The sequence below is a fragment of the Gymnodraco acuticeps genome, unplaced genomic scaffold (genome assembly GCF_902827175.1).
Source record: "Gymnodraco acuticeps unplaced genomic scaffold, fGymAcu1.1, whole genome shotgun sequence".
Classification (NCBI taxonomy): domain Eukaryota; kingdom Metazoa; phylum Chordata; class Actinopteri; order Perciformes; family Bathydraconidae; genus Gymnodraco; species Gymnodraco acuticeps.
In genome coordinates this window covers 544,981-617,069 of record NW_022990004.1, presented here as the reverse complement: position 1 = coordinate 617,069, position 72,089 = coordinate 544,981, and the positions used below count along the sequence as shown (strand labels likewise).

Below are 72,089 nucleotides of genomic sequence, written 5' to 3'. Positions count from 1 at the left end.
AGTTATATGTATAACTACCATAGTTAGGGTCTGAGAGATCTTTGGGAAGCCCGTACGGCGCTGATATCCGGACGAATGAAGGTTGTGAAGGCGGAGGAGGACCACCGTCCTAGTTGTTGTAGGGATGAGGTAGAGAGACCTTGATTAGCAGCAGAGGTGGCTGCACCTATCCTGAAGGAATGCCCCGGGTATGATATGGGTGATAGGCCGGATTTAATGAGAACTTGCTTGAGGTAGAAATTGACGGGGCCATGACCCTGCGAACCACTCTCCCTGGAAGAAACCCCCAAAACCATGGATGGGCGGCATCCGTGAAGAACCTCATTGAGTCAGAGGAACGCACGAGGCCATCGTAAAAGAAAGTAACTCCGTTCCAGTGGGCGAGCAGGAGGGACCAGAACCGAAGATCCGAGCGGCAGCCTTCGTCTAAGAAAACGAAGTCATGGAGGTTGTCGACCGCTGATGCTGCGTCCAGGAGGCGGGAGATGAACGAGCGCCCCTGGGGGATGACGTGCATGGCGAAGTTGAGGTGTACGAGAAGGGAGAGCGACAGTTGTTTTGTGATAACTTGTTGCTCGCAGTATGACTTGGTGATGTCCTGGATGCGCTGCAATTTGTCGGAGGGGAGAGACGCCTTCATGTCTATGGAGTCGAGGATGATGCCTAAGAACTCTAAGCGTGTGTCGGGACCTAACGTTTTCTCTTTGGAGAGAGGGACACCTCACTCCTGAAGCAGTGTTTAAGCTTGGCCAGTGAGATCCCTGAGCTGTCCTGTGGCGGGTTTATGGGGAGGAAGTCGTCCGGTAGGTAAAGGACGGAGGGGATTCTGACGATGTTCAGCAGGATCCAATATAGCGCTTCCGAGAAGGAATTGAAGATGCGGGGGCTGCTTCTGCACCCGAAGGTCAGGCGAACGGCGAAGATAGAGTTTGGACTCCCACTTAATAACGAACAAGTTCCACTGAGACGGATGAATGGGGATGATTTGAAGGCATCGGTAATGTCCGCTTTGGAGAGCCGAGCTCCGTGCCCTGTGAACTTGATCATCTTTATTGCATTATCCACTGAGGCATGGTGAAGGGAGAACTGATCTGGAGGGATGATGCTATTGACGCTGCAGAATGGGCCGGAGCAGGGAGCGGACAGAACGAACATCAGCCTTTTATTTACGTGTGGCTATTCCGATGGGATTTGAACGGAACACTGAGAAGGGGGAGGAGCTAAAAGGACCGATTATATATCCTTTGAGAAGTTCTTTGTCGATGAGCTGGGAAACTATGTTGGGTTCTTTAGCGGCTGACTGTAAGTTTCTTGCTACGAAAGTCACTGTGGGAGATGGGAGGACCCCTACCCTGAAGCCTTGGGAGAGCCCTGACAGGAGATAGTCAACAAACACGGAATCTGTAGATAGCGCAGCTGCTAGCTGAGGGATGTTAATGGGAGTGGAGGGGTGATATTCCAGAATGTTTTTAGTTATTTATTTATGTTTTGATGTTTCTGGCGCAGAGCCACTGTGACGGCCCGTCCACACGGTCTTGTGCGTTACAGCTTCCAAACGCTTCTGCCCATTCACTTTGAATGGGGTGACGTCGCTTTTAGCCGAACTGTATTTTGGGAAGCGACGTGGAGCGTTTGCTGGCGTTGCTCGCTTCAAAAAGTTGAGCAATGTTCGACTTTTGGCGCCTCGGCAGGAGCGTCAGCCAATGAAATCCCGTTTATGCAAATCTGCCAGTACAAGCGCTAGCCAATCAGACCGCGTGTATGCTGGGAGAGACTACGCAGGTAATTCCTCATATTCCAAAAATTTGAGGGAAAATTCATTATAGCGGTAGTGAATCACCCGGTGCTGTATGATCAGTCTCTGTTCATCTACCGGGATACAGACCAGAGGAGCGAGGCATGGAGGGAGGAGGCAGAGACAGTGGGTGAAACTGGTAGGTTTTCGCCTGTTGGGGATTTTTTTTTCTTCTTCCAGTTTACTTAGTTTTAACATTGCTATTGCTTTGTGTGTTGGGGGCAAGAGATTCATGTGATTGGTTGTTGCTGCTGTGCGGACCAGTAGCGTAGGCAGAAATGTACTTTAGGGTGGGCCTGTAAAAATATAGGGTGGGCCAGATTTTTCTTCTGCGCATCAGAAACTAACCACAATCCCGCCGGTACCGGTGGCAGATTACTTCCTTTCCTCTTCTTTTGATCTTTTTCTTCTTTCCTCTTCTTCTTTATCTTTTCCTTCTTCTTCTTTCCTCTTCTTTTTATCTTTTCTTTTTCTTCTTTTTATATTTTCTTTCTTCTTTCTCTTTAGAATACTTTCTTTTCCATAACAGATGGGTATGTTTTGGTGAACGGGAGACACGTATTTTACTGTTTTAATGGCTTATGAAGAGCACAAACACAACATCTTAGTGTCATTCTGGACAGCTCCCTCTCATCTGCACCACACATAAAAAGAAAAACTCACCCAGACTGCATTCTTTGTACTGTCTTAAAACCTTTCCTTGGAAAAGTTTATGCATTGTAAGGTGTCCTTGGGTGCTTTGAAAGGCGCCCCTAAATAGAATGCATTATCATTATTATGTATTATCTGAAACGATGTAATAACTTTTAAAACTTTTCCCACTTACTTGCCCCATGCATTCGGCAGCAGCAGGCCATTCAGTTAGATTTGATCCCGTTATAAATGTCATCATTTCGACAATAAATACATGCTACATAAACGTTATCTTCCACGTTTTATCTAAACATCTCCGTTTCTACTTTCCAATATGTTTTGAAAGAGAACTCTCTCTCTCTTTCTCATCTGCGTGCGGGGCGGGGCCTCACGGACACGCTGCATCTCTCGCTCGCAGATACGCTGCAGCGCTGTGCACACGGTTCTGCCGGTAATGAATATTACATATTGTGAGGAAACTTTCCACCAATAATTCCAATAAGTATTCACTTCAGGTTTACGAAAGTAACTGCACTCAGATTACTCGTTTTTCAAATGTAACACCAGCTGAATATACTGATTTTTTTCTTTTCTTTTTCTTCTGATTACGTAACACCGTTACATGTATTCCGTTACAGCCCAACCCTGTGTAAGGGTGAGTGCAAACATTTTTTTTCGTTAAAACTAGTACCTGAGTGCAACGGAAGTTGAAGCTCCTGTGGCGGAGTCTTCCAGAGCCTGGAGGCGAGCATCGATAGCTATCATGGAGCTAGCCAGGGATTGCAGGGAGCCGGCCGCGCTACTCTCCATAAGGGGTGTGTTAGTGACGCTCCCGGACTGGCGAGCCTGAGAAGGGGTGGATTTTTGGAGGGGGATGGGATCCTGGAGGGCTCGACTTCCTGCCCTTTTTTACCTCCGCGGCTGCGGCCTCGTCCTCGCCCTGCTCTCTGGGGAGCTGACTGGAGCTGCTGCCCCGGACTGGGGAGCTACGCTGGAGACCTGGTCCGAGAGCTCTCGCAGCTGAGAGAGAGAGTGAGGCCTGGGGCTGTGGGAAAGCCCTGCTGCAGGAGCCGGGCGATGAGGAAGTCTGCCTCTGTTGATAAGCCGCTGTGGGGAGCCGAACCGGGATCGGAGACTTCCAGAGAAGGTTCGTGTTCCGAATTGTCCGAGTTGGACATCTTGAGCTAGTTGTTTCTTACGGTTTTTGCTCACGAGAAGGAGTATTGTATTGCAACTACCATTGCTTGCGGTCATCTGCAAATGACAACTGACAGGGAGGAAGAGCAGGCATTTAAGGCATTTAGCATGTGCAGCTATTGGCTGCTGAGGGGTGACACCCTCATATTTAATGAGGGGGGAAGGGAGCCATAGAGTGACGTGTAAGTGACTCGTGTTAGGTCTTCCTTATTGAACTTGCGCTAAAGCTTTCATTTAGCAGCTAACGGCTAGCTAGTAATTATGCTAAGTTACACATCAATCGTTATGTACTTTTATATTACGCTGATAACAGGATCTAGTGATATCCAAGCAACAGAGCTTCATTTAGCATGATACTTGTGTGGGTTGTACATGAAACCACTTGGTAATATATAAAATGTATGTATTTTGAAGCCTGTTATGATCAATTGTGAGTTAAATCTTATCTAAAAAGTAAAGCTGATGATGGATTACTACTGTGGTGGACTTAAAATAACAATAGCCTATTTCTCTTTGAAATGTGATAGAGTAAAAGGATAGTAACTGTGACTATTCATGTTAAGTACCCCACAAGTAACAAAACGTATAATACTTGAAGGAAAGGTGTAATATGTTTCCATAAATATCAATATCACACACTACAACACAGACTATAACACCCCTTTTTGTTAAATACCAACCATATGTATATATATACATATATATATATATATATATATATATATTAATGCTGTCAAAATTATCGCGTTAACGGCGGTAATTAATCTTTTGAATTAATTGCGTTAAATATTTAACGCATTTAACGCATGTGCAGAATGGCCCGCCCAATACATCCCACCAGTGGCAGCGCCAGGGTATGGCTGGGGTAGGCTACACCCATACCAAGAAATGGCTTAGCCCCACCATGAAAAATGATGTTAAAGTAAGCAAAATAAAGTCTGCCAACTCGCGCGGAGTAAATTGCACAGACAGCAGTTAGTCAGATTGATTTCAGTAGCCACTTGTCTGGAAATACCGAAGACCAGAAACGGTTTTGAAAACTTTTGTCACGTAGTGATCGTCTTCTCAATAGAACATCTTTGATAACGGCGTGGTGTTGTTGCAGGAAGTCCCGACGGAGAATACTTTTGCTGTAGTACAGGTAACACATAACTGGTACGCAGGTTATGTGCGTAATCTGAAATGCGTACCGTCACTTGTGTCACAAAGCGCATTTGCGTACCGACGTACTTGTGAAGTTTTTCCAGAAGGCGGTTAGATCACAGGACGACAGAGTCGGTCTCCGTGTGCACAGACAGGGCTGCTGTTAACGTCGGTCTGTACAACGGAATTGTGCCAAAACTACGCCAACCAGCTGCGGAAGGAGACTCCCCCCCCCCCCCTTCACTGGAGAACTGCGCTAAAACAGCTGATCACAATGTTCACTCTCTGTGGTCACAAAGTACTCCACAAGCCCCCCCCCGTCGACTTTCCTGAAGTACTCCCCCGTTGATAGAAATCAACACGTAATGAATTAAGACCCCACGGTTTGATGATTGATAGGTGTGTGGGTTGTCTTTCATTTTGACAAGCAGAATTTTTTTATAATAAACATAGATACTGTATGTTAAATGGATATATCCGCCTTCTTTCATTTATCTTTCCATTCCCACAACAATATAAATAAATAAATGGCATATTTTGGACATAGTTCGAATGGTGATTAATCATGATTAATACATTTTTAAGCTGTGATTAATCTGATTAAAAATGTTAATCGTTTGACAGCCCTAATATATATATATATATATATATATATATGCCACTAAAACTGTGTAGCAGGCTGCTTGCTAAATCCTCCAAACTGTTATGGCCCGTACACACAGCAGCTTTTGGCAATTTGTCCACCGCTTCCAGCGCGTCTCCGCCCATTGACTTTGAATGGGGATGACGTCACTTTCCCTCGCTTGTCGCCGAACTGCATTGTGGGGGGGCGAGGCGAAGATTTCCAGGATTTCCAGGATGTTCAGGATTCCAAAGTTGAACAATGTTCAACTTTTGAGGCTGAGCTGGAAGCGACAGCCAATCAGATCCGTTTATGCAAATCTGACAGTTCAAGCGCTAGCCAATCAAACCGCGTGCAAGCTGGGAGAACCAGACCCGCAGTTCATTTCTATATTCCACAAAAATGGAGGAGAACTTAGTTATTGCGGTAGCAAATCACCCGGTTCTTTATGACCAGTCCCTATTTACTTACCGGGATACAAACCGGAGGAGCGAGGCATGGAGGGAGGTGGCAGAGACAGTGGGTGAAACTGGTAGGTTTTCGCTTGTTTGGGGATTTTATATCCAGTTTACTTCGTTGCTAGTTTACTTCGTTGCTAGCAAGCATAGACAGTATCATTAGCCAGCATGGAATGTAGCATAAAATAGCACCATAGACATTAATCTCATAAATGTTCAAAATGTTAAAAGAAATAGTGGAGAAGAACCGGGTTTTTTTGCTTTGTATGTCGGGGGCGGGAGATTCATGTGATTGGTTGTTGGTCGCGAAATCCCCAAGCTTTCAGACACGCCCAGCTCCAAGATTTTCAAGATTTTTGAAAAGCTGCTGTGTGGACGTACCGTTACGGTACGTCCACACAGCAGCTTTAAACAAATCTTCCAACGCTTCCAACGCTTCTCTGCCCATTGACTTTGAATGGGGATGACGTCACTTTGCCTCGCTTTTTGCCGAACTGCATTGTGGGGGAGCAAAGCGAAGATTTCCAGGATTTTCAGGATTCAAAAGTTGAGCAATGTTCTACTTTTGAAGCTGAGCTGGAAGCGTCAGCCAATCAAATCCCGTTTATGCAAATCTGACAGTAGAAGCGCCAGCCGATCAAACCGCGTGTAAGCAGGGAGAACCAGACCGCAGTTCATTTCCTCATATTCCAAACGAGAAATTACGGTAGCAAATCACCCGGTTCTTTACGACCAGAACTATTAACGGGATACAAACCGGAGGAACCAGGCGGTGGCAGAGACAGTGGGTGAAACTGGTAGGTTTTCGCCTGTTTGGGGAGTTTATATATATATATATATTGCTCGCATAAAATCCCCGGGGTTTTTTGCTTTGTATGTCGGGGGCGGGAGATTCATGTGATTGGTTGTTGGTCGCGTTGCTCGCAAAAAATCCCCAAGCTTTCAGACACGCCCAGCTCCAAGATTTTCAAGATTTTTGAAAAGCTGCTGTGTGGACGTACCGTTACAGTCAGAACACGTAACATGAACGTGCCGGGCACCGCGGTCCCGTGGGTTAGATGCGCGTTCATAATGCAGAGGGAAATAACTCAGAATAACGTTATTAGCACATTTTACAACTTGAGGAACGAATGTTTTTAATAAGGGCTATACAAACGTTCATACTGGGTAGTTTATTTAGTTTAAAAAAAATGATCCAACGAGTTACAGACCACTCTTTCCCAATGTTAGTCAATGGGAAAAAGTGTTTCCGGGCCCAGCAACCTAAAGGAAGTGTAGTACCGCTGTTTGGCCACAACGAATATTCTCATCAGAGTCCGGCGCACTTCCTGGGGGCTTGGTCCAAACTCACAACAACGTCATACAGACATAAATAAAGCAGTGACTGTATTCGCCATGACATAGACAGTCTGTGGTTTGTACATGTTTAACTTTTGTCCAGTTTCTGAACAGATATGAGGAGCTGTGAGCTCTGAGTGTGTGCTAACAGCTAACGCCTGATGTGTTGGGACATATTGCGTCGGGTGCTGACCAATCACGAAGCGTCATTTCTTGACTGGCAGCAAAAATAACCAATCACACCAGTGCTTCTCTGGCTGGCTCTGTCCAATCACAAACAAGAAGTGTTCTCCCTAAAGGAATACCCTTTCCGTCCAATGTGAAATGCTGTGGTGTTTTCTGAAATGCTGTGGCGTTTTCTGAAATGCTTTAAGCAAAATAATTGAAAAGGTTGTCTACCTACAACTTAACAGTTTTTTGACTTCCAATAATATTTTAGACACCTTCCAATCTGGTTTTAGGTCTTGTCACAGCACAGAGATGGTTTTATTAAAGATTTTAAATGACATGCATTTTAATACCGACTGGGAAATCCACAGTTATAGTTTTATTGGACCTCAGTGCGGCGTTTGACACCGTAGATCACAATATTTTAATAGAAAGACTAGAGAAATGTGCTGGTCTGTCTGGCATTGTCCTAAAATGGTTTAAATCCTATGTTGAAGACCGAGAGTATTTTGTTTCCATTGGTAGCTGTACATCTGACAGAACCAAAATGACATCGATCCTCGGGCCTCTTCTATTCAACTTGTACATGCTGCCACTTGCTCAAATAATAAAAAATAACAACATTTCATATCATAATTACGCGGATGACACCCAAATCTATATATCACTTTCTATAGATGAATCCTACTGATTTATTAATCACATGTATAAAACAAATACATGTGCCGTAATTTCTTACAGCTCAATACGAAAAAATACGAAGTAATTGTTTTTGGAACCAAAGAAGAGAGAGTTAAAGTCACTGCACACCTGGAATCACTATCACTCGAACCCAAAAGTCAAGCAAGAAACTTAGGTATAATTTTAGACTCTGACCTCAATTTTAACAGCCACATCAGGCCAATCAACAGATCAGCCTACTACCATCTAAAAAATATCCCGCGTATTAAAGACCTTATGTCCAAGCAGGACCTTGAACAAATTGTCCATGCATTTGTTTTTAGCAAGCTTGACTACTGCAACAGCATCTTCACAGGCCTCACAAAAAAATCACTTCGTAAACTCCAACTAATTCAAAATGCTGCTGCCAGAGTGTTAACCCACAAAAAAAACAGATCACATCACTCCAGTGCTGAGATCGCTGCATTGGCTTCCAGTGAGTGATAGAATTGATTTTAAGATTATATTGCACACATATAAAGCACTAAACGGGCTAGAACCCAAATATATCAAGGACCTCCTTCAGCGGTACGAACCCAGCAGACCCCTCAGGTCTTCAGGCGCAGGCCGGCTCACTGTTCCATTTGTGAGATCAAAGCGTAGGGAAGCAGCTTTCTGCATTTATCCTCCTAATGCATGGAACAAACTCACAGAATATCTGAGAATGGCTAGCACTTTAGAATAATTTAAATCAGGTCTAAAGATATTTCTCTTTAACATGGCTTTTTAATTTTCTATTTCTTGAACTGTTAAACATGCTTTTCTTTCTTTTAATTGTTTCGTGTGTTTTTGTAATTCACTCACTTTGACCATATTCAAATGTATGATGTTTTTATCAGTTTGATCCTGTAAAGCACTTTGAATTGCATCACTGAATGAATTGTGCTATACAAATAAATTGCCTTGCCTTGCCTTACCACAAACACACACTTTGGGACAGAGGGTCAATTCAAGGCCATTTTTATATCCATGGCACCAAACAAAACAGAAGTAAATGTATCTTATGATAAATATAGAGCAGGTCAGAGGTCGGATAGGTAATCAAGTGAAAGTCAACTTTATTGTCAATCTTTCAGTTTGTGTGTTCAGACAGAGATCAAAATGCCATTTCCCACAATCCCTAATATAAAAATACAAATATGTATAAAATAAGTGAGTATGACACATTAATAGGTTTTTAAGTATTAAGAAGCCCTGAGACACAGTTTCGTGAAAAAACTACCCGCCGGACCCGGATTAGGGTCCTCTCGGGCTTAACAGGTTAAGGCAAGCCTTAACATGCCCTGACTCCAAGCGTTAGACGTGTTCATCCTCCTCTCACATGAGTTTGGTCTGCCTCCCTAACTGGTAGCTGCTTCCACAGAAGAGGAGTTTGAGAGCTCTGGCTCCCATTCTACTTTCAGAGGCTGTAGGAACTACAAGTCCCCCGGGTTCTCTGGGAACACAGGGTTCCAGTAAGGTGATTGACCTTATCCATCAGGCACCAAGCTGGGTTGATGTTCACATAGGAAAGTCTTTAAATGAAACATGAATGCAATTTAAAAGACTTGGGATGTACCATTAGAGTTGGTCGTAAATTGGAATTGGAGAGCAGTTATTAAGGTAGGAGTATGAATCCAAAAGCACGTTGGCTGAACGTCTGTGAAGGAACAAGACGCTCTGCTGTAAGCCTTAACAATTTCTCCTGGAGATCTAACTATGATGAGTGCAGGTTTTGTGTTATTTAAAAAAAAAAGTCAACTTATTGGAGAGAGGACAGTGTGGGAATCAGCAGAGAGACAGTGAGAGGGGTTTAGCATGCCACAAAGGTCTGAAGGGTAGAACCCAGGACGTTGAGGTTTTGGGGCACATGCTGTGACCTCTTGGTGCTCCCAGTGCAGGTCTTATATATATATATATATAAATAGTGCTTAGCTTTTTTTGCTAGCTTTCTGATCTTCATCTAGAATACAAGCATTCACTCTTAGGGGAATATGCTACTCTTTACAATTCTGCCTTGCTCTAGAGCAGTGGTTCCCAAACGGTGTGCCGCGGCACACTGGTGTGCCGTGAGGCAAGTCCGGGTGTGCCGTGGGATTTTGTGACAACCATACATTATTATTGCAATATACAACTACACAAAAATAATTACTTTTTAATTTACTATATCAGTACTTTGTAGGTTTATATGTACGTAATCTGCGCGACTTGCGCGTCCACATCTCCACGTGCAGTGCTGCATAAACATGGCTGAGTCAGCGATAACTCTCGAGGGGTGGAGGTATGCCCATTATTTTGAGTTCGTCCGAAGAATAGACAGGAATGTGACGGTGAGGTGCAAACTGTGTCCAGGCCAGAAGCTGTTATCCACTGCTGGAAACACCACGTGGTCAAACCTCAACACACACCTACAAAGAACACATGCTAAGGTGAAGCTAACGCACACGCTATTTGTTGTTTGTTTATATCACATAGTCTGTTCTTCTTCTCTGTCTTCCGGTTGTTGTCTGTTTTGAATGACAAATACACACTACCGCCGCCTGCTGGTAAGGAGAGTTATTGCCACTCACGCATGCGCAGTTCGTACGTGCTCGGCGAGTATAGTAACAAATTACTTTATGTAGATAGTTACGAAGTAGTGTAATATATTACTTTTTTTAAAGTAATATGTAATCAGAACAACAGGAGGTCACGGCTCTCTGTTGAACAGAACTTGTGAGTGGCCCTCTCCTCAGCGCCCCGACATGCACATGTATCTCACTAATTTGTAAGTCGGCAAAATATTTACAATAGCACATGTTTCAATGCTGATTGCTGAAATGTTACATTTATAATTTATAGTTCAGGACCATGCAATGCAGCTTCCTTGCATTGACAGTTCTCTGTGCTGAATTTCTGCTGAGTTTCCTTTGCCTCATTTTTTATTTTGTGACCTGTCTGGTTTAAATGAGTGTGTTGCTGCTTTGATGAAGCCTAATTTGATAAAGTTTCAAATTAATTTCTGAAATATTTCGTTAATAAATATTTCATGAGTAATATAGTTGTCTTTGTCACATTTTATTTGGCATTAGTAAATAATTATGCACATTTACAGATATTTTACATGATATGAGTGATAACACGTGTTATAAGGGCTATTTTGCACAATAGGTGTGCCTTGAGATTTTTACTTGTCCTTTGGTGTGCCTTGGGCACAACAAGTTTGGGAACCACTGCTCTAGAAGACATGTGGCAAATCCAAACCAAGGTTGACAACAGGTCTTTGGATTTAGTAGGTGCATCACAACTTTTCAGATTCTATTTCTTTCCTGCACTCGCCGTTTGAGGCTCAGTACTATATAAATAAACTGTTGTACACAGGGACTCTCCTTAGTGTAGAATGGAGGGTGAGACTCAACAGGTTGTCAAGTTACAACCAAATCAAATTGTTGGCTCGTTGGCAGACACCTTTGAGTGAAGCTCAGAACTCTAACCATTCACTGTGAGGTTGCCTCAGTATGGGGAGTGGTTTCCTGCTGAAGAGTGGCTCAGAAAAATTCATTGCATAAATAAATTACATGAGATAGTTGTAAATAACAGCATGCAATAACTGAGATGCAAGGCAGTAGAAGTTGGAGGACGGTTCTGGATTTGACTGGAACACTTGCCGGTCACAGCTAGGTAAATAACTGATTTCACAGGGCTGCAGGCTCTATTTATAACGCAGGCTGAGAGCAGTAATATCAGAGTACAAGCTCTCTCCTGTGTGTTCAGGCCAGAGGCACACTGAACTTATTTAAAGGAGCACTTAAAATAGGATTTCTTTATAGCTGGATGGGGTTACATTAGATACATGCTATTCAAAAGCTGGACAGACATGTCAACTTGTAAGCGAGCAGAAATGGTAACATCTTAAAATATCAATATGAAGTCTCAAGATGTTATATTAATCAAACATCTCAAAAAGGAATGATTTGCATTTTGAGGAACAAATAAATGTTCTCTACAATTTTCAACACTATGCTTTCACCAATTCATTCTGAAAGCTAATATTGCATAAAAAAGTATTATTGCTACTACGCCTGTTATTAATGTGATTAATTCATGATTTATGAAAAATCCCCTCCTTGTGGCCCCACCTTTTAAGAAATCATAGCCAGTTATTGTAGTCTATTGAAAATGGTTTCATTGAATAAACTAAATAAACGATTGTGCTGTGTTCTATGGGGTCAGTTCAGTCTCAAAAATAAATAAAGGCACACAAAAGGATACACAAATGTAATTCCGGATTTATATATAAATGTCTTCGTCCACACACATATTTTTCAATGCACACACAAAAACGTATCATTTTATAAATGTAAAAAAGTTTCAAATATATTTCTGATCCACACACAAATAGTTACATTAAAAACACATTTGAATGTTGTTATATTTATATAAAAAACGTTTTCTGTGTGTGAAGCTCTCTGCATTTGTGTGTGGATTTTTGAGACTCCCCTGAAGCAGCTAGATTCACACACACACTTTTTTTAAGAGGCGAGTGTCTTCGGCCAATCAGATGTCTGCTTCAATTCAATTCAATTCAAAACCTTTATTTATACAGATAAAACCCATTGAGATCATAGACCTCTTTTACAATGGTGACCTGCTTCAATTAGTTCCAAACATTAATACAAACATGACAGAAAACAAAGGACATTATATGATACTACAGTTTGTATACTAGTAGCATTTACAGACACCAATATTTTCTGATTGTATAGCGTCTATCCTAGCTTTAAAAACATGAAATGGAATCAAACTGCTTAGCTTCCATTCCTTTTGTAGACTGTTCCATGCTAGCGGCGCTGCGCATCTAAAAGCTGTATTTCCTAATACAGTCCTAGCAGTTGGCACATGTAATACAACCACAGCTTTAGATCTCAGGCAGTAGCCATTTACAATACGCTGTGAGATCAGGGAACAGATGTAAGACGGAAGTTTCCCTAACATTGCTTTATAAATAAAAAGATACCAGTGATTTAGCCGCCGTACAGTAAGTGAAAGCAACCCTGCCCTTGTATACAGGGTACAATGATGAGTCAAAGTCTTACAGTCTGTCACAAACCTTAGTGCACTATGATAGGCGGCATCTATCTTGGTGAGGTAATTGGCCGGCGCATTCATATAAAATAGCAACCCAGTCTCACGGCATTTCGTGTTCACCAACACGATTTTTAATCTATTGATTCGTGTTCACCAACACGATTTTTAATCTATTGATTCGTGTTCCCCAACACGATTTGCCCCTTTTTTTCGTGTTGCACAGCACGATTTTAAAAGCAATGTATTTCTACTGCTTGCAGCACGTCTTTTTCTCCGGTCGGGTCGAGGAAGACCTGAAGCTGTGTGGTTCATAAAAACATGTTCTTACTCAATATCAAGCCACAATTATTGCTTTTATTTTAAATCGTATAATTTCGGACTTTTGTTGCCGTCTGTGAGGAACATAAATGGGGCTCAGAGCCTCAGAATACTGAAATCTGTATTTTTTAAATATTTTTTCCTTCTAATTTGTTATTCTTTTCAAAATAACACACGGTTATTTACTCACCAATAATACACAATTATCCTTGATTTTATTTATTGGTTTAATTCCATAATCTCGGGCTTTTTTGGCGTCCGTCAGGGACTGAATTTCAAAATAAAAATAACCGGACATAGGCATTACCCAAGATCCTCAGCTATGGTTTTAAGCTCGTTTATTGGATGTTTTAGCCGCAATGCATGCTGGGATTTGGTGTTTATATGATATGAAATCCGGAAAACATTTGTGTACCTTGTGTGCATCTAGTGGTTAAAGCACGTTATTGAATTATTGTGTTTGATTAAAAAAATATTAAGAGTACATACTTTCATAGGGGGAAAGTATAAATATAGAAATATAGAATATAAAAAATCAAGAAGATACTATAAAGTGATCTCTACAATAAAACAGTTTAGTGCAGCATGTACAAAGATATTAATAGGAGGAGGTGCAAAACAGAAAAACGAATGAACCTTTATTTAAACATTAAATAACAGATTAAGGTCTTCTTTTAAATAAGAAAAAAACGTTCGGGGTATCTATCTACAGATAAATATTAAGCCTGACAAAGTACTTAACGTCTAATATATTGCTTTCCTGCAATGTTAACTATGTTGAAGCACTTATTTTAACTGATATTATACATATGAATTATACTCGTATGTATGTAGATAGAATAAGAAATGTGCAGAATATGACAGTTTAATGGTGGAGGTACACACATATTGATAGATGTCTTGTAATGCGCTGTTGAGGAACCTGTGACACAAGTGTTTCATTCATTGCATTACTACACCGTAGTTGTGTATATGATATGTCAATAAACCTTTGAAAATCTTGAAAGGGATGTGCAAAATAGCCATAATATACAGTCTTTAATTAACTATTAGTAGAGAATAACGAGTAATGAATATACTTTATTACTCGTTTCCATTCATGTCAATTGCAGATAAATGTTTAGTCTTCTCAAGCACCAACTATCAAATATCTCTCCTGATTGTTGGCACTTGACAATCACCTTACCTGAATTTTACTCAGGTGTAAATAAAGTCTGATTTAAGGGTTGTTTATATTTCACATAATTAATCAGAATCTGCAAAGTAACTCAAATAAATGCAGTGGAGTAAAAATACCAGGTTAACCTCTGAATTGTAGTTGAGTAGAATTACAAAGTAACAATGAGCTGTCATGTGGGTATATATAGCGATTTTCACCCATTTATTAATTATAATAAATAATATATAATAGTTTTACATTTGATAACGCCAATGTGTTTAATACTGGCAACTTCTAATTGTGGGAAAAACAAAAACGTTCAGTAGAGACGTCCCATAGAACATTTGGCGAAACACAACAGCCAGCATCCAGCATGTGTAGTTCTGGGGGGGGCGTTCGATTCCAGTTTTGGATAGTCTGTCGTGGTTTCGTTCCATTTCACACAGCTGTTTGACGCTCTGCGTAACCTTACGGGGGACTGTAGTCCTAAACGATAGCTGGGGATTATGGGTAGTGTAGAGTCTTCGGCCATCCTAAACTCAGAAAGGTTGACAATCGCAATGACGCTCGAAATGTCCCTTATACGTCTGTTTCCGAATATTTTATTTTGAAATTCAGTCCCTGACGGACGCCAAAAAAGCCCGAGATTATGGAATTAAACCAATAAATAAAAGCAAGGATAATTGTGTGTTATTGGTGAGTAAATAACAGTGTGTTATTTTGAAAATAATAACAAATTAGAAGGAAAAAATATTTAAAAAATACAGATTTCAGTATTCTGAGGCTCTGAGCCCCATTTCTTTTCCTCACAGACGGCAACAAAAGTCCGAAATTATACGATTTAAAATAAAAGCAATAATTGTGGCTTGATATTGAGTAAGAACATGTTTTTATGAACCACACAGCTTCAGGCCTTCCTCGACCCGACCGGAGAAAAAGACGTGCTGCAAGCAGTAGAAATACATTGCTTTTAAAATCGTGCTGTGCAACACGAAAAAAAAATCGTGCTGTGCAACACGAAAAAAAGTGGCAAATCGTGTTGGGGAACACGAATCAATAGATTCAAAATCGTGTTGGTGAACACGAAATGCAGTGAGACTGGGTTGAAAATAGATCACCATAGTCCAGCACAGGTAAAAAGGTCACAGTGACTAGCCTTTTCCTGGCCTCAAGAGAGAAACAGGACTTGTTTCTATAAAAAAAACCTAGCCTAACCCTCAGTTTTTTAAGCAGGTTATTTACATACAGTTTAAAAGAAGCTTCATTTTCAGTTCATCTCCATCAACATGGCTTCTGGAAGTGGCGCTCCCGCTAACAGTGTAAGTGAAGTATAAATACTTTCACATCTTGTCATTAGTCATGCAATAATCTCGAACTATACATTATTACGTTTGCTTAATTATGAAGCAATATTTGAGGATATTTGGAACTTGTTTAGTAGGTTTAATTGTGATGTAGCTAATAAGCTAACATTAGCTTGCGCTGCTAAGTCTGTCTAAAGTTTCTGTATGCTAAATTGGTTGTACTGCTATCAAGTATTATCTTTAAATGAAGTTGACGTTATTGAAAATAACTGATAGACAGGGTCTATCGCCTCAAGTCGAAGTATATTGTCGTTCATGATTAAGTATGTTTAAGCTATGAATGGTTGCTTTGTTACTATCTATGTATTATGTGTGGCATTTAATACTAACATGTGCGAACAAGTAAGCTAAATAATGCTAATAGACAAACTAGGATGAGTAGGATCATAAAGTAACTTAGCTTACCTTCTGTTGCCCAACAGTGTTCCACCACCAGTGAAGTCAGCTGTTTACTCCTATATAACCCAGCGGTTGACTGCTTTAATGACTATATGAGATGGCTAATGGTTTTAGCCATCTACAATCTAAGCCTTAGCTAGTGGGTGAATAAAATGACCTTTTAATGCAGAACTTGTCATTTATGGAGCAGCTAACAAACAATAATTTTCAGATCAATGTTTGTCATCTCTAATCTAATCTCTTAATTTATCCCCTAGGAATCACTGAAGCGTGACATCTTTCAACGACTGCATGATCGACTAACACACATCCTGGAGAGGACACCTGTAGACATCGAAGGGTTAGAGTTTGCGTGTTGTCAGGATTGTGTTCTATTAAGTGCTCTAGTTGATGTAGGAGAGAACATTCTGTCTGCACTTGCAGACCTTAATACATTCTGTCTGCACTTGCAGACCTTAATACTCTCATCCAGCAGGAGAGAGTATTAGTGTGCATCCATGCATCGTGTGGACAGTGTTGGTGTGCTCTCCAGGATGACCCGGATGGGATGTGTGGTGAGGAGAACATACACAGTTCCTTACCCTAAGTACATGGTGCACATCGACACCAATCACAAGCTAATCAGGTGTGTTTTCATGCTATCTGTATGTGAAGTGTTCATTATATTATTTTTCATTTCTAGTTTTATATATCTTGTGGTTTTTTTAATAATATTTAAAAATGACCATTGACAAAACATAGCATAACGTAGCATGAACAAATTTGGTTTTGCTTTCATTCACATACATATTCTATGTGAGATCTATGCTTCTGTGGATGTTTTGTATTGTGTTTGGGAGTTACTTTTTTCTTTCTTATTTGTTTAAACTTAGATACAACTTTGTTATCTTTGGAGGAATAGATGGCTATTCAAGAAAGGTAAGACTTTATACTGTCAAAAAGTAACAACTGCAAAAATGTTGCTAAACAAGAGTGGTGTTTTTTTTGTTTTTTTTATTAGGCTTCAGATTATTTTCTGTACAAATAGGGGGTAGTAACCTACTCTTTTTCATTCGTGAGGGGAAGCAGGCTTTGTATACTGGAAATTAATTTATCAAAGTCGTAATTTCTATTTTTTTACTGACTGAATAGTGCCTATTCCACCGTTTCCACTATTCCGCCTATATGTTCACTTTGAGGCTGTGATTTAACATTGAAACATTCTCTTTTTATAGTATTCATGTAAAGTATTCAGTCCTTTCTATTGAGCTTTGACTTGATTTCTCTTGTCAAGAGACTTCATGATATAACATCAAATCATTCTGAGGTGTCTAGTTTTCTTACCGTTTCATGTCATTTGTCAGTTGATTTATGTTGCAATGAATACTAATTGATCAAGTTGATAATGTGTTATATTATATATTTAATTGTATGTATAGATTATGTACTTGAAGGTAGCAGACAACAACCGGTCTGACACCCACTTGGTCTTCTTCAATGAAGCTGTGAACGAGCATGGGTATCCACTGAGGTATTCATATCATTCCAAATGTAATTTGTACTGTGATTGTGGACCTCCCATAGTATGCTCCCCTCAAATAGCTGCACATTGTGTCTTAGTTCAAAGAGGCACATTTTGAACCAACAAGATAAAACAATAGCCATCACATACCTTTCCAGGCCTCTAAAGTGCGCTCAGAAACATTAGCTTTGCTGACACAGCTATAATTGTTAACACAATTGTGTACAGTAGGGGTTTAAAACTGGGCCTCTCCTCAATTTTTATGGCACTACATTATTGGGAGTATACTGTAGTGTAATATATTTTATATACTACATATATTTTAATTGTGCAATAATTTTCCTGAAGCATATAATTGATTTGTTTTTCAGAGTGAGAGGAGATCATGGAGGGGAAAATGTTGGAGTAGCAGAATTAATGTTCTCAGTTCGTGGAACTGACATTAACAGCTTTATTGCAGGGAAAAGCGTACACGACCAACGGTGAGTCAAACCTAATTTTGGAAGCTTTTGAGACTATTCATTCTTAACATCTCCTTTAACAAACTTTCAGAAGAAAATTCTAATTTTAAAAGGAATTTACAGGCCAAGGTCATGAACATTTTCAAGCAAAAATGTACTTTATGATGACTCTTGTGTCATTCAATGGATTATTGCCAAATTAAAACAATATTACATTTGAACATTGAAAATTGAACAGTTTGTTCAAATTATCTGTAACTACAACTTATGACACATTTTCTTTCAAATACAGAATTGAACGTCTCTGGCGTGATGTGTTCATGAGTGTTACGGGTGTGTTTTACAACACCCTGCACTCTCTTGAGGAACAACACCTGCTTGACATCAGCAGCATCCTGCCACTATGTTTTCCTGCCACGCATCCAGGCCAACCTTGATGTGTTCACTGAGGCATGGGCCAACCATCCAATCAGGACAGAGCAAAACATGACCCCAAACCAGTTGTGGCAGGTGGGCCAAGCACTGCATCCTGTGGCAGATCCTGATCCTGAGGTTAATTCCAAATGTGTTAAAACATCTCATCACAATCTCTTGTTGATCCTCAATCAATAAAAAAACAAACATCCTTACATTTAGGTTCTTATTCTCTACACATAACTATAATCACATTCAAGACTAGGTTTGTTTTTCACCACATGTGTAAAGTCAAGTCTTTTCCATAATAACCTTCACATATACCACAATCATTACTTGTATTTATAGAAAATTGCATAACCTTTTCTTTATCTTATTTTGTATGAAGTTGTGATAATGACATAGTGCTTGTTTAATGCGTTAATACATATGAAAGGTTATTCATATATACACACCATTTGTCTTTGTCAGGGTATTCTCATACCAGAGGTCCAGTGGGAAGAGAGTGGATTTTCAAATCAGCATCATCCCGGGGTCAATGTCCCTCTCAGATCCTGAAATGATGCTGCTGCAGGACACAATCGATCCACTACAAGAATCGGATTGTTTTGGAGTTGACATTTACCTCGAGACTGTCCAATACGTTGAGAACCTCATTGAAGCCAGATAATGAGGATCAACATTTATTGTCCTTAACTGTACTTGCAACTTAAAATTGTTTAACTCAAATTGCAGTTGCTGGATTGGAATTGTAAAAGAGAAATGTAAGTTTATACAGAGTTAACTTTTCAGTGAAGTGTTGGCGGTAATAGGAGACGCTAAACGAGTCCCTCAGATTTGTAGGTTGATAAACAAAAGGTTGTAATCAGCAAGCTGTCATGTGAGAAGACAGGATAATATCATGTGTACTGTTAAGGAAAGGTGCTGCATCAGGAGTACATGGTTATGTTTTATACATTTCTAATGTACTAATTCTCCAAAAATCCCCTTTCAGTATAGAATACAATAATTGGTCAGTGTCCCTTTATATCAACCTTTTTTAACCTCATCGTGAAAAGGAAAGCGGTGTTGTTTCAATCTGGGGAACAAAATGATTTGTTTACCTAAGGCTACTTTAAATATTTAATTGTCAAATACAGTTTTTTAGCAACTGAATTGAGTTTGATTTACTATATGAATAATAAAGAACCATAATTGAATGTACTGCTTGTGTTCAAGGGAGTGGCAAGTGTAAAAGTGTAACAATGATAATAGCCAAAAATAATTCTACCAAAACTCTTTTATTAAAGAAAAAAAGCTGCAGGTGTAAAAGCTGTTGGTATATATTGGTACAACAACTGTAACACTAGGAAAAGGAACTAGGAGTGCAAGAGCATTATTAGCTTGAAATGCAACTACACAAGCCCAAAGCCTGAATCGATGGAGCCATCATCATGTCCTGGTAGAACTCCTCATACGTTTTGTAATGGCTGGGGAGCTTCAATTTGGTGAAGCAGGTCAGAGCCACGGGGTGTTTTGCCGTAACAACCTCCACATTTAGGTATCTTGACGGCAGCTCCCACCCAACCCAGAACCTCATGAGGTTGCGCAGTATGTCCGGCGACACTATGAAAGAACAAATGTTTATGTATTTAACATTTCATCAAAACTAGAAATTTGAGTCCATAAAACCTTAATAAATATCATGTACCCCATGCATAGATTCATATGTGTACCTTGATATATGTGCATTTTGTGTTTTTAGAACTTCCATCTCTTCAGCTACGCTATGCTGGCTTTTTTGGTACATGCTTAGTAATTTTAACATCAAAACAACTAAATACAAATAGAGATGCAATAAAAGATAAAATAAGAAGAGTGTTACCTTCCTCTATAAACTGCCGCAAAAATCCAGTGATGACACTGACTTTTTCCAATGGAACAGGGTAAGGTTTGTCCTCGTTGCTGCTACTATTGGGTTGTGGCCAGTTGATGTGCTGGATCAAAGTCTACATGGGATCATATACACATTAGTTTAATGCTTAAGATTGAAAAATAACTGTAAAACTCTGTGCAGTGAGTCTCCAAAAAAAGAAATTACATAGAAATGTTTTAAACAAATGCAATAATTAACAAATCCAATACAGACAAAAGCAGCTTTACCTGCGAGTTGAGATCCTGACTTGACTCTCTAGGAAAGAGGATCGGGTGAACATCCGGCCTTTCCGTAAGAAGAGGCCAGATTCCAGTTTCTTAAATGCCTTTGCGCATTTTTTTGACAGGCTGCCTAACACGGTGAAGGACCTAGAGTACACACAGAATTGAAAGGACAGAAGGCAACATTTACACTGAGGCACTACTCTATTGGAAAGACAATATAGTAGCAAAAAGCAGCCTGGCTTACAAAGCTAACCTCCTAACTGTTTACCAAATAATTAAATAGAAAAATATTACAGCATGGGAAAGCAGTTCCTGGAACAGCCAGTCGTAGTTGGTGGAGGTTGGAACAGGGAGGTCCCAGGACAGACAGAGATCGGTCACACTGCTGGTTTCTTCTGCAGTAAGTACTGCTTTTTTGAGCTAAAACAGGAACAAATTTAAGAATTACAGGCATAGTTGTGCACAAGCAATCAACAACAATTCCAAAACAAATTAAAAAAGCCAATGTCTGGTGTAAAAGACAGACACAAAAGCTTTGTAAATCATTTCTAGCATAACAGCCCAGCAATGACCTATGAATGGAATATTTGATTATGCACAAGATGAGAAATGTATGAAGCATGTCAACTTGTAACCAAGATACTCACAAAACCAATCGTTTCCCGATAATCCAGATCAGGACAGTCCAGCAGGGTCAAAGCTGATGCCGCAGTGTCCATGCTCCCCCAAGTCAAGAGAGTCACTATAGGCAAACTGAGTCCTGTGAGACCCAAACCACCATGCAGGAAGGAATGGCCAATCATTCGACCTGCCATCTCAAAGAGGCATAGCAGCTGCTGAGGGAACCTGGTGTTCATTTTCCCCTTCAAAAAGGCTTGTAAGAGCAGCAGAGCCTAAATCTAAATCTAAATAAAGCCTCTTGAACTACAGCCACAATCTTTAAAACAAAATGAAATAAGATTCACTATACAGCAAATGATTACAATTGTTCAATTATTGAGCATTCTAGAATATTGTTTTGTATATATGTATATTACCAAGTTCAAGCTCTTCTGAGGCCTTCGGTGTCAATTGAGTGGGTCCCGCAAGTACATAAACATACAAGTCTGTGCTTTTGATCACAATACAGGCAGGGGTTGGGAACCTTCTTTTCTCTCTTGGCTGATCAGTATTAAACATACTTGGGAACTGCCTGATGTAGGAATGACAATTGAAATTGTTAGAGAAAGGAGATACTCTAATAACTCTATAGAAGATTTATAAATCATACACGTGTATGTGGCTTTAGTTGATGGTTTTGTTTACATTATTTAAATAAGAAATATACTGTTTGACCTTGCACTGACAGATGTAGAACTAGTCAATTAAATCACCTTCTCATCGCCTGCCTCACCCTAACATCGGTGTTAGGCACAGGTTGGGCACTGCCTCCCGCCCTGGCTGGTACGCTGACTTGTACACTCTCTGTTGTGCTAACTTGCAATGGGGTTAATGGTGAAGTAAGCTCCCTGGCTAATAATTGCTGCTCCCTCGACTTGAGGCGATAGACACTGTCAAACGCTGTTACGTTTGCTTCATAATTAAGCAAACGTAATAATGTATAGTTCGAGATTATTGCATGACTAACGAAAAGATGTGAAAGTATTATACCTCACTTACACTGTTACGGGCCGTCTACACTACAGGCATCAAAAAATCTTGAAGCTGGGCGTGTCTGAAGCTTGGCGATTTCTCGCGCCCAAGGCGACCAACAACCAATCACATGAATCTCCCGCCCCCGACATACAAAGCAATAGCAATGTTAAAACGAAGTAAACTGGATATAAAATCCCCAAACAGGCGAAAACCTACCAGTTTCACCCACTGTCTCTGCCACCTCCCTCCATGCCTGGTTCCTCCGGTTTTTATCCCGGTAAATAGTTCTGGTCGTAAAGAACCGGGTGATTTGCTACCGTAATTTCTCGTTTGGAATATGAGGAAATGAACTGCGGTCTGGCTCTCCCAGCTTGCACGCGGTTTGATTGGCTAGCGCTTGTACTGGCGGGATTTGCATAAACGGGATTTGATTGGCTGATGCCAAGCATCGAGCCTCAAAAATTGAACATTGCTCAACTTTTGATGCTCACGATGCTTGCAAAGCCACGCTCCGCTCCCCACAATGCAGTTCGGCGAAGATTCAAAATCAACTACGTCACCCCATTCAAGTGAATGGGCGAAGTGGTGAAAGCATTTTTCGATGCCTGTAGTGTAGACGGGGCGTTAGCGGGAGCGCCACTTCCAGAAGCTATGTTGATGGAGATGAACTCTGAACTTTCACACCCCCAGACTCCGCAAACCGCGTAGATGTTTCACTATGTTGGAAATGCATTAGGCACACCCTCCGTGGGGGCACACCCGCATGTGTGTGCTTAAAATGAAGCAGACATCTGATTGGCCAAAGACACTCGCCTCTTAAAAAAAGCGTGTGTGTGAATCTAGCTGCGTCAGGGGAGTCTCAAAAATCCACACACAAATGCAGAGAGCTTCACACACAGAAAGCGTTTTTTATATAAATGTAACAACATTCAAATGTGTTTTTGATCAGAAATATATTTGTGAAACTTTTTTACATTTATAAAATGATAAGTTTTTGTGTGTGCATTGAAAAATATGTGTGTGGACCATAGACTGTATATATAAATGGACGTAGTGTCCGTGACGTCACCCATAGGATTCTGCAGAGTTGCCGAGAAGCCAAAGATCGCAGGGGGGGCGCCAGGCCTCAGATGATTTGAGGCCAAATATCATATTTAGACTTTTTTATTTTATTTTTTTTTTTTACATATAATTGTAAAGCAATACATGATTGTCACTAAAAGCCTTGTCTCTACATTACAATAACAAATAATTGATAATTAATTTGAATAACAATTCAAGTTAGTAGCTATTAAAGGAATAAAAAGACAGAAATGTATAATTCTTTCTTTAATATAAATGTTTCTTCTGCCCGTAAAGTGTCCAAACCGGGCTTTTCTGGATAAGCGCATTTTGTTTCAGTTGGATTATTTGTCACAGTTGCTCCGATCAGATCGGTCTCCTCCATTTTGTAGATTATTTACGACTTTTGAATCCACATAAACACATCGGCAAAATCCGGCTTACTTTGAGCATGTGTTTTAAACATTAATCCCTTTGTGAATTGTTTCCACTTCCGCGCCGTCCTTTAATTTCTTCATTCAGCGGGAATCCAAATGAATGAATCCTGAGTCCAATAACCATCAAAGTCACTCCAATAGTGCTCCTGAATTACGCTTTCATCCTCCTTTAACAAAATACTTCACATTCATCCAGTTTGTGACAGTAGTTGTAGCATTTTTGAGACTTTTAAACTTTAATTACCGCTGTTGCCCCTCCCCCCCCCTTGTGTGTGTGGGGGGGGGGCCCACCTTCCAACGGGAGTCATTTGGGGGGGCTCTTGGGAAAAAAGGTTGGGAACCACTGCCCTATATAAACGTTACATTCATATTCAAATGAGACAATCTGCAAGAGAATTAGCTATATTTTGTTATTCTTAATGCTTGTCATTCACACGTTAAGAAAATAAGTACCGATACATAGCAAAACAATTGTGGCGATGTTCAGCTTAATAAGCCTTGTTCAACATAATTTATTTAGCTAATACTACAGCAGGCGAACAAAGTCTGCGTTTCGCTGCATTCCTTGATCTTCAGTTATAACGACGGACTCTACCGCTCGGACCTAACGGAGCTGCAGTGGGCTAGCTCCGGGACGCCGGCTGGAGCTAGCCCCCTGCGGCTCCGTTAGCTCCGGCGGCCACCACTGGGATAATTGGGTCCCCTATTAACATTTGCTCCCGTTTAGCATTATGGGCGTCAAAGCCATAGACTATAAAAGTCTTACCCAAGGCTGAATCATAAACTAAAATGTATATGTATGTATAAAGGGTTACGTCCTTAGCTGGCTAATAAGTAACGAGCTAAGCTACCAAGCACACAAACACTTGCGAACGGGGTTAACATGTATAATATTATCATTTTAGACTTCTTGGAAGTTCTGTTGGTACATTCAAGCGCACAGCACGACATTTGAATTGTCTGGTATTTGTAACAATATTCCCTAAAAGACACAATCACCACGAACACGGCTAAAGCTAAAGGGCAAGTACAGTACTACAGATGGAGCGCTCCATTTCAGACGCCTACCCGTGCGGGTCCGTGATCGGCACGGGGTGGGCCCCTGCTGAAAAGGAAAACCCCCCTGCAGGACTTGAAACGCCCCCTTGATAAATACATTTAATTATAATGAAACCAGCTGCAATGGATAATGGATCCACCAGGGGGAGCTGTGATTAAAAAGCTGCCACACTGGAACTCATGTGAAATAAACAGCTGATCTACAGGTATCTGATATAGCGGATATTTGTTAAGATCCATATGTCACGGATAGGATCATATTCTGTGCTAAATAAGAGACATGTAATCATTTACTAAACATCCCCATGTTTTTATTTAACAAAATAATGTTTAATTCACGTTGGCGTAAGTACAAAACCATCGCTATGTTTTTAGATCAGGAAATGCATCCAGGCTCAAACAAACGATTTTCAATCATCATCCTCACGATCATTTAATGTATCATATGTTCGCGAGTTGAAATGAATGCACTAAATTTAATCCACGTGAGTTTATAACAACAAAAATAATCGCTTTGTTTTTATATCACATCCGACCGGAGGAAAATGCAGCACGGGTCTCACTACCGATCATCCTAATCCCACGGGCAAACAATAATATGTACAGTGTTAATAGTTTACTGTATTATTAGTGTCTAATATTACTGGGGATTTCAGAATGGTAGCCTACTGGATTTTGATTTATTGTATCGGCTTCATATCGCAATATATTCCCGAAGTCTGAAATGCAAAAATGTCCCACATTAGGGCAATTCACCCTACATTTAATCATTCATACAAAATCATATTTAGTTTATTTTTAACGAAATAAATGTGGTTTACTCCACATAATTTACTGTGTTAATTGTTTACTGTAGTATTGTGCACATTACTTTTCGCTGCTTGTTGCACCTGGTTAGAAGCTAAACTGCATTTCGTTGTCTCAGTACCTGCAATATGTGCAATAACAATAAAGTTGAATCTAATCTTGAGCATGAACAAATGTATTTAGGCTACTTAGTACATATCTGACATAAACAATTAAACACATTTGTGCATTCTTTAAACCGAGTCAAGCCGAGTCCGGAGGTGGCGGCACATTAAAGTGTGCACCTGATTGTTTAACTTGAAGGTGCCTGATGTGAACATTTCCAGAAGAACTCTAGCTTGAATGGCTTTTGTATGTATACAGTAGGCCTAACATAGGCGGCGCGTGAGGCTCAGGTTTGGGAAGGCTAAATAACTTTTTTTTTCATCTTACGCTGCCCGCCTCCGGCGTCTATAGAAAAGAGATCAACTCAGTGAAAGCACCGCCTGCTGACCGATCAGAGCTCAGTGTGCGGAGTTTAAATCTATCAAGTCATATTACAGGAAAAAGGAAATGCAATTTAAACTGCCGTATGCAGAGAAGACGCCGACGTGTCGCACTTATCATTCATATCACACTGACATCACATCATCAATCAGATCATCGATCTCACATCGATATCACAATATTTCCTTATCTGAGTCAGCTTCTCGAGCCGTATCTGGCCGTGCAACACTTAGTTACATTGTCACATACTGTATGCAGACTTATTATTTTAAGCAACACATTAAGTTGACGAAACACTCAATTCAAATGTAATAAAGTCAGATCCCTTCGTGTTTTAGATGGGGCAGTATCATAAAACTGTTGTACGCTTTCAAACACTCGGTAGTTTATTTTTTAACGAGTTGTTCTGTATTCTCCTTGCAGGTGCAACTCTGTGGCTTGTATCCTGGATTATATGTTTAAGTCATCATGGATGTTTAAAGTTCATATTTGTCTAATATTAGTTTACTTTTCATTAATGAAGTATGATGTTGCGCTGTCAGTACACTTGTCCCTGTTTGTGATTGGTCAAATGTAGCTAACCCCGCCCCTTTCACGTGAACGCGCTCTCAGCTGGAGAGAGAAACCCTGGCTTGATTTACCGAGTTGATAACCAGCGTCGTAGGACCGTTTAGCGAGATCGCGTTTGTTAGGGTTAGTTAAGATAACTCAAGCATATCCAGGGTCTGTTGAACTGGCTTCGTGGTACAGGGCACAGGTGGCTGCATAGCAGCGCTAATGTCAAAGACATTATATTTTTATTTTACCAGGATGCAGTTACACAAATATTTGGGAAGGCTTAGCCCTCCCTAGCCTACAGCACCCGCCGCCCCTGGGCCTACAGTATAGCCCAACCATGTACACCTTCCTTTTTTCCCGTCCAAAGTTTGAATTGGATAAAGGTAATGGTTATTGATGGTGCTTTTATAGCCTATTGTATAATAACTGTGTGATTTATATTGCTTTTCAAATGCATACGGCCACCCATTTACACTGCTCTTCCCGTCAAGAATATGAATAGAACTTAGTTAGATCACTTTACATTTCTGCAAATTAATTTTTAATCACACACGTCTCCCCGTCCCGAAAATGATAAATTAAATAAAAAGAGGAAACAATTTTCAAGTTCAGTTTTCAACGTTTTATTTAAAATAACTGACATAACAGACACCATACTGTAGGCCTATCTGCTGCGGAAACCAGGACGAGCTATTTCGGGATCTGTTTTTCGGAGGCTCCTCAGTCTCTCATTTACCCGGCTCCTGATTAGGACACATCCTGGGGATTGTGTTTACAAACATTGACCAGACCGTTCACCAGCCCCCCCCCCCCATGTTGCCTATGCTGTCCTGTGTTGCGAACTCTTTGTTTAAAACGAATTGGCCATCGGAATGTGTGGAGGAATTCTCCCAAGGGTCACATTCCACAGCTCTCCCCCCCCCCCCCCCCCCCCCACTCCTGTGATCTCCCATCCCCCAGTCTGTAGGTTTGTGTTTGCATATTTCTATCCCATAATTCATACTGGTCCTCTCACGCACATACATTCTCCTTACAGTATACATACATAGGCTATATGAGTCCGTGTATCTACAGACCATTTGTTTTTCTTTATTAAACAAGTTAACGGAAGAGCGTCTGAGAGGCGTTTTTGCCCTTTTGCTTTTTACCTTACTAAATGGTCTAATGGTCAGTGGAGCGAGGGGGGAGGCCCGCGAAACTCGCGGAAGTGATTTCAAAACAAAAAGCACTCGTTTGCTTGAAACAAAGAAAACGGCCAAGACACACATTGAGTCCAGAAAATGAATGTTATTAAGGGCTGTAAATATAATAAGCCTGTGTCTAAAATTGACAACAGGCTTATTATATTTACAGCCCTTAAGATACACTTTTGTGTTTAACAGCTGACCACTACCATGACATACTTTGTTTTAGTAGATTTCGCATGAGAGCAAAATGTATAAATATGAGCATTAAATTATATGAATATGAGAGCAAAATGCATGAATGTGTGAGTGACAATATATGAATGTGTGCATTGAAATATGATAATATGAGAGTAAAATGTATGAATGTGTGAGTAGTGTGTGAGAGTGAAAATGTATGTATGTAAAAGGAGAATATATGTGTGTAAGAGTGAAGATGTATGTATGTAAAAGGAGAATATATGTGTGTAAGAGTGAAAATGTATGTATGTAAAAGGAGAATATATGTGTGTAAGAGTGAAAATGTATGTATGTAAAAGGAGAATATATGAGTGTAGAGTGAAAATGTATTTATGTAAAAGGAGAATATATGTGTGTAAGAGTGAAAATATGCTGCATTTTGAATGTCCGATAGTCCACCATTTCCACCGGAAATATCAAACATTTAATAAAAGTGAAAAACAATGAACAAGACTTAACGTATTCATCATAATTAATTATATTTATTTCGTTTGGATGTAGGATTTTTGACTTTGTTTAGAGCAGTGATCTTCTACTATATGAACATTTTGGACCCAAAATCACAACAAAAAAAACGTAAGAACAGATTTTGAAAATGATATTATTTTTCATAGGTAACACAAACATACACAACGAAACCATTTAAAAGCTGGAAATATATACATGGGATGTCACTATGATAATGTGAAAGTTTGATTTAGGTAGCATGGGATTTCATTCTGATAAGGCAAAAGTGTTATTATAAATATAATACAAATATATATATACACATTATGTACAAAAATCAGTTTTTTCTGTCTTTATCTGTGCCACGCTTCAAAGCGGTTTCTGTCAATACGACACAGAGGGCAACATCACAGATTCCTCCTCCTCCATGTCAAAAAACAAGCTTAAAGCTTGACTCACGTTCAGAGTTCTCTTAGTTGAATCTTCAAAACTCTAAATCTATCTAACTATATCTAAATTCTCAATGTTTGTCTGTCACTTTGCTTCAATCGCAGTCTCCCGCCGTCTCTTTTCGTCTCGTTTCGTATCACTCCGTTTACCTGATTACCTCACCCCCTCCCTGGTAAACACATCCTGTTGAGCAGAATCTACAGTTTCCAGTATTTTCCGTTTCGTAAAATGATAAAATACGGCGAAGATATTAAAATATGTGCTTCCATTATTCATACTTCTGAAATATATCTGTATTAACTTTATTTCATCGTATGTCCGTGTTTATTGGGTCTTTTTGCATGAAACAAAGACTGGCATATAGTTTCAAGCCAGTACTTTCGACAGAAATACACATATACATCCTGTTGAGCAGGATCTACAGTTTCCAGTATTTTCCTTTTCATAAAATGATAAAATACGGCGAAGATATTCAAATATGTGCTTCCATTTTTCATACTTTTGAAATGTATTAACTTTATATCGTCGTATCTCCGTGTTTACTGGGTCTTTTTGCATGAAACAAAGACTGGGATATAGTTTTAAGCCAGTACTTTCGACAGAAACACACGGCAATGTTGTCCGGACTGTTGTTTTTATGCGGCACAGGTCATGTGATCTGATCACGCCGGCGTGACGGTCGACTCCAAAGGGTTAATATTAAATACATATAAGTATTTTTACAACTTGTATTTAGAAATACTCTGTTGTAATTATTGATGCATAAATGTGTTCATCCATTCAATGTGGCATCTGCTATAATGGGGTTAATGTATGATATTACAATACATTATAATATATGATATGATAATTATATTTTAGTTTTATTCATTTCTTATTTCATAGTTTCTCATTATTATTATTTTTATCGCTCATCTTATTTTTGATTTTATTAATCTGTGTGAATCTGTGCGGTCCTGTTTTTCACTCTCACCCTGTTGCTGTTTGAACTACTGAATTTCCCCACGGGATTAATAAAGGTCCATCTTATCTTATCTTAATGTATAAGTTGATTTACTTCAATCTACTGTACTGTGTAAAACACCCCAACAATATTACAAAAAATATACTGCATAAAGCAAACTATATACTTTATTTGATCTAAAATATTGATGTTTTTTCATTATAGTAGCTTGTGAAAACCATACAGTAACAAATAAGTGATTAAATGCTACAGTATTCAGCAAACACAACTGCAGAGCTGCAAACATTGCAAACAGTTGTCTTTGTGTATTTTGTGAATGAAGCGCCATCTCATGGTTAAATCCTGTAATTGAACAAATGGGGAAATTGGGCAACGCCCTCTAGCAATTTGGCAACACCCCCAGCCACTGGCATCCACTGGGCTTTTGACTGGGACACACCCATCTGAGTCTGATCTGGAGTGCTCCATCTGTATGACTAACTAACGTTGTAGCCTAGCAGAGTGGACAAGTTGCTGTTAGCTGACAGTGAGGCATGTACGTGTCCATCAAAGTGACCACGCCCTAATTTATGCAAAGACGTTAAGACCTAATATAAATAAAAGGGTCGTGTTAGAAAACAATTCACTCACAGATTCATAATCATGAAGGTGGAATCTAACTATATCGATAATAATATTTATTGCATCCATGGGTAGAAACATGTTTTTTTCTGCTGTAAAGTTGGGCATTTTAACATGGGGGTCTATGGAAATTGCTTCTTTCTGCAGTCAGTCCCTAGTGGCCCATGTATGAACTTCAGTGTGTGGCACTTCCATATTGGCGTCCCAGCTCTTCCCCAGAGTTTGCCACTTGGGGTGTGGAGGGAGACATAAATCCGGAATTACATTTGTGTATCCTTTTGTGTGCCTTTATTTATTTTTGAGACTGATCTGACCCATAGTGTTCCAGATAAGTAAAGGGAAGGCTGTAAGTGTGTCATGTTTAATGGCAAGGATTATGTGAGATGCATATGCTAATACCTATAACCTAATCATTAACTTTAGTACAAAAGTTAACAGCAATACAACTCTGTGAAACACAACCAACCAGAGGCGCAGGAAGGTATTTTGAATGGGGGTGCTGAGGTGCTGGACTCCAGTGAACACTATTACGGGCACTATAGAGCAGTGATTCTCAAACTTTTTTCAATAATGTATCCCCTTTGAAAAAAAAATTCAGCCAAGTACCAGCGCAAAAACAATTTGTTAGGGAAAAAATGCCTATATAAAGAGGTACAGTATAGTGCTGCACCATCGGTGTCTGATTTATTAAAACAACAACGTTGTAACTGAGAAACACTTAAATGCTACATTTCAAATGTTTACAATCCATCACTAAATTCATGGCAAACCAATTTTAACATCATGCAATAACACAGACGACATTAGTTGCATTGAACTGATCTTTTTAATAAGTTGTACTTACAATGTAGTGAGAAACATGGGCTTGTGCTTCACTGAGGATCTTTGTTATTCTCAGTCACAGGAAGGCCACTGCAGTTATTACCCACACTGCTCAAACTTCGTTACTTTTCCTAAAATTGGTATTTTTCTTTGTTCATTAACATAAAATAAATCTCACGTACATTACATTACATTACATTTAGCTGACGCTTTTATCCAAAGCGACTTACAATAAGTGCGTTCGACCAACAAAATACAAACTTGAAGAAAACAGAATCATATAAGTACATCAGGCTTCATAGAGCAAAAACATTTCAAGTGCTACTCAACTGGCTTTAGATAAGCCAGCCCTTTATTAGTATATAAGTGCTTTGTTAATAGTTATATCGCTCGAAGTGGAGTCGAAAGAGATGAGTTTTCAGTCTGCACCGGAAGGTGTGTAAGCTATCTGCTGTCCTGATGGGGAGCTCATTCCACCATTTAGGAGCCAGGATAGCAAACCCACGTGTTTTTGCTGATGGGAACTTGGGTCCGTACCCCCTGCAGTACTCCAACGTACCCCTAGGGGTCCGCGTACCCCTATTTGAGAACCACTGCTATATAGCACGCACAAAAGCGCGAGCACCAGGGGCGCTACAGTGGAATGTTCTACTGCAACACTCCCCACACGCAAACACACAGTACACCCGCGACTGTTACAATGAAGGCTCGATAATCAACTCACGGCATATAGGCAGGGATAAAGTGCTACTTTTTACGAGTGGGGAGCGGACCTCACCTCCTCTAGGGGGGTCCGGGGGCATGCTTCCCCGGGGAGATTTTTTTAAAATATTGAAGTTAAAAGCATCAATCTGGTGGCCTTTGAGAGCAACATTAAGAGATCTATGGATACATCTCTCAACACCCAGATGAAACACAACTGTAATCAGATGTTCTTTTTCTTTATGGATATTTTACAAATCACTCTCCTTTCAAACTGTATTCTTGTTTTACTGCCATATAGTATTTCATAACTGTTTTTCCTTTATTATCTTATTTTTTTTCTAACTACACTGATCATATGAAGGTGTGCCGCGGAAATAATCTTTTGAATAATTTGTGACCAAAACGTTTGAGATCCACTGAGATAACTTAGACTAAAGTGAACTATCTAAACACTCAGAGTCCTTTAGCTCACCTGAGCCTCTCAGTCTGAGAGGAGAGCTCTTCTCCAGCTTGTTGTGGAACAAACATCTCTCTCTCTCTCTCTCTCTCTCTCTCTCTCCCTCTCTCTCTCTCTCTCCTCTCTCTCTCTCTCTCTCTCTCTCCTCTCATCTCTCTCTCTCTCTCCTCTCTCCTATCTCTCTCTCTCTCTCTCTCTCTCTCTCTCTCTCTCTCTCTCTCTCACAGAGCCGAGCTTGAATGATAAACGCACACTTTTATTTCCATGCAACTCTCTGATTGGTCTGGTGTCTTGCCTCTGTTACATTCACCTAACACGGAACATGACAGTCCTGCCGTCCTCTCTAGTGTCATGATGAGGTTCACGTAAAGCACGGTTAATGTATTATATTATTGAGGTAGAATTGTCCGGGGCTACAGAAAAAACATTCGGGCAGGCCAGGTGACGCCACTGGCGAGCACACACACTACAAAGATGTCAAATATTATGTTACCAACAATGTGGAATTTATTGGCTACATATTACACAGATTATGCACAGCGGGAGCAGCAATAACCGTCAAATAATAATTCAGACAGGGGAGCTCCGCATCGCCTGCCTGCCGCTAGGGGGTGCTGCAGCGCCCTCATCACCCCCCTTCCCGCGCCCATGCAACGAACCAACACAACACATGAACAAATATGAAGGCATATCAGGATTTGACACATGTGGAGGATTCTCTGGAGCATTCTCTGGAGCTTAGAGGTCTTAGTAGTTATTTCTAAATGCTGCCCCAAGGCTGTACAATACACACACAATACTAAAACTAATCCATATGTTTGGTTAGACATTAATGACATTCCTGTTTGTGTTCTACAGGATCCTGCTGACATGCATCGCCTGCCTGTCCTGTTATTCTGTCCATCTGCTGCTGCGCAGTGCTGGAGTTGTGGGTGAGGACACACACACACACACACACACACACACACACACACACACACACACACACACACACACACACACACACACACACACACACACACACACACACACACACACACACACACACACACACACACACACACACACACACACACACACACACACACACACACAATTGTATTTAAGATGTCTGCTTCGCAATACTCAGGTCTTTAGGCTATTTCCTTATTTGTTCCAAAGCGTTAAGCAGTTCACTTCCTGTTGTGTCTCTCTGCAGGTATTCGTGCCTATGAGCAGCTGGGCCTGAGAGCTTTTGGTCATCCAGGGAAGATTCTAGCAGCGATCGTCATCACGCTTCATAATATTGGAGGTAATACACTTGTATAAAGCCTATGTGTCATTATTGAAATGTTTGCCAACAGAACCAAATGTGCCAAAACATCAGTGTTTGAAATGGTTAAATAAATAAAAGTAAACAAATCCATCTGGCCTTATAGACTAATAATCACTCTTCTTCCCACTGTCTCCTTCTGTGCAGCCATGTCCAGCTACCTGTTCATCGTCAAATCTGAGCTACCACTGGTCATCCAAGCCTTTCTTGACCAGACATCCAGCTCTGGGTGAGTAGGCCTACAACAGTGAAATAAACACATTTTTTAATTACATTTAATAAAAGTTCCCCTGCCCAATTAGCCTGTTAAGCCCCAAGGACCCCCTCGGCAGGTCCTTTTTTTTGTGTTCACGACACTGTGTCTCAGGGGATCTTAATATTTAAGAACCTATTAATGTGTTATACCAGATTAACGGGAATAATCTCAGCTAACTGACGATACAAACCATTTTTACCAAAACAAAACACAAGTCTCATACGAAGCATCTAAATGACCCCTGAGCGAAAAATGCTAACCTATTACTGCACCGATAATCACTCCTAGCTCCCTTATTACTTATCCTAGGTGCACATCCAACACATCGTTTATGATCGCAAGGAGACACAGAATTTAACGGTGCCCACCTCAACACTGAAAGATACAAACTCGCGACGTTATCAACAAAAACGTACATCAAAACAAGTGGCGCTAGGTAGCCCACAACGCTAACATGGCTTACCTTCGTCTTTGTCTGGTCTAAACTGGTCTTCAATGGCATTAAAACGATGGTGTAGTTAATCCATAGGTTAATCCAATGTGACTGCGTCCCCTTTGAAATGTTCTGATAATCCATAAGCAATAAAACAGCTTTTCCGTTGCTTGATATCAGAGCAGTGATATTTCTCCCCTCTGCTGCAAGCTAGCATGCGCAGAGACGACACCTTTTTTTTTAAACATGAGTGTGTGTGGGACAATTTCCCTTGGATTCTATTGGCTTTAACGGTCAGAAAGAGATGTCACATGTCAAAATCGAAGAAGGGGGGCCAGAGATATGGAAAATCCACCCAAATGGCCCCAGAAGAGGTTTTTTTGCTAAATCTGTCTAAAAAAGGTCAAATATCACTTGTTTTGCATCAATCTTGATACAGGGTACTTATTAGGGCTGTGCGATTATGGCAAAAATCATAATCACGATTATTTGGGTCAATAATTGATATCACGATTATTTTGACGATTATTCATTGACCATTTATTGAACTTTAAAACAAATAATATTTTACCAATAAACAAGATCAACAAATATGTTGGAGCGCACTTCCAAAACCATACTAAACATATATTAATATGATAAATAAAAATAAATTAGACCAAAATAAATTAAATCCAATATGATGCAGTGCACTGTCACAACCTACTGAAAACTCCTTAACATAGCCAACATTTTGGTAAAACATATTCATTATTCCACTCAGTTAAACGTTGAAGGCTGGCCAACCGTCATGGTCCAGAAGTAACAGGAAATAAATTTAAGACCAATTTAAGACCAAATAAAAATGTTTAGGCCACCATGACAAATGCTGGTAGGGCTGCTCATGTCATCTCTTAAAGGTTTTTTGCAAGAAACAACAGCCTGTTTACATGGTCTGGTTTCAGAGATGAGCGCAGGCAGGTGACGATATTGCCACCTGAACTGAAGACCCTCAGCCACGCCCCGACACATGGGGTGACGCCGGCCAATCACAAAGCTTTGATGCGTTCAAGTGCATTATTCTGGCACAGAAAGATTATGTTACAGGACATTAACGATAAAACAGAATATTGTTGTTCTATTTTTAGACACATCTCGCGATCGACTGGTTGGGCACCCCTGGGCTAGACCATAGGTCCGTTGTGGTCGCAAAGTAGTCACGGCATTTGTCACATAGCGCAGGCAGCGCAGACCTGCTGAAATAATACCGAGACGGCATCGCGTAACGCTTGTCCAACGTGTTGACAAGTTGCTTAAAGCCCTGGTTGCTAACAGTGCTAACTGGGCACATATCTTTAGCGATGTGGAATGTAATGGCAAAGTACTTGCAAATAGTGGAAATAGTTTTACCCTTCTTTTTAACGAGTTACTGCTCTTGTTCTGACATCTTCGCTCGCGCTGAACACTCACAACACATGTCACTCCCACGTGGCTGAGTGGGCTTTTAGGGAGGGGTGAAGCGCACCCAGCAAAATAATCGTATTTTGTCAATTATGCTGTTTTCATAATCGTCGCAAGCCATAATCGTAATCGCGATTAAAATATGATTAATTGCACAGCCCTAGTACTTATTATATGTTGTACTTTGGATTCCTAAAGCTTTTAGTCTACTAACCCATCATCCAAGGTTAGTTTTCACCAGTGGTGTAGTGGGGATTTTTTTACTGGGGGGACGCTATTTTAATTAGGTCATCCCAAACAATGCCACACAAGTGCGCACGCGCGCAGTGCACTCACAAAACGGGCAGACAGGTCCACAGAAACTACCGGTATGCTTAGTCCTACTTTAGTTACTGTACTTCAAAAAGCAGACTGCGCTGCGCTCAACACACACATAGACTCAAAACCATGGACACACTGGCACATAAGTTACAACAATTTATAGGCCTAAATTGCATAAGCTACAACTAAGCAGACAGCGCTGCTTCTCTCTATCTCCACTTTCAAAATCTATTTAAAACTCATAACATTACATTGCATTTAGCTGACGCTTTTATCCAAAGCGACGTACAATAAGTGCGTTCGACCAACATAACAAACAAACAAAATTCCCAAAGTTGTCCTGAAATTAACTTATAAACTAAACGAAAAATATAGCCTACTAATGCAAACATTGAATCTGGACTTGAAATTATTCTGATTAGGCCTAGCCTACATTGCAAATAAGCAGAGAGCGCTGCTTCACACACACACACACACACACACACACACACACACACACACACACACACACACACACACACACACACACACACACACACACACACACACACACACACACACACACACACACACACACACCACACACACACACACACACACACACACACACACACACACACACACACACACACACACACACACACACACACACACACACGCACACACACACACGCACACGCCTTGCATTTTGAAGACTGATAAATCCGAAATGGATGAACAGCAGCCCAGTTTCCCAGCTTTGCAGTCTATCCACGGGTAGCCTCTTGTTTCCTCTGCCACATGTCCTCCGTCCATACCTCTGGGAAAGGTGAGCTTGAGCTAGCCAGGGGAACGTTGCTAGCGCAGCTAACGTGCACGTTAGCTAGCATTATTCACGTCTTTAGACGGCTCTTCTGATGATGTAATACTAGTAGCAGCTTCACTTGTAGCTTCGGTGCTGCTAGCCTCTTTCTTCTTGTGAATTATATTCTTTTTAGAAAAGAAGTCAAGTAAAAAACGTTTTCCTTCCATTATAGAGCTTTTTCGTTAGCGTTCTTGAGAGAAAGAGCTGCCGCAAAATCGGCGGGCGGTGAGCTGGCCGTGGGTGTGTCACTGACACACCCCCAGCTCGCCGCGGGGTCACGAGCGTGATGACGAATCATCATTTTTGAAGGAAATCGTTTTTATTTTTTATTATAGGCCATTACTGTGAAATGTATTATGTTTTTGTCATTATTACAACAAATACACACTTGCAACTGATAAGACTGGCAATGATTTTATATTTATTAGACTATAAAAAAAAGATCATGCTCCAAATAAGTGGGGGTACGGCGTTTTCACTATAAGTACAAAATATTTTTTGGACGGACACTATAATTTACAGTTTTTTACCATGTTCAATCTGAATTTTCTTTAAAATAAAAAACATCTATATTGATTCTGACTTTTCTACATCCAACTCACAGGTTTATCATTACTTTGAGAAAAAAGATGATTAATTTACCCCTTTTAGAAGGGAAGATATGGTCATTTGTTCTGGGAATATCATTTTCGAGCCTGAGACCTGAAAAACAGGCTTGGGGTTTAACAGGTTAGAGATGACTAGAGAATACAAACCCCATGTTAATCTCTTAATGCTTTCTGACCTTCTAGCTCTCAGTTTCAAGTCCATTGGTTCCTATTGAAAAGTTCATCTATGAACACCTAAAACAATAGAATAGAATCGGAGGGATGAAACCCTCTGTAATGGTCACACATGCAGAGCACACAGTGAAATGTGTTCTCTGCTTTTAACCCATCCTAGTACCAGGAGTCTAGCACTAGGGGCAGTGGGCAGCTATTGTACAGCGCCCGGGGAGCAATGGTAGTGGGGGGGGGAGGCGGTTGTCCGGTGCCTTGCTCAAGGGCACCACGGCAGGGCAGGAGGTGAACTGGGACCTCTCCAAGTAGCAGTCCACACTCCATATTTTGTAGGTCTGGTCGGGGACTTGAACCGGCGACCCTACAGCTCCCAGTCCAAGCCCCTACTTTTTAAATTTTTTTTTAATCTTTTATTATCAAAAATAGACATTTAACATCTCATCACATACATACAGCATTTCTCATAATACACACATTCAATTTTTCATATCACTAGCTTAAAGGTAGTGTGTCTTTAGTTTTCTGTTCAAAGTTTAAGCACAATGCTCCCTCCTCATTCAGCTCAACTAGCCTGCTGCCATCCACAAAATCCTCGCAAAATATGTCCTTTTCCACATGTATTAGTACAAGGTTAATGTCCCTTTTTACTGTCCTCTTCAATATATGCCACACCTCTGACATTTTACCCTCGAAATGGGCAATGTTCCTCCTTATTTGGACCGTACGCCTTGCATGGCTCAGAACATAATTTAAAAGATTCACATTGCATTCATCCTTCTTCTCAATCACACCAAACAGCCACAGCTCCTTCCATTCCATTTCTCTCACATACCATTCATTCCAACATCTTCCAATTAACTCTTTCATCCTTCCAAAAAAACCAACAAGCTCTTTACATTCAACAAACTCATGCAAACACGTTTCAACCTGATCCTACACACATCACACTCTCTCTCAACAGTTGCATCAACATGACTAATGATCAGGTTGTTAAACACCCTATTATGCCTCAACACAAAATCAAAGTTATCACATTCAATACTGTTCCACTTAATTTTCACATTCTCCCACATTCTCCTGCCAGTCATACCGTTCACAACACTCATCCACACTTTTTCTGATGCAGGTCTTCTAATCACATCCCCTTTTAACCATTTATATATATTTTTTGTTTTCACATTTTCTATTTTTACATTGACATCCTCTTTCCCCACATATAAATCAACCACATAACCATTCACTCGGCATTCCTTCTTTGATTTCTTCCATCATTCGTTCAGCTGTCCCTAAATACATTACTCCATCTATTTCCCTAACCTCATCCACTATCACCTGTGCCCTCATAAATCCTGGTACATATCTAAAACTACATCCTTAACCCTCCTAATCCCCGCTCTCCACATTGGCAGATTGAACAAGGAACACTGCTCATGAGTGATCCTAGGGTTTAGGAAGATCGGCTGCTCCCACACCCTGGCTGCACATTCACACAATCATACCTAACATACTTCAAAACTCGCCCCCATGCACTCATTACCTCTCTTTGATAAGCACTCATACCATTCAACATCCCCTTTTTCAGCACCATCAAATAGCACCATCACCACATCCTCCACATTTATTTATTTTTTCTTTAAGAACATTTTCCATATCTGGTCCTCCTTATTTCCAAGGTAGCGAACCATCATTTTAATTCTAATTGCTTTTATTTTCCTTCTTAAATTGATCACTTTAACCCTCCATCCCTACACTCATTTTCTAACACTTCTCTAGCTATCTTTACCCCCCCTCCCACCCCCATATAAACTCACTAACTATCTTATCTATTTCATTCACTACACTATCCGGCACATCTAAAACTGTCATTATATAAAGTGCCCTACTCATAATTAACCCATTCACTACAACTATCTTCCCCCTCAACTTAAGCCCCCTCATCTTCCAAAACCTCAACGTCTTCACTAAACCATTCACTAACTCTACATACTGTCTGTCCCTACCCTCCACATCTTTAATTCCCACATTGATCCCCAACACCCTAAAATAATCCTTATTTTCCTTCAACCCTATATCACAACTCCTATCCCTCACCTGTCCTATATACATAATCTCTGACTTTTCTATATTCACCCTAGCTCCTGATGCCCTACCATACAAACTAACTGTCTTCAACACTTCCCTAACACTTTCCCTATCTTTAACTGTAATGGTGGTGTCATCCGCATACTGATAAACTAAACTAACCCCCCCTCCTGGCACCTCCACTCCTTTGATATACCTGTTTTGCCTCAGCAGCGTCGCTAGGGGCTCGGCTGACAGCGCATAAAGCATTGCTGATAGAGGGCATCCTTGCCGGACAGACCTCCCTAACTTAAACACATTGGTTACCACCCCATTCATCTTAACACAACTGACTGCACTACTATAAATCCTCCTTACCCACCCTATTAATCTTTTCCCAAACCCTGCCTTCTCTAACACTCTATACAAGAAACCATGACTAACCCTATCAAAAGCTTTATTTAAATCTAAACTAACTACTATCCCACCCTTACCCTCCTTCATGTGACTAATTTTGTCCCTAATACTACTAATAGTGTCACAAATATCTCTCCCTGGAATACTATACGCCTATGTGTTCCCCACTACTGATTTTATAACCCTCTTAATTCTATTTGCTAACACCCGTGCTAGCACCTTATAATCCGTGTTTAACATACTAAGTGGCCTATAGTTTTCTAACTTCTCCCTATTTCCTTTCTTAAACAATATACTAATTATCCCTGTAGATATGCCTGCCGGCAATTCGTCCCTCTCCTCCAAGCTCTTGTACAGTTTAAGGAGTATTGGTGCCAACCCCTCCCTAAATTCTACATAGAATTCAGACGTCAGACCATCTATCCCTGGACTCTTATTCCTACCCAGACCTGCTATAGCTAATTCTATCTCCCCTAATCCTATCTCCCCCTCACATATGTCCCTACCTTCATCACTCAATCTCGCTTCCATACTATCTATCACCTGTTCTAAGCTCTCCCTATCAATCTCCTCCGCCTCAAATAACTCCCTATAAAATTCCTCAACTCTCTCAGCAATCCCTACAAAATCTGATATTATTTCTCCTCCCTTTCCTTCAACCCTCTCTATATTATTCTTTCTCTGCTTTACCTTCTCTAGCGCCAAAAAACCCCCTGTACTTTTCTCTCCCTCAACTGCATACCTAGCCCTACTTCTTATTATAGCACCTCGACACTTTCTCTTCTCTATCTCCCCCAACTCATCCTTCAACCGACTATACTCATCTATATCTCTCCCTATTTCTATATCTACCTTTTTAGCTTCCACCTTTAACTCTTCCCTAACCATTTTCTCTTTCTCTCTTTCTATTTTATTCCTATTTTTACAAAAACCTATACTTATCCCTTTTATTTCATTTTTAAACCCCTCCCAACACACTCCCACATCCTCACCATTCAAGCCTCCCCTTTTTTCTATACATTCTCTCACTTTAACCTTATATCCATCATCCTTCAGCAGACAGGCATTTAAGCACCACACTCCCCCTCCCTTTTCTCACTGTTCCAATGCAGAAACTCAATATGTTGTGATCACTCATGGCAGTATTCCTATATTCAATTCTGCCAATTTTCTCCCCTAAATTACTCCACACTAAATCTATTCTACTCTGTTTTAATATCCCTCCCACCACTTGATTCCTAGAAAACACCCTCTCCCTACTATTCCTTTCCCTCCACACATCCAACAGCCCATTTGTCCCCATTATTGTTTTGAGTGCACCACGTGATGAATCACTATTATTCACAGACACATCCAGCTTCGAACACCACACATTGAAATCACCAACAATCATACATTTTCCCCCACATTTATCCTTCAACCCTTCAAAAAACTCCCTCCTCCCTCCTTGTCTCATTCGGTGCATAAACGTTTATTAAATTAATGTTTCCCCCATACATTCAAACATTATCCCAACCATTCTCCCAACACCATCATCCTTAACTTTCCTTATATTCGTTACCACCCCTGTTTTAATTAATATTGCCACCCCTCTAGCACCCACACTCCCATTATTTACATACATTTCTCCCATCCATTCTTTCCTTACATCCTCCACACACCTTTCATCCCAATGTGTCTCTTGCAAGCAAATGATGTCTGAGTCGCATATTATTAAGGCCTGCTCTCTCCTGTCCTTTGACCTCAGCCCATTCCCATTAAAAGAGGAAATTGTCACCATTACAAGTGTTATTAATGTTATTATTTTTTTCATTCTATTTATTTTTTGTCCGGACCCTTTGCAGCTCCTCCTTTCGCTTTCACCCGTCTTCTCTCCACCACTTTCTCCTTATCGTCTTTCCTCTTTGCATTCAGCCTGCTGGATTCTCTCCTCATCCCTCTGCTCTTTGACCCAGCATTCGCCTCGCCAAAGATCTTCTCCTTTATGGGCCCTGTTATCTCCACCTCCTCGTCCTCAGACTCGTTCTCCTCGTCGTCTCCTCCCTCCTCCTCCATGTCCGACACAACCGAGCTGCCCTCCATTCCCTCAGCCATCTGTCCTCCACCTCCTCTCCTTCGCTCCTCCCACCGACAGCTCCTCCTCCATCCTCAGGATCAGGTTCACCTTCAACGTCCGCTTCAGCCTCGGTATCATTTTCTGCCCCCAGAATAACATCCACCTCTGCTTCAGTCTCAGCCAAACCTTCACCACTCCTCGCAGTCTGTCCATCGTCCACAGCAGCCGGAACAGCAGCAGTATTTGCTTTGCTACTACACATGTTCCCTTCGTCTGCTTTCCCCTTCTTCCTCGCTCCATCTCCTCCACCTCCCATGGCAGCCTCATCAGCTGCCCTCTTTGCATCAGCCGCCACAAACACCGCCGCGACAGCAGCCACAGCTTCCTCGTTCATCCTGCTCCCAGCCTTATCATGTATATCCTCTTCTTCACTTTCTTCCTGACTTCCACCTTCCTCTTCCTCCATTCCATTCTCCACTTTATTTTCCGCCTGTGCACTTTCTCTCCCCCTGGCTCCGCTCGCCCCCTCCTCCCGAGTCACACAGTCCCGGCATAGTGTCCCTGTTTCGCACATTTATGGCATTTAAACTCAGGGCATTCTCTGTATAAATGCCCTGGCCTTATGCACATCCTGCAGACCGGTACTTGCTTGTCATGAATCACCCTAAAGTATTCCGGCCCCTCTAGAGTCTCGAACCTTGTGGAGTAAGGAAGTGACCGCACTTCCTTGTTGAACTCCACTCTCAAAAACCTCGTCCCATCAACCACATCAGTGCCGGGCCACATCCTTCTCTTTATTGTCGAGACAGGCAGAACCCCCCACATTGCCAATCTGCCTTTTATTGAACTGTCCAATATATACGAAGGTATATTTAAGAATGACACCGTGAGCTCTTTGTCATGCAGTCTCTGCCCCGCACCAAAGCCCCATTGATTCGTATTCCATCCAACAGTTTATTTTTTCCTTTTTCTTCAGCCATTGTCACTTCATATAGCCCATTTCCTTTAACCCGACACCCCATCACAATTCCGCATTCTTTTTTAACTCCTTTTAGCAAATCCATAACAGTTACTGCTTTTCCACTCTCCACCGTCACCACAACTGTAAGCTCCTTTTTATATTTTTCCTCCTCCACATTCAACTCAAACAGCTCTCTCACCTCCTTTTGTTTTCCCACTCCCGTTTTTTCATTTTGTCCATTCGCATTTCCGCTGTCATTTTCCATTCCTTTTTCATTCACTGATGTCCCGTCTTTCTCCGTACTCTGCTGTAATTTGTCAATGTCCGTGATCCGTGACGCAGTTGATAATTCCATTCCCGTTTTCTTTGCCAGTTTATCCGTCCGATCGAAAAAAAACACACAGGTCAGGGGAAACCCCCAGCCAGCAAGGCTGTTTGGGGGTGACTCAGAACAACAAAAAAACACAACTATAAGTTTGACGAAACAAAATATATCCACAAAACAAACAATTCACTTCTTTCCTCCTCAGACCAAAGTCACGCACGTCCGCTCACAGTCCAAGCCCCTACTGACTGAGCCACTGCCGGAAATATGCATAGTGGAATTTTCCAATGAATTAATAATTTTTAACAAAAGTTATTTAACAGTTGGAAATAGTGCATTTGAAGAGTACTATTATCAGCTGTAAATACATTTACATTTAGTGCTCTATTGACAAGTTAAGATATAATGAAATATAATGTAAAACCTCAGCACAGGAAGTAGGGGGGGGGGGGGGGGGGGGTATTAAAGAGAGCTTATATACTTTTAAGTCTGCAGGCATCACAGATTGCATTCTTCAAAATTAATAATTTAGTAACGTTCTTGTGTGTTACCATGTCATCAGCAAAGTCTGTAAGCAAAGTCTCCTATTGCAGTAACTTGTTGAGGTTTGTAAAATAGCAGATCAGAACTTTATTCAACATCCTGCCCCCTGGGACAGACTGAACAAAAATGGTGATTCTAAAAGAGAACTGACACAGAGCAAATGGTTACCGTGCATGCACCACAACCACAATTTCCAAGGATCGATTCCAGCCAACTATTTGTGTGTATGCCTAACTGTGTGAGATATCATTTGCTCTGCCACTAGGGAATGGTACATGAATGGAAACTACCTCATTATGATCGTCTCCATCTGCATCATCTTCCCACTGGCCCTGATGAAACACCTGGGTATGCCACATCACTTCATGTTATCATACTAGAACTCCTCAGACAGCTTGTTGAAACAAGACATCACCTAATTTAAGTCTTTGACAGAACTTAACCTAACTCATACGGAGACAAATGATAGATGCTGCTCTCCAATAGGACACAGAGAAGCCAAAGGAAAATCAAACTGCATAAAATCTGTTTCACTAACATAACTCACAACAGAGCGCCTACAGCAGGGGTGTCCAAACTACGGCCCAGGTCCGTTTTAATTGGCCCTCAGCTAATTGTTAAAGTATAATGGAATATGACCCACACCTGAAACTCGTGCTTCACTTATAATGTTCTTCTTAAATATATCGAAACATATATGACACAGTATTCATGTGTTAATAAGCCACTTTTTTTGATGATAATATTTTCCAACAAATGTTATTTGATCAAAAAAGCCCAATAACTTATCTGCATAACAAGAAGTAAACCCTTCCTATTTCCCCGGTTCTCAGTTGTGTCTGAGAGTTGTCTTCTTGCTCACTGCAGGGTATCTGGGTTACACAAGTGGCTTCTCTATCTCCTGCATGGTCTTCTTCCTGTCTGCGGTGAGTCTGGGGGTAGTATCAGTGTAATACTTTATTCCTATGTTTACTGTGGTGCTGGAGAAATGATTTGTTCTCCAAATCTCCAGCTATGATTTAGTGAACTCAGGGCGACTTGTACTCTGTGTGTGGAAATCAGTAGCACTGGTGAATATATCCACCAGGAGGAGCACGTTTACCTAGATTCAACTGGGTGTTTGTGTTCTTCCCACACAGAGACAAATCAAATCAAATCAAATGTTATTTGTAGAGCACATTTAAAAACGATTTTGGTCGAGCCAAAGTGCTGTACATGTAATTTAAACACATAAAAACACATTACATCACAATAAAAGACAATAAATCACAACAGATAAAGACAGACCATTAACATCTTATATTTAATTTTTTTATATTTGTATTATAATTAGTGAGACATTGATGTTTATCACTTTAAAGTTGCAGATGTTTCATTTAAACTGCTCGGAAGTTTAATGAAATATTATACCCTATTTGCACATAGATAATTGATAGAAAGTGTACAAGAGTGTATCTGTCTGTCCAGCTGCAGATGGAGAGGGAGGGGTATCTGTCTGTCCAGCTGCAGGTGGAGAGGGGGGGGGGGGGGGTATCTGTCTGTCCAGCTGCAGGTGGAGAGGGGGGGGGGGTATCTGTCTGTCCAGCTGCAGGTGGAGAGGGGGGGGGGGGTATCTGTCTGTCCAGCTGCAGGTGGAGAGGGGGGGGGGGGTATCTGTCTGTCCAGCTGCAGGTGGAGAGGGGGGTATCTGTCTGTCCAGCTGCAGATGGAGAGGGAGGGGTATCTGTCTGTCCAGCTGCAGGTGGAGAGGGGGGGGGGGGGGGGGGGGGGGGGGGGGGCTGGGGGTTGGTATCTGTCTGTCCAGCTGCAGGTGGAGAGGGGGGGGGGGGGTATCTGTCTGTCCAGCTGCAGGTGGAGAGGGGGGTATCTGTCTGTCCAGCTGCAGATGGAGAGGGAGGGGTATCTGTCTGTCCAGCTGCAGGTGGAGAGGGGGGGGGGGGTATCTGTCTGTCCAGCTGCAGGTGGAGAGGGGGGGGGGGGGGGGGGGGGGGGGGGGTATCTGTCTGTCCAGCTGCAGGTGGAGAGGGGGGGGGGGGGTCATCAATGATGGACAACAGTTTGTTAAAAGCATAACAGCTCATGAACAATGGATTAAATGACTGTTTGTTACGTAAAAGACTAAAGGTGCATGTAAATCCATTTCTTTTTAGCACAGTCAAAGCATATTTCATGGTTTTTACTAACTGGTATCAAAATGCTGTTATTTCGGCACCATTTTGATACGTGCATTACAATAATTGGAGATACATGGAGATAAGCCCTGTATCTTCAAAACTGTGATGTTGTCCGGTGTGAACACACCTTTAAAGTTTCAAACCCATTCCTTACTGTCCACAATTTCACTGGTTTGGTTCAGTCTCTCTGCTAATCAACCACCAGCACCAGCAGACTGTTTGAGCCACTGTACACTCCCTGCACACAGTTAGAGACTAGCTGGGGGACATAGTGGAGCATGGATGTGGAATGGATGGTCTGTTTGCCTGTTTGCTAACGAATTAACTTAGGTAAAGGTAATCATTAAGTGCCATGTGCAAAAACTCAATATAACAACAACGGAGATATAGAGACGAAGAGCTAAAATACAATATTTTAGGGAGATTCCAAATAGTACCAACATGTATTTTCTTTAGTAACCAAAGGCAAGAAATATAGCATTTGTTCTCCCTCCTCAAACTCTCTTTATCTACATCAGGTCATCTATAAGAAGTTCAACATTGCATGCCCTCTGGAAGTGTTTGGCAACCACTCTGTGAACGCAGTCTTCCTGGAGGACACATGCACTGCCAAATACTTCACCATCAATCAAGAGGTCAGAGAGTTTATGATCTGGAACTATTAGTGGGTGCATCATATTTCACAGGGAGTTTATGAAGTTACTGTGTTATTTGATTTAAAGACGGCGTATACCATCCCCATCCTGGCATTTGCTTTTGTTTGTCACCCTGAAGTGCTTCCCATCTACACCGAACTGAGCAAGTACGATGCACACTTCCTGATATTCACATACAGTGTGCATGAAAAAACATTCATGCCTGTGAGAGTCAAAAGGGAATACTCTTTGGTTCATACCCTTTCCTGCCTTTTAAAGGTGCAGGAGTTGATGATGCTCAAAATTGAAATAATATTTTCTAGTCACCTTGGGTCCAATCTTTGTGGTTTTGTGCCATCGGAAGCTGATGGAAAAATACCGTTTATATATTTATATAATTTTTTTAAATAAGTATACCTAAAATGTCTAACCTGGACAGTAGTTTACAGCTTCATTTTCAGATTTGTTTATATTATTTTCTTAAAAGAAACGTTTATAATAGCCATGCTTCACTCTCTTTCATTTTTTTACTGTACTGTTTTATAACACCTGCCATCTTTTCCCCTAAAGCCCAACCAAGAGAAGAATGCAGAATATTGGCAATGTCTCCATCCTGGGCATGTTCACCATGTACTTCTTCACAGCCATATTTGGATACCTGACCTTCTTTGGTAAGAGTGACAGATCTTTAAGTCTGCAGAACATAGCTCAGTCTAGTAAGGTGACACAGGTTTTGTATCTTTGTGTGTGTGTGTGTGTGTGTGTGTGTGTGTGTGTGTGTAGGGAACACTGAAGCAGAGCTGCTCCATACCTACAGTAAGGTGGACCCCCTGGACACTCTGATCATGTGTGTCCGACTGGCCGTCCTGGTGGCTGTCACTCTGACCGTTCCTGTTGTCTTGTTTCCTGTAAGAACATGCGTGGCCTTCACGCTCATCCATCTGATGTACTCTATGACACTGACCTGAACTGCCTGTCGCTCTGTCTCAAATTGCGTACTTCTTTATTTGCTGTTTCGAGTGCATAAGTGCGTCCCATTGCAAAATATGGCAAGTTAAGAAAGTTATACATTCTTTTAAAACACTTTTAAAGTAAAATACCACTTAACTGGCGTTGAAAATAAGCCACTGTTAATGCAAAGGGTAAATTGCTTAATCTGCAATGCTAACAGAAGCAATGTCATGTTCTGGCAGGGCACAGCTGCTGTGTACAATTTGAGACAACACTACGCGATCAGAATTCATGCACTGCATACGCTTTCACAGTGCAGGACATGCAGTATACTAAGGGAAGGTGTTGTGTCCATGTATGGAATGCCATTTAAGCCAAAATGAAATAAATACATAAATAATTAAATAAATACATATATATATATATATATATAAATATGCCTATGAAATAAATAAATGAGGCAATAAATATGTATACATGTACATTTAAATACAAATTTATTTATTTCATGGGACTTGTATTTCATAATGACACATTTCCATTTCTTATATGCAAATGAACGGGGCGTGGTTAGCTCACAGATCCAGACCAAAGCAACAGCACCACAACACTGACTCAATAGCTCTTGTTTCACACTCCAGGGTTGCGTTCCGATAATCCAAAAATCAGCTCCTAAATTCTAACCCTATCTCCTATTCCTTGACCTCTGAGTGAAACGTCACGGGGTTAAGGGATAGTGGATAGGAGAAGTCAAAAGGACTTAGGAGAAGAGACTGCTGTACTTTAGAGAATCCGAATGCACTTTCACTATCCGACGTGTTTATGATGCGCCAGCGGACGTCATGAATGTGCGTCTGCTGCTGTGGAAATAAAAAAGGAAAGTGAAACTTATGCTCGTCACCCTCTCCCTCCGGTCCACATTAATACAAATGATCCCAATACGTATGATTGTATGAACAGATCTTAAAATCAATACAGATGTATTTATTATAAACGTTAGTCCTTAACATCTATCACTGTGTACATCACCATTCAAACATCTTTTAAAAGTTGAACAAACCCCACACAGCTCAGTAAAGACTGTGAGATGTTGACTTTATTTGATCATTTCAGTAAAAACTAACGTTTATATTTCTCTTTTTGATTATAATACTGATGAACGTTCAAAACAAAGCACTTTGGCAACTTACCACATACGTTTTAAAATGCTTAATAAGCACCGTAACTTTCATGATATAATTTCTCCGTCATAATCGGTTGTTTTCGTGAATGGCCGACTGTTGAGTGACGGCAAATGCTGCGGCTGCAATGCATTGTGGGGCAGCATTTTCTCCTCTCCTTTCGTCATTGGAGGTCCAGTGGTTCCTAAGCTAAAGGAGGTTATAAAGGAAGTTTGAAACCTCCTTTCCTTTCATTTAGAGAATTGGAACAGCACTTATCATGGCTGCCACTGACGTACTTCCGGGTCATTTCACTCCGTTAGGAAGGTTCCTAAGCTAAATGGACTATTGGAACGCAACCCAGTACTCTTAAGTGGTTTGCAAACTGCCAATAAACCAAACCGGTTCTGGTTCAAGAACCGTTCTTGTGCTTTTCAACCACACACTTATACAAAAATAACACACTTTATAAAGTCAGGCAACACTAACTAGGCTTCGTGTGATTCTGTCTATTTGTACCTTACTTTGACCATCCGTTCACTGTCATTGATCATTGTGGAGAGCAGGCAGAAGTGTTGTTTTGTATTATAGCAGCTGTCAGATGGAATCAATACATGGACTGCACAGGTTGTGCTGTCGGACTATCACAAGTAGAATCATAATGAAAGGTCAAATGCACCTGTAGAAAACGGCTTATGCCACAATAGGATAGCAACAAGTAGTCAAGATAGTCAGTTTAGCTTCGGTTGCTGTTGCATAACTGCGGTCAACTCAGCCGTCTCTCGCGTTCGCTCGGTCAAATCAGCAGCTATTCATTTTTGAGTGCGCAATGAATAGCGCCTTCACTGTAATCGCTGGATCTGTGAGCTAACCACGCCCCGTTCATTTGTATATAATAAATGGAAATGTGGCATTATGAAATACAAGTCCCATGAAATAAATAAATGTGTATTAAAATGTACATATTATTGCCTCATTTATTTATTTCATAGGCATATTTATATATATATATGTATTTATTTAATTATGTATGTATTTATTTAATTTTGGCTTAAATGGCATGTATCCCTGTGGACTTTGACGGGCAGCTAAACACCTTCCACCATCAAGCACTGGAGATCGGAGTAGTTGTTTATAATCAGTTTAAGACGGAAAAAGGCTGAAACTTAGAAATAAAACACAATACAATAGACACATAAATATCTAGAAGAATAGTTACAATCGCTATAAAACAATAAGTTGGAGAAATGCCAGAGAATATACACACACATGGATTTTTTTCAAACCCAAAAATTATCTTTTTATAGATTTAACTTACCTAACATATTTAGAAGAAATAAAATAAGATTATGTTTGTAATATATGTACCAACCAAGAATGCAACCAAAGGAGTGGTCACGAGGATTGAAGAAGATTGTCACATGGTATATTGGTCACATGGTAGAACTTTATCACAAATGAACTACTGCCAGCAGGGGGCGATACATCTAACTAAATGAAGAAGTATTCAAATTGAGAAACAGCATGCGTATTAGGTTGGTTGCTCCATGGACTGGCTCTGATACCTGTGTAGCTACAGGCTATGTATCCTAACGTCTGTGTTTGTGTCAGATCCGCCGGGCCCTCCTGCAGCTGCTGTTTCCAGGGAGGCCCTTCAACTGGATCCGCCACATCGCCATCGCCCTCTGTCTGCTGTGTGTGGTCAACCTGCTGGTCATCCTCGTTCCCAACATTCGAGACATCTTTGGCATTAGTGGTGGGTTATGAGACTTGGAATTTGGAAATACAAACATTGCTCAAAATACTTCAAATTATTATTATTATTAATGTTTTGTTTTCTTATGAAATTACTTTTCCTTAGGATTTTGCTGATTTTATAACTATTTGAGTTCAATAGACAATAAGAAAACAATTGTCCATTATTTTCCAGTATCTAGAGTTAGAGCAGACATCAAGTTTGTAAAAGTATTTGAGATACGTGGTATTAATTCAGCCTTTAATTTGTATTAGAGGCCTTTAACGTTGTCAGCCACAACAGAGGAGTGATCAGTGCGTTTTGCTCTTGGAGGACAAGGGAAGCCAGGCTTCCCCTGTTTTTTCGGACTGTAGTTATCATTTTAATGAATAAAAAAAACATTTTGTTTAGTTTCGGTAATCCTTCTTTGTTGCTGCCATCTCTCCCCCATTCTCATTGAGTATTTTACAAAGAGTGAAACAGCGCCCCTCTAGATGTTATGGTGAAACAGTATATTGCACTCACAGTAAACTAATTGAGGGATTGACCAATCAGATGAGGCAACCGTCATGCCCCTGCCAACCTGTGATTTTTCAGGGCCATGCCAAGGGAAGCCACCCGCCCTTTGGCTTCACTCCAATTAAATCGTATCATCTTCGTACTGTCATCACCGCCGTTAGCAAGTAGCAACATTAGCAAGTGCAGTTATGGAGGGTAGAGATTTAGTAAAACATAATTAATTATACTAAACTTTCGCTACTTTTTTACTTTTGGACTAATATTCCAGCAGCAAGTCCTCAAAAAAGGCTTTAGTTTTCGAGATACCCCTACCCGAGGTAGAACAAATGATAACAATGTTTTTTCTTATCTTTAGGGTCTCCCATTAATGCAATTGATTGTTGTCAAATTTTATTTTGGGGGAAAAAATGTTTTTTGGGTTGTTCTTTAGAACTACCCCAATCCCTGAAAAAGAGCCAAATTAGACCAGGCCGAATGTGGGAAAGGTGACAAAAAAGCCCATAACTTGAGAATAACCTCTCTTTATCCTCTTCAGATATTTGCTGAGGTATGAACCAGGTGGCTGTCCTACATCACCAAATAGTCAGGCAATTATTTCACTAAAGAAATACTGAATTATAGTCCTGTAAACCTAGCTTTAGTTTAGACGGAAATTGTACTTTTTGGTGATAGGAATATAGGACTCCATCACTTTTCTCTCATTTATCAGAAAAAAAGAAATCCCTAAAAAATATACCATTACTGAATTGTCTAGGGTGCTATTGAACACTAACCAGTAGTTGTATGGAAATATCTGGTACAGTTCTATTGCAAATGAGATTTCTTTAGACATAGGCCTACCTCTTCTCTGATACAGTCAAATTCTGAATGGGGGATAAGTGGTACAATAGCCTATAAGTTAAGAATGCTCACTCTGATGGTCATTATATTTGGAGAGGGAAATACCAGGTGGCTGAACTTCATCACCAAATAGTCAGAATAAGAGTAACCCAATACAAGAAAGTGTATTAGTTCTAAATTGCGAGCTTCTAAAACATAGGTGTAAATAGTACAGGTTGTATTGAAACTGGAACCTTAATTCAAAGTACAGTATACAATTCATCAAATAATTCAGTGAGAGGTCAAGTATATAGATACTAGAATATAATGTTAAATGTCAGGTTCCTAAGAAACGTTAGGGGGCACATTTTGACATTCTGCACAGCAGGTGCAGAACTCCGTACAGAGAGGCACTGGCACTTTCCACTCTCTCCACACTTTGCATCTTTGCAATGCAAGTGAGTAATGTCTCTCACTTCTGTAGGTGCTGGGGGTTTTGTAAATAGCACTGGTTGAATGGCCCCATCTCTGACAATCCACCGCTTGCCAACAGGACTCCATAACAAGGGTTTTGGGTTCGGGCTGTGACACCATATCGCTGTCTGAAACATTGCTCTTTGTACATGTTGTTGAAATGCATCCTCTGTTGGCGGCAGATTTTCCGAGGCTGCATTCTGTTTGTTGATGCAATTATGAACCTCAGTTCTTCAAGTTTGTGCACATCAGTCCAATTTCCTTTTTCTTTTTTCCATATAGCAGAAGCGCTAATTCTCTTGCGACTGGCAAAAACTCTTCCAAGCTGGCAGAGAGTCCAAAATGGGCTAGATCTTTGAGCTCGCTGAGATGGGTCTTGAGTTTGGTGAATGCTGTTGTCTTTCCTATTCTGTACAAACGACTTGTTGTGCCACAGCCAGTGAGTGCACGACATGCTGGTACGACATGTATTTTCCAATTTTCTCACATATGATGTTGATGGGGGACATATCTCTCTCTCATTCCATGGCCTGCATGCATGTAACACTAGAGCAGTGGTTCCCAAAATTGTTGTGCCCAAGGCACACCAAAGGACAAGTAAAAATCTCAAGGCACACCTATTGTGCAAAATAGCCCTTATAACACGTGTTATCACTCATATCATGTAAAATATCTGTAAATGTGCATAATTATTTACTAATGCCAAATAAAATGTGACAAAGACAACTATATTACTCATGAAATATTTATTAACGAAATATCTCAGAAATGAATTTGAAACTTTATCAAATTAGGCTTCATCAAAGCAGCAACACACTCATTTAAACCAGACAGGTCACAACATTAAAAATGAGGCAAAGGAAACTCAGCAGAAATTCAGCACAGAGAACTGTCAATGCAAGGAAGCTGCATTGTCCATGGTCCTGAACCAGGGGCGGACTGGGACTAAAATTCAGCCCTGGAAACTGACCCAGTCCGGCCACATGAAATGTCAAATGTTAGAAATCCGCTGTTTATTGTTTAAAGTTTTACGTCCGACTCGCTCCCTTTTTCCCTCTCTGTGCACAGCTCCAGGTTGGGCATTGGCCTGTCATCAGATTTCATTTTGAGCTGCTTCCTGTAGCGGAAGTTTAGTACAATTATTTTTGATGAAATACTCCAAATCTCCACCCTCCATAATTGCACTTGCTTCAGTTGCTTGCTACTTTTTAAGGGCAATGATGACAGTTACAGTACGAACTGAAGTTGATGCGATTTGATTGGATTGTGAGGCATGACGTGCATCATCTGATTGGTCAATCCCTCAATTCTTTTCACCAAGGGAAGCCAATTTCGGCTGGCCTCCTCTCGCAACAGAGTGCAATCTACTGTTTTCACCATAACATCTAGAGGGGCGCTGTTTCACTCTTTGTAAATACTCAATGAGAATGGGGGAAGAGACGGGCCGGCAGAATAATTACCGAAACTAAACGAAGTGTTTTTATGTATTTATTAATATTATAACTACAATACAAAAAAACAGGGGAAGACTGGCTTCCCTTGGCCTCCAGGAGAAAACGCCACTGAGTTCAAGGATAATTCTCACCCACCTCTTGCTCTTGCCCTGCACGTGTTCCAGTTGAGCTGGTTTCTTCCAGCAGCTCAACTCGCTCCCTCATCATGAACGCAGGAGGCTGGCTGTATATCTGAACTCACGCCCTCATCATTCTCTTCATCATCTTGCACTTGTTCTAAGCTGCTGCTGATAATGCTCGTAGCAGCGCTGCTGCCAAAAAGGTCTGTCAATTTGCGACATGTATATGCTTCACCTGCGAGTGACTTCATCTTTTTTGTTCTCGCCTTCTCGGCCCCACCTTTTTCTTTTCGTTTTCTTTGATTTGTATCCATGTTTTTTTATTCTTCCTGTCTGCCGCGGCGTCTAATCCCTTCTCTTCGTGTGGCCGGTCTTTTTTTCTTCTTCGTGTGTTGTTGACAGATAAGAACCACACAACTGCATTAGCGGCCGCTGTCGCCCGTCAGCGCAACTTAAATGATGCCGTTAAACAATTTTTTTTTTAAGGGCCGGCCGGCCGTCAACGGCCCTTGACGACCGGCCGTTCTGTGGTTCTCCAGATTCTACAGATGGCCAGTCCGCCCCTGTCCTGAACTACAAATTATAAATGTAACATTTCAGCAATCAGCATTGAAACATGTGGCTATTGTAAATATGTTTGCCGACTTACAAATTAGTGAGATACATGTGCCTGTCGGGCACGCAGAATTTTGTAATCCTTGGTGGCACTGAGGAGAGGGCCACTCGCAAGTCCTGTTCAACAGAGAGCCGTGACCTCCTGTTGTTCTTCATGTAAATCAGAGTAGAGAACGCCAACTCCAGAGATGGGGTCGTTACTAAAAAAATGTAATATATTACATATTACTTTTAAAAAAAGTAATATATTAAACTACTTCGTTACTATCTACATAAAGTAACTCGTTATTTTACTCGCCGAGCACGTACGAACTGCACATGCGTGAGTGGCAATAACTTTCCTTACCAGCAGGCGGCGGTAGTGTGTATTTGTCATTCAAAACAGGCAACAACCGGAAGACAGAAGAAGAACAGACTACGTGATATGAACAAACAACAAATAGCGTGTGCGGTAGCTTCACCTTAGCATGTGTTCTTTGCAGGTGCTTGTTGAGGTTTGACCACGTGGTGTTTCCAGCAGTGGATAACAGCTTCTGGCCTGGGCACAGTTTGCACCTCACCGTCACATTCCTGTCTATTCTTCGGACGAACTCCAAATAATGGGCATACCTCCACCCCTCGAGAGTTATCGCTGTACAGCCATGTTTATGCAGCACTGCACGTGGAGATGTGGACGCACAAGTTACAGGTTACGTACATATAAACCTACAAAGTACTGATATAGTAAATTAAAAAATAATTATTTTTGTGTAGTTGTATATTGCAATAATAACGTATGGTTGTCACAAAATCCCACGGCAGACCTGGACTTGCCTCACGGCACACCAGTGTGCCGCGGCACACACCGTTTGGGAACCACTGCACTAGAGATTAACCAAACATGTATTTGCTTGCATAATATATGAGCAGTACTTCCACCACCTGTGTCATCAGACCTCACAATGAATGCGGGAATATGACTCTGCAAGATGTATTGCATGGAGCACCATCCTTGTGACTGCCTCCTCCTGATCACTGTACAGTGATGTCAAACTGCCTGACTCCTGCTGTGCAGATGCACTTCACATCCTCCCCTTCGTCAAATCCTGAGTGTAGTCTCTGTGGGGCAGCAGTGACAATGTAGTTGCTCACAAACATGCAGAGTGCAGTTTCCAACTACTCCTCAAGTACTTCCTGTAGTTTGGGACATTTGTTTTGGCTTTAGGTTATAACACTTGTGTTATTCTTCAGAGATGGGTCCTCATTACAGATCTGCACTTTTGCCTAAACATTTGTTTTTAGGCCTTTCTTAAAAGGCGTCAGTGGTCTGTGGAGTTCTCAGGTGGTCTGGGAGGGAATTCCACAGGTGAGGAGCAGCTGCACAGAAAGCCCGATCCCCTATTGTGCAGAGTTTGGTCCTCGGGGGGCGAAGCAGATGGTTTGTTGTGGAATGGAGGTTGCGTGTGGAGGTTTGTGATGTGAGTAGGTATTTTAGGTATGAAGGAGCATTCCCGTGGATGCACTGATGGGTGAGCAGTGAGATCTTGTATTCAATCCTGAATGAGACAGGAAGCCAGTGGAGGGAATGAAGGACGGGTGTGATGTGGTTGTACTTTCTCACCCTCATCAGGATCCTAGCGGCACTGTTCTACGTATTGGAGCTTCTGAAGGCTCCCGCTAGGAGTCCCGATGAGGAGAGCGTTACAATAGTCAAGCCTTGAGGAAACGAAGGCATGGACCAGCTGTTCAGCATCTGACAGGAGTTTTGCAATGGTGGTAGTAGGAGGTTTTGCACAGGTGTTTGATGTGGGTGTCAAAGGTCAGATGTCGGTCAATCTTACACCCAGGTTGGTACTGATGTGGAGAGGGGTATGTTTTGTTCCAGAAAAGGTGATGTGGGTTATGGGGGGATGGCTGGACCTGGTTTGGTGTGCCAACTAAAATAGCTTCTGTTTTGGAGCTATTTAGCTGCAGGAAGTTTTTGTTGTTGAGGCCGTATGTTTTGGACACTTCGGGTAAACGAGAGGGGCGGAGTTGTCAACCTGATCACCATCTGGTGGTGAGTAGGGTTGGGGTATTGTTTGAATTTCCACGATTCCTGATTCCGATTCCGATTCTACTTGTCGATTCCGGTTCTTACGGTTTCTCAATTCCGATTCTTTGAGGGGCAGGATAAAAAAATTATACATGCTTCTTCCACCAAATAAATTACATTTATTCGAGAAACTTTTACACAGTTAGTTTACAGTAATATTCACATTAATCAGTCTGTTTATATTCACTGCTATGTAACTGGAACCTGAGAACCACTGAAGCTACAACAGTCCAACTTTTAAAGGAACACCCCCCCCCCCCCCATTTAAAAAGGCAAGGCAAGGCAAGGCAAGGCAAGGCAAGGCAAGGCAAGGCAGGCAAGGAAGCAAGGCAAGGCAAGGCAAGGCAAGGCAAGGCAAGGCAGGCAAGGACAAGGCAAGGCAAGGCAAGGCAAGGCAAGGCCAAGCAAGGCAAGGCAAGGCAAGGCAAGGCAAGGCAGGCAAGGCAAGGCAAGGCAAGGCAGGCAAGGCAAGGCAAGGCCAAGGCAATGCAAGGGCAAGGCAAGGCAGGCAAGGCAAGGCAAGGCAAGGCAAGGCAAGGCAATAGGCAAGGCAAGGCAAGGCAAGGCAAGGCAAGGCAAGGCAAGGCAGGCAAGGCAAGGCAAGGCAAGGCATGGCATTTAAAAAACAGTTCTTGTTGAGAAAAACAAGCATATCTGCCTTCTCAGGCATACCAGGGAAGAAAATGTTTGAACATTTTAAAGTAAAATGCTTCAATCTGATGCACTTTAAGCAGAATTACTAGAGACTAGATCTAGGGGGTACAACTCTAAACACCCATATGAAAAAAAATCGGTTTACATTTTAATAATTAAATAAGTATGTGAACATAACCAATAACCTACCATAGCCAATAACAAATACATGTAACGTATTTTATTTTTGTTGTTCATTCATATCTTATTTACTATTTTATTAATGCATATTTTTGTATCTCTCCAGTTTAAAACGATATGTCTGGTTTACTGTCCTATAGTATACATTGGAATGATTTCAAACCTGTTTTTATCCTAATAATTATAAAGGAGTGCCTTGGAAATATGTGTTTACATAAATTGTGATCAAAACGTTTGAGACCCACTGAGATAAACTTAGACTAAAGTGAACTATCTAAACCCTCAGAGTCCTTTACCTCACTGAGCTGTAGTTATTAGCCTCTCAGTATGACTGGAAGAGGACCTCTCCCTCCACATCATTGGTAGAAACATCTTCTTCTTTCCGTTAGAGCAGCTAGCACCAGATTCTAATAACAACAGCGCGTACCGGTGCAACCTCCCTTTCTCCCTCGCTCGCTCCCACTCTCACCTCGCACTTGGCTGTGAGCTGCGGGTGCCAGATAAGCCAACATCCCCCATTTTCATCACTTACAAGCGCCCATCGTACGGGGCAAAATGAAAAGTGTAACCGGGATGAAAAGGGTGTTACATTTACTTAATTATGAATGTTGTTACATCAAGGCCGAACATTAGGATGAGCACCAACGGTCAAAACATTTTGTTTCCTCCCAGAGCTGTCAGAAGCTGCCACAAGGCGAACATCTATAACGCCAGTGCGACGGGCCGGCCCTGGGTCTCAGGTTACAGTAGGCTACGGAGAGGCGGCGAGAAACATTTCCTCAGGCATCGAAAAGCGGAACCGAAATTCACATGTCTAAATGATGCCGTTGGAATCGAAATGTTGGAACCGTTCCGAACCGGAACCGTTCTCGGTACCCAACCTTAGTGGTGAGTTGGGTCGAGTGGCGGGGGAAGCCTCTGGATAGACCTGGTAAGCCCAAACGTGTAGTTCGGGGTGAACTGGGAACGTCTGGAGGAGGCCCAAGTTCAGGAGGCCTTCAACTCACACCTCCGGTGGAGCTTTTCGGGGCATTCCTGTGGAGGTTGGGGACATTGAACCAGAGTGGTCGGTGTTCAAAGCCTCTATTGCCGAAGCCGCGGCGGGGAGCTGTGGTCTCAAGGTCTTAGGTGCCTCAAGGGGCGGTAACCCTCGAACCTCCTGGTGGACACCGGTGGTCAGGGAAGCCGTCCGACTGAAGAAGGAGGCATTCATGGATTTGTTATCCCGGGGGACTCCCGAGGCAGTTGCAAGGTACCGACAGGCCCGAAGGGCAGCAGCCTCGGCCATGGCCGAGGCAAAGCAGCGGGTGTGGAGAAGTTCGGAGAAGACATGGAAAAGGACTTTCGGGCGGCACCAGAGTTGTTCTGGAAAACTGTCCGACACCTCAGGAGGGGGAAGCAGGGGACCATCCAAGCTGTGTACAGTAAGGATGGGGACGTTGTTGACCTCAACTGATGGAGTGTTAGGGGCGTTGGAAGTAGTGTTAATTTGTCAGCTATTTTTTAATTTTGTTTTAGTCTTAGTCCTGTGTTAAATTTCCTTTTTAGTTTAGTCATATTTAGTCACCTTCATCCTGTTTTATTTAGTCAAGTTTTAGTCGACTAAAAGTCTGAGCATTTTAGTCTTATTTTAGTCGACTAAAACAGTAACATTTTAGTCAAGATTTAGTCGACTAAAAGTCTGAGCATTTTAGAGTCATATTTTAGTCAAAGAAAACTAATTATTTAGTCTACTTTTTGTCAATAAAAACTGTTGAGTATTTTTTAGTCATCAGATTATATAGAACATTTCAGTCAAACTAGTCTAGCCAAAACAATAATTTATCATTTTAGTATATAAATAAATAAGATATATCTTGTGAAAAAACACAGGTTGAATGATTAAGAATGCAGCTTAGCAGAGAGTATCTGCTCAGGTTTGTGGTGTTTTTACCAGCTGTGTTATGGCCACATTGCTTCCCTTCTGATAAAACAATGCATTCGCTTTTTTTCTCCGCCTCATGGTAGCGAAAATGGGCCCAAATATCACATCGTTTCTTTCTCCCAAGCAGTGGTGGCTTTAGACTTTTTCGTTGTCAGTCATTTTGACGGATCGTAACATTTCCGTCATATCCATTATTATCCGTCGAGTACACAATTTATCAATCACTCGCGCTGACGGGGGGTATTCGGTTAACGCGAGTGCGACCACTGCTCCCAAGCCCTGTTGCCATTCATTTTCTGTTAAATAAGGTTAGTTAGACCTGAGTTAGACCCGAGTTTTCCTGACAGTTCATATTGTGCCGCTGCCCGGTGTAATTCAAATCTACCGCCGCGCGCACCGCAGACCACACAAGCTGCTGCCCTGCCGCAGCCTCGGAAATGAACTGCTGGGAGAAAAACTGACTATCAGAGATGTAACGTTATCTTTGATAATATTTCGTCTCCTCATTTTTCGTCAACGAAAGTAAAGAGAGATTTTGGCATAGTTTTTATTTAGTGAACTACATTTTCGTCTCGTCACTTTTCGTCAACGATATTGCATGATGATTTCGTTACAGTTATTGTTTACTGCCGTCGGTGCCGTCTCGTCATCGTCTCGTTTTCGTCATGGAAAAAAAGGTCGTTGACGAACATATTTCGTCATAGATTTAGTCAACGAAATTAACACTAGTTGGAAGGAACACTTTGAGGAACTCCTGAACCCGACAACTCCACCCTCTATGTTAGAGAAAGAGCTGGAGTATGACGGGGGAATCAACACCAATCTCCCGGGGGGAGGTCACTGAGGTCGTCAAACAACTCCACAGTGGCAAAGCCCCGGGGTTGGATGAGATCCGCCCAGAAATGCTGAAGGCTCTGGGTGTTGAGGGACTGTCATGGTTGACACGTCTCATCACGTTGCGTGGAAGTCGGAAGCAGTACCAAAGGAGTGGCTGACCGGGGTGGTGGTTTCCCTTTTCAAAAGGGGGATCAGAGGGTGTGTGCCAATTACAGAGGCATCACACTACTCAGCCTCCCGGGGAAGTTTACTCTAAGGTACTCGAAAGGAGGGTCAGGCCGATTGTCGAACCTCAGATTGAGGAGGAACAATGCGGATTCCGTCCTGATCGTGGAACGACGGATCAGCTTTTTACTCTCGCAAGGATCCTGGAGGGGGCCTGGGAGTACGCTTATCCGGTCTACATGTGTTTTGTAGACTTGGAGAAGCGTATGACCGAGTTCCCAGGGGAGTTACTGTGGGAGGTGCTGCGGGAGTATGGGGTGAGGGGGTCTCTACTCAGGGCCATCCAATCTCTGTACTCCCAAAGCGAGAGCTGTGTCCGGGTCCTCGGCAGTAAGTCGGACCCATTTCCGCCAGGGCTGCGCTTTGTCACCAATCCTGTTTGTAATATACATGGATCGGATTTAGAGGTGTAGTCGTGGGGGAGGGGGTCTGCAGTTCGGTGGCCTAAGATTGCACCACTGCTTTTTGCAGATGATGTGGTTCTAATGGCTTCATCAGTCTGCGACCTTCAGCAGTCACTGGATCGGTTCGCAACCGAGTGTGAAGCGGCTGGATGAGGATCAGCACCTCCAAATCTGAGGCCCATGGTTCTCAGCAGGAAACCGATGGACTGTCCACTCCAAGTAGGGAATGAGTCCTTACCCCAAGTGAAGGAGTTCAAGTATCTCGGGGTCTTGTTCTCAAGTGAGGGAACAATGGAGCGTGAGATGGCCGGAGAATCGGAGCAGCGGGAGCGGTACTGCAGTCGCTTTACCGCACCGTTGTGACGAAAGGGAGCTGAGCCAGAAGGCAAAGCTCTCTGTCTACCGGGCCATTTTCATTCCTACCCTCACCTATGGTCATAAAGGATGGGGTCATGACCGAAAGAACGAGATTGCGGATACAAGCGGCCGAGATGGGTTTTTTCTCCGCAGGGTGGCTGGTTGTCTCCCTTAAGGCCCTGTCACACTGTCCCAAAATTGACACCCGATGGACCACACGAATATGGAATTGTGAATTTCGCACGAAGATGGCCCCGAACCACAACTCGTAGGCAACATTTACATTACATTTAAGACATACAACTGCAATGAAAGTACCAAAAACAATTATGTTACAGTACTATGATACTGTACTGATATCTTCAGACTTTGTTCTTTACTTTATCCGTCGTTATATGTAGAAAATATTACGTTTTCTCCGTAATGTTGTTTCGAATAACAACAACAACTTCCTGTTCAACTGTCCTTCAAAATAATATATGATATCCTTTTTAGTTTCACAGAACACAAATTGGGTATTTACATAATATATTACATGATTTTGTTGTGCAATAAAACAACCCGATGGACACACGATAAAGGAAATGTTCAAATTCGGCTGTGATCGTAGCAACATCGGGCCATTCGTGAGGGCATCTTAAGCCTTCGTATGACCGCCGGTGGAGTTTCTCAGGCTCCGGCAGCAACTTCGTGAGCGGTGGCAAAATCTTTGGCATGCCAAAAAATTGCCGAAGGACCTTGCGAAGGTTCATTTTCGTGTTGAATTTTGTGTGTAAATGTTGCCCTTCGTAAGGCCATCGTGAGGGCATCTTGTTATCATCGGTGCCATCGGGCATTCACCCCGATCAGAGTGAGGGTGAATGCACCGATGATAACACGAAGATGACACGATTTGACAAGATGCCCTCACGAGTACCTTACGAAGTTGGCCGAACACGAAGTTGCTGCCGGAGCCTGAGAAACTCCACCGGCGGTCATACGATGGCTTAAGTTGCCCTCACGAATGGCCCGATGTTGCTACGATCACAGCCGAATTTGAACATTTCCTTTATCGTGTGTCCATCGGGTGTCAATTTCGGGACAGTGTGACAGGGCCTTTAGGGATAAGGTGAGAAGTTCAGTCATCCGGAAGGGACTCGGAGTTGAACCGCTCCTCCTTCGCGTCGAAAGGAGCCAGTTGAGGTGGTTCGGGCACCTAGTTAGGATGCCACCTGGGCGCCTCCCTAGGGAGGTGTTCCAGGCACGTCCAGCTGGGAAGAGACCAAGGGGTAGACCTAGGACCAGGTGGAGGGATTATATCTCTTCGCTGGCCTGGGAGCGCCTTGGGATCCTCCAGTCAGAGCTGGCTAATGTGGCCAGGGAAAAGAAAGTTTGAGGCTCTTGCTGGAACTGCTACCCCCGCGACCCGACCACGGATAAGCGTGAGAAGATGGATGGATGGATGGAAGTTTTGTTGCATCCAAGCCTTTATCTCCTCAAGGCAGGTGTTAAAGGATGTTGATGGGAACTGTGATAATGATGGTGACAGTGAGGGTGCATGTGGGATAGGGTCTGTCTTTATATATAGCTGTGTGTCATCAGCGTAGCAATGGAATGATATTCCATGCTGGCTGATCACACGGCCAAGGGGCAGAGTGTACAGGGTGAACAGAGTGGGCCCGAGGACCGACCCTTGAGGGACACCACGGGTGACAGGGTGTGTCTGGGACCTCGCACCTCCCAAGGAGACGTACTCTGTTCTTCCAGACAGGTAGGACTGGAGCCAGCTCAGGGCGGAGTCAGAGAGTCTGATGGTGTGTTTGAGGCGCTGAAGGAGGATGTTATGGTCGACAGTGTCGAATGCTGCAGTCAGATCCAGTAGGATGAGGAGAGATGGGGAACCAGTGTCAGCCGCCATCAGCAGGTCGTTTGTGACCCTGACCAGAGCTGTTTCAGTGCTGTGGGCGGAACGGCAACCGGACTGGAATTTCTCAAAGAGGCCGTTTAGTTGGAGATGGGCCTGAAGCTGGGTGGCAACTACAATGATGTCTACCAGCATGTCATGCACTCACTGGCTGTGGCACAACAAGTAGTTTGTACAGAATAGGAAAGACAACAGCATTCACCAAACTCAAGACCCATCTCAGCGAGCTCAAAGTTCTGGCCCATTTTGGACTCTCTGCCAGCTTGGAAGAGTTTTTGCCAGTCGCAAGAGAATTGGCGCTTCTGCTATATGGAAAAAAGGAAATTGGACTGATGTGCACAAACTTGGATGAACTGAGGTTCATAATTGCATCAACAACAGATGCAGCCTCAGAAAATCTGCCGCCAACAGACGATGCATTTCAACAACATGTACAAAGAGCAATGTTCAGACAGCGATGGTGTCACACGCCCGAACCCAAACCCTTGTTATGGAGTCCTGTTGGCAAGGGGTGGATTGTCGGAGATGGGGCCATTCAACCAGGGGACACATTGACAGAATGTCAAAATGTTTCCCCTAACGTTTTCTGAGGAACCTGACATTTAACATTATATTCTAGTATCTATATACTTGACCTCTCACTGAATTATTTTGATGAATTGTATACTGTACTTTGAATTAAGGTTCCAGTTTCAATACAACCTGTACTATTTACACCTATGTTTTAGAGGCTTGCAATTTAGAACTAATACACTTTCTTGTATTGGGTTACTCTTATTCTGACTATTTGGTGATGTAGTTCAGCCACCTGGTATTTCCCTATCCAAATATAATGACCATCAGAGTGAGCATTCTTAACTTATAGGACGTTATTATGCCACTTATCCCCCATTCAGAATTTGACTGTATCAGAGAAGAGGTAGGCCTATGTCTAAAAGAAATCTCATTTGCAATAGAAACTGTACCAGATATTTCCATACAACTACTGGTTAGTATTCAATAGCACCCTAGACAATTCAGTAATGGTATATTTTTTTCAGGATTTCAAGTTTTTCTGATAAATGAGAGAAAGTGATTGAGTCCTATGTATAATAATAATAATGTCTGGCTTTGTGGGAAAAACACTTTTTAATGTTTTTAATTTATAAAGCACTAAATTATGAACTGTATTTTGAAGGTAAAAATACACGTTTTCATCTGCTGCTACTACCTACACCTTTAAAGTGATTTTAGAATACAGTCAGAATGTTAGTTTGAACCTGAATATACGGTATATGGTGCCCATATTACACCAGATATCATGTAGCCTTTCTTTTTGAGAGGAAGTTGAAAATGTAATTGTCAATGCAAATTAAATTACATTGTTTCCTTCAAATCAAAAGTCAATTTGAATCATGGAATTGGAGAATTTTGTCAAGCCTATAAGGTTAAATGTATTCTTTGGGTTAATTTTATTTGGTTTAAATGTATTTGAACCCAAACCATAAAACCAAACCAGGTAGTTTTGTTGCCTAAAACCCAATCTCTAACATGAGGGCCACCAAAGTCTGCTCAGATAATTGGTCAATACTACTCTGACTAGAAAACACCCACTAGAGTGCTTCTGATACTAAAATCCTGTCCCGTAACCTTCAGATTCTGCAGTCATATGCTGTTTCTAGAGAGACTAGCCTACACCTAAACTTGTATTTTTGTAAGCAGAAGGTTATGTTATTTCTTCTTTCCAAAGTCTCGCATTAATGCAACAATGGATGGTTAAACCAGATAAAGCAGTTTACAGAGGACCACACTTCTGGATATCCAATTGATCATTCTATGCCATGGCTTGTTCATTACAGAAAATATCTCTCTCTGAGACACATTTTGTTTTACAGTGAAATTATGAATTATGCCTTCTCTGTGTCTAGGGGCAACCACTGCTCCCTGTCTAATCTTCATCCTACCGGGCCTGTTCTACATTCGGATCATTCCCACTGACCACGAGCCCATGAACTCCAGACCAAAGATCCAGGTAGGTTGAGTTCTCTCCCTGACTGAGAAAGCCAACACAACAGTTCATGGAAGTGAAACTAGTTTGTCCTTGTGATTCTAATCTTTTGACATATTCTCTTTGGGGTTTCAGGCTGCGTGTTTCACAGCATTGGGTTTCATATTCATGACCATGAGTCTGACATTCATTGTGCTTGACTGGATGAGTGGAGAGAAGCGAAACCTCGGTGGCCATTGAAGTGCACCCCAAGCTTTAAAGCAATCCCCTCAAGTCCTTTTGATGGGAAGCCAGATGGAAACATACTGCTGAAAGGCACGGCTCTTTGGTGGGACTGTTTTTATTCATCATAAGGACAACCCATTCCTCCACAGTGATGAGAGGAGCCCAGTCTTGTTATGTAGACCACCAAGGTTCAAATATACGGCACCACCAGGATCCATCACAGGTGGTGCTCCTCTGTACAGATGAACAACATGTTGATCATGGAAGCCCCTCAACCATTAAAAACCTCAACTGAGGATAAATGTGGTGTCAAGTAACAGCAACATTCAAACATCTGTTTAATTATCAGCAAAGTTTGATAGCAAAAAAAGAATTGAATATGCAGCGTGAATTGCTTGTAGCATACCAAAACTGTATTGCTAATGTGTGTTTGTGTGTGTACCGGTATGTGTGTGTCTATATTATTTACTGTTTATCAGAGAAATGCACACACCAAATAAACAGCATAAGAGGGTGGAACCCAGTCCTTTTGTTAGTTTTCAAGCTTAATGTTTTGTATTGTTGGAAGATTTCTACTACACACTGCTGCTTCGAGCTCCAAGATGACCAATTGTTTAATGGAACATTACGATAACAGAGAGGCCAAGTCCAGAGATGCTCATGTGCAAAACTAAAAATACTTAAATTCAGGGCAAAAAGGAGGTCTGCAAACCGTAGTATAGAGTCAGAAATCAGCTCCAATCATTATCACCTGATGGGGAGAAAACCGAAGGGAGAAACAAGGCTCCAAGGAGGCAACTCCAGGAGCCTGCTCCAGAAAACAGAAACAAGAGGATACTCAGGAAAATAAACAAATAAGATAAAATGTTAATGTGACAAAAGCTGAAAAACATGTGTTGTTTATTTGATAAGAAGGTAGTTAAAGTAGTAAAGTTTATCGTTAGTGTCATATTATATTTGGATTTTAAATAGGATTTCATTTAAAAATAAACACGGATGCTTGTCAGAAATTCAGAGCTATTGAAATATGTTATTTAGTTTACCTAAAGATGTTGAGGTTCTTATTTAGTTGGCACAATCCAAGTATTAAGATTCTGAAGCTGCACTGGCAGATAGGAGGTTCTACAATTAATTTGGAAAACCTGTTCACAGACGGCTGTTGTTTCAAGACACCCCACCAAGAGGCTCCAAGTGGGTCAAAACAGCTGAGCGTAGGCTTGAGGGAGTTTGTATCAGATTTCTCCACACAGGTTGCTGGCGCCAAAAGGGGGACCCGAGAAAGCACGAGGCCGACAGCAGAGTTCGTCTGGCTGAAAGTCATCAGGACAAAGTGGCTCAACCCCAGGCTCTCCGACCCCGACCGAGTGACCCAGCGGACCTCTTATGCCGTCTGCCTGGGAGAAAAGGGGGACAGCTCGTACCACGGGAGCCAGTGTGCGGCGGGGGAAACCACCTACTAGGACCAGGCGACGACATCAGGACGGACGTGGCCCTGGCAGACGTGGACTACTCGGAAGCAGCAGACTGGAGGAGCAGGACCCTGGAGACATCTCTACAGCATCGACCCGGAAGCCGCCATCAGCGGGCCGGAGGACGAGGAGGAGGAAGACATCTCTCTAGCAGGCAGCCCAGAAGCTGCTGTCAGCGGATTGGGGGACAAAGACACGGCAAGCCAGGACGGCACAGGGGACTTTTCGAGGCAGCAGAGGAGTCTACTTCGCTCTGATCAGTTCTACCCGTGAAGGGAAAGCTGCATCTCCCCCTCCCTATTAGCTGTCCTTGTGGGCTATTCCTCCGAGGTGGGGGGGGGGGGGGGGGCGGGCTGATGATTCTAGCACTCAGCTACCCCCTCATGGTTCCTTCACTGCCATGGAAAGTGGTGTTCTGTCTCCATGAAGGTTTCAAGTACTCTAAATACCAGCTTCGGATGGATTTACGGACACAGTAGAAAAGAATGACAGTGGGTATATTTCAAAATGCCTTGTCTAAGTTTATCTCTGGAGAAGGAGATAAAAAGGGGGATTTGTAGAGTTATACTATGGATAAGCTTAAAATGAGAATAATTTGGGTAAAACTGTGAGCTGGATTTGGGGCCTGTTGACATGTGTTTTTGAGGACAAAGGAAGATGGGGGAAGGTGAGAGCATGTCCTGATTTGCATTCAACTTAGAACAAGCTACAGTGGTTGTAATATTAAGAGAGGTCCCTTGGGTTTCTCTGGTGGTTATCAATAGTAGCAGTTAAGTGAATACTGTTCAAACAATACCTGTGTTTGTGTTTTATATTGATTTCTCTGTTTTATCCTTTCATAAATGTAAGGACTACAAATGGCTATAAACATTCTGGGCTGGTTGGAGTAAACAGGGTTTTATTGCTCTGTGGGGGAGGTGTAGGTATGCAGGCCTTGAGACCTTTTGGTGGAAAGTGAGCCTGTTTGGTTTCCTGCTGGCCAGCGTTGCGTCTCCCAATGAGATGACCTGAAGAGATGACCAGCTGACCTAACACCAAACCCCTCCTTCTTACTCTGGTATATATCCGGTGGATCCCTGGCGTTCGGCCTCTTCTTCACATGCTGCCCTCGGGTGAAAGTAGCTCTGCAGTATGCGAACCAGGGCAGGAGTAAGCCGGCATTACTCCTTAAGCATTACAATATAACTGTAATATATCATGTTGTATTGTAATGATTGTATTGCATTGTCATATTGCCATTAAAGTAGAACGGTTACTTTGTAGATATGGATTCCTTCCTGTATTATAACCAGCTTCATAGGAACGCGCGGAGATTTGAAAAGCGGACCAGTTATCCCTCCAAATCTCTAACATTAGACATACATTTATAGATAGATGTTTAAAAATACAAATACAACCAGGCAGGCAAAAATAATTAAGATGTATACACATGGCACCCTGACAACCAAAAGTCTTGATATGAAACATTTATTGTGCTTAATAAGGGTTAATGGCTAACATGGCCATTAAATTGTAAGGGGTGATAGATTTATCAATTCATTGATTTAATTCAAGGACGTTTAAACTATATTTTGCCTTTTGGCCCCTTGCCCATTATTAGAGAATTTTAAAACATGTATTGCATCACTTTTACATGTTTTTAAATGTACGTTGTAACACAACTTTCCCTTCAGTATTTATCTGAAATAGCTGCCATGACATAACACATGTGTTGACCATTCACATCTCAGAGCTTCACAGGTTCATCCTAAAACCTTATTTGCCTCCTCATTTCCCTCACTTGTTTCACTTCCTTGAGTCTTAGCTTGGAAGTGAGAGATGCTAGGACAGAGGAGTCCTCCTTCACTAGAGCATCACTCTCAAACCACATCCTGTCACTGGGCTCCGATCTTAAATACACAAATGGTGTGAATGGTTTTAAATAGTTATTTATCTCTTTTTATTCAAAGGATTTCATTTGTAATAAGTCCTGAATGTGTTTCCAAGTATAAAGTTTACATTTTAATAAAAAAACAAGGTAATAATAATGATGAGGATGATGATAATGATGAAGCATTGGCTTAAAGGATCAGTCATTATGTTATTAGAGCTTGTTTTTTAAAAATGCACTTTTATATTGGATGTTGTAATTGCGTTTCTTCCAAAAAAGAAAGACAAATGTGAAGATTGTATAGGCATATTTACTGTTATCACATATTACTACTCCTACTGAGGTTCAATCAGAACGTCAGAAACTACACGTGATCTTTGACTCTGATCTTAATTTCATTAGCCATTTTAACAAAGGTCGCATTTTTTTATTTTTCCATCTGAGTAACATTGCAAAAATGAGACCACACAAGTATACAAGTCACTTTGATTATTGCAACTCTATTTTATGGTCTCCCCAAAAAGTGGATAGGATAATCATGATTAGCTCAGACTGCTGCAGCCAGGTTTTTAACCAGTACATCAAAATCAGATCACATTGCCCCTCTACTGGTAACCAGTATCTTTAAGAATTGATTTCCTTTTACTGATCTACAAAGCCTTTAATTATTTAGCACCTGCAGTGGCGGATATTGATATGGGCGACATGGGCCGTTGCCCAGGGCGGCATTTTGACTGGGGGCTGCACAAGCTCACATTTAGTTTTATCGGCAATTTGCACAAAATGTCTTATAGTGTACTGTTGTTGTGGTTGTGGGTCAAAGGGCGCACGGCCGCCCTTATGACAGCAGGCAGCTGGGATGGAAGGTCTCACACTCAAAGAAGAGCGGGGGTGATCTCCCTCAGAGAGGAGGGCGGCGGGTAAACTATCTCTATCAAATAAACACTTTCGTTGTTTATAAAGTAGTACTGCAATTAGTCAAATTAAACCTTGAAATACCACCAAATTCATTCATACAATATAAACAGTTTTGCAGATATATTTTTTCCCTGGCCTGGGTTGTATGAAACAATAGAGAATTATTTAAAAACTGACTACGGCAAATTGGTAGTCTTGACCTGTAGTTGACAGTGTTGGGGGAGGGGGAAGCTATGCACTGATTCTCGGGTCGAAAATTAATACCTACGGTGATGGAGAAAATAAGGCACAAGGCATCAGCTGCCCAGTTTAGAATGAAAAGGAAAGAAGAAGAAGAGAAACGCTCAAAAGATAAAAGGTATGTATGCCCCTGTAACATCTCATTTATTTAGTCGAGCTATTTTAAAAACCTCTTAAGCCCGATTGCCCCTTGTGCCCCTTGCATCTTGTAAGAAACAGCGTCTCAGGGCTTGTTAACATTTAACAACCTATTATTGATGCATACCCACTTAACGGGATAAACTCAGCTAACAGATGATATTAACCATTTTTACCTAAACGAAACACAATTTCCAACACCAAAGGTCTAAATTGTCTAAAACAAAAACGAGCTAACGCTACATTAGCACATAATTTGGCGATAGCAATCTTTTCTACTTCATGCTATCTGCACAAAAGTTTCACTAAATTAGCATCTATCCTGACACAGGGTACTTACTTACTTATTGTGGTTTGGATCCCTAAAGGTTCTGGGCTACTATTCCATCATTCAAGGGTGGTTTTCATTATAAATAATGTGGCTTTTTTAGGCGGAGATTAGAATTGACATTTTTTTACTGTTCAATCTGAATTTACTCTGACACAGCAACATCTATATTGATTCTGACATTTCTACAGCCGACTCACAGGTGTATCATTGCTTTGTGAAGATATACTCATTCATTCAGGGCATGTCATTTTTTAGCCTGAGGCCTGAAAAATAGGCCCAGGGCTTAACAGGTTAAGCATATCATTCAATTATTCCGGTAACCTTAACTCCACTGCTTGTTAGCTGCCTGTGTTTCGTCGTCAGTTCAGCAACTAACATTGGAATAATTTCAAACCGTCTTACTTCAGAACGATAATGTGTAGCCCTGCAATAAAAACGTTATAAACAACCACTATAACCGTATTGATTTAGTCACCTTCATTTAGCAAACACCTCAAAGGTAATTGTACTGACAAGTCCTTTGTGTAACTTTCAATACTGGAGTCTTAATTAAAAGACGTCTGTAATATAGGCTCAACCAAACTGTAGCCACTGCTTTTTCTGTGGGGAGGAGGATCATCGTGCTATAGGCTGCTTGAAAAGACAGAAGCAGGCGGGAAACGGGCACCGGTCAGGGCAACGGGACGACCACTGACCGACCCCAAAGGAAAAGTCCCATCCCCAGGAGGTTGCAGCAGCAAGACAAAGCACTGGTCATACACCTATCAACACGCAGAAAAATAACGAACAACACCCAATCAAAAAGATAGCTCCGCTAATTAGTCGAAAGTCGCTATTGAGATGTAGCATGAACGGTTGCGCCATAACCGCTCTTTTAGACTCTGGGGCCAATGTGAGCATAATAGACAGTGCTTGGAAAGACAGATACTTACCTGGACAAGATATTAGACCCCTCAGTGAACTAATGGAGGATGATCTATACGTGACGGCTGTCACAGGAGATGCAGTACCTTATGAAGGATGGATTGAAGTGGTAGTAAACCTGTAGGGAAACGATGATCCAGACTTATCTATTCGAGTGCCTTTCCTAGTGAGTCGAATACAAATAGACAGACCGATAGTTGGTTTTAATGTCATCCAG

General features: G+C 41.6%; 1 protein-coding gene and 1 long non-coding RNA gene across 3 annotated transcripts; both read left to right on the top strand.

Moving 5' to 3' along the window:
• Positions 1 to 16,951: 16,951 nt before the first annotated feature.
• On the top strand, positions 16,952 to 20,332 carry LOC117544188. Of its 2 annotated transcripts, XR_004568657.1 has the most exons (6): positions 16,952 to 16,985; positions 17,233 to 17,278; positions 17,779 to 17,870; positions 18,233 to 18,343; positions 18,615 to 18,874; positions 19,208 to 20,332. It is a non-coding gene; the product is annotated as an uncharacterized LOC117544188 (long non-coding RNA). The 2 variants fall into 2 exon arrangements; XR_004568656.1 differs by lacking the exon at positions 16,952 to 16,985 and having other exon boundaries at positions 17,004 to 17,278.
• A 13,276-nt stretch (positions 20,333 to 33,608) lies between these two features.
• LOC117544181 (sodium-coupled neutral amino acid transporter 3-like) lies at positions 33,609 to 66,512 on the top strand. The gene is made up of 12 exons (XM_034213018.1): positions 33,609 to 33,741; positions 34,008 to 34,100; positions 34,269 to 34,350; positions 44,823 to 44,905; positions 45,425 to 45,483; positions 47,250 to 47,366; positions 47,454 to 47,533; positions 47,937 to 48,037; positions 48,150 to 48,274; positions 51,089 to 51,233; positions 65,678 to 65,781; positions 65,893 to 66,512. Exons 1-12 carry the CDS (start codon positions 33,642 to 33,644, stop codon positions 65,995 to 65,997), a joined length of 1,194 nt encoding a protein of 397 aa, XP_034068909.1. The 5' UTR covers positions 33,609 to 33,641; the 3' UTR covers positions 65,998 to 66,512.
• Positions 66,513 to 72,089: the final 5,577 nt, after the last annotated feature.

Coding starts and splice junctions, on each gene's coding strand:
- LOC117544181 (XM_034213018.1), top strand. CDS start 33,642: ATGACATTCCTGTTTGTGTTCTACAGGATCCTGCTGACATGCATCGCC. Junction 44,906..45,424: donor GGCCCTGATGAAACACCTGG/GTATGCCACATC, acceptor TGCTCACTGCAG/GGTATCTGGGTTACACAAGT. Junction 48,275..51,088: donor TTCCTGTTGTCTTGTTTCCT/GTAAGAACATGC, acceptor TGTTTGTGTCAG/ATCCGCCGGGCCCTCCTGCA.